Source organism: Dreissena polymorpha, chromosome 9 (assembly GCF_020536995.1).
Source record: "Dreissena polymorpha isolate Duluth1 chromosome 9, UMN_Dpol_1.0, whole genome shotgun sequence".
Classification (NCBI taxonomy): domain Eukaryota; kingdom Metazoa; phylum Mollusca; class Bivalvia; order Myida; family Dreissenidae; genus Dreissena; species Dreissena polymorpha.
Window position 1 is genome coordinate 40,006,688 of NC_068363.1, and position 72,089 is coordinate 40,078,776.

At 34.8% G+C, this 72,089-nt stretch overlaps 2 protein-coding genes and 3 long non-coding RNA genes across 15 annotated transcripts; all 5 read left to right on the top strand.

Moving 5' to 3' along the window:
- The first annotated feature begins 9,901 nt into the window (after positions 1–9,901).
- LOC127845175 (uncharacterized) lies at positions 9,902–10,505 on the top strand. The gene is made up of 2 exons (XR_008033091.1): positions 9,902–10,203; positions 10,297–10,505. It is a non-coding gene; the product is annotated as an uncharacterized LOC127845175 (long non-coding RNA).
- Positions 10,506–23,272: 12,767 nt separating this feature from the next.
- LOC127845172 (uncharacterized) lies at positions 23,273–27,973 on the top strand. 8 transcript variants are annotated; one of them, XR_008033087.1, is made up of 4 exons: positions 23,967–24,537; positions 24,832–26,120; positions 26,286–26,373; positions 26,538–27,972. It is a non-coding gene; the product is annotated as an uncharacterized LOC127845172 (long non-coding RNA). The 8 variants fall into 8 exon arrangements; XR_008033082.1 differs by adding an exon at positions 23,273–23,409 and having other exon boundaries at positions 24,465–24,537; positions 24,832–27,972; XR_008033086.1 differs by adding an exon at positions 23,273–23,409 and having other exon boundaries at positions 24,465–24,537; positions 25,206–27,972.
- Positions 27,974–29,360: 1,387 nt separating this feature from the next.
- On the top strand, positions 29,361–31,468 carry LOC127845173 (uncharacterized). The gene is made up of 4 exons (XR_008033090.1): positions 29,361–30,053; positions 30,278–30,379; positions 30,513–30,572; positions 30,737–31,468. It is a non-coding gene; the product is annotated as an uncharacterized LOC127845173 (long non-coding RNA).
- Positions 31,469–43,614: 12,146 nt separating this feature from the next.
- LOC127845147 (SCO-spondin-like) lies at positions 43,615–54,005 on the top strand. The gene is made up of 17 exons (XM_052375874.1): positions 43,615–43,681; positions 44,040–44,107; positions 44,303–44,382; positions 44,754–44,825; positions 45,298–45,391; positions 45,827–45,921; positions 46,263–46,331; positions 46,823–46,973; positions 47,222–47,383; positions 48,155–48,316; positions 49,218–49,379; positions 49,577–49,738; positions 50,001–50,162; positions 50,358–50,488; positions 50,825–50,921; positions 52,458–52,622; positions 52,826–54,005. Exons 1-17 carry the CDS (start codon positions 43,641–43,643, stop codon positions 53,071–53,073), a joined length of 2,121 nt encoding a protein of 706 aa, XP_052231834.1. The 5' UTR covers positions 43,615–43,640; the 3' UTR covers positions 53,074–54,005.
- A 5,344-nt stretch (positions 54,006–59,349) lies between these two features.
- LOC127845183 (SCO-spondin-like) lies at positions 59,350–69,275 on the top strand. 4 transcript variants are annotated; one of them, XM_052375934.1, is made up of 14 exons: positions 59,350–59,441; positions 59,615–59,679; positions 60,000–60,064; positions 60,207–60,292; positions 60,744–60,815; positions 61,110–61,203; positions 61,741–61,835; positions 64,095–64,163; positions 64,676–64,793; positions 66,148–66,309; positions 66,574–66,704; positions 67,423–67,519; positions 68,415–68,579; positions 68,743–69,275. In XM_052375934.1, the coding sequence occupies exons 3-14, from the start codon at positions 60,007–60,009 to the stop codon at positions 68,985–68,987; spliced, it is 1,392 nt and encodes a 463-aa protein (XP_052231894.1). In that variant the 5' UTR covers positions 59,350–59,441; positions 59,615–59,679; positions 60,000–60,006; the 3' UTR covers positions 68,988–69,275. The 4 variants fall into 4 exon arrangements, with proteins under 4 accessions (XP_052231894.1, XP_052231897.1, XP_052231895.1 ...); XM_052375935.1 differs by lacking the exon at positions 59,615–59,679 and having other exon boundaries at positions 59,363–59,441; XM_052375936.1 differs by lacking the exons at positions 59,350–59,441; positions 59,615–59,679 and adding an exon at positions 59,749–59,826.
- The last annotated feature ends 2,814 nt before the right edge of the window (positions 69,276–72,089 follow it).

Genomic DNA, 72,089 nt, shown 5'->3' on the forward strand with positions numbered 1-72,089 from the left:
ACAAGCCAAAACTCAACGTTAGTCTGCCAGTTAAAAACGATAACATCCTTAACCAAAAATTTCAAAATATGCAAGATGCTATCAACAAGCATAAAATGGGAATTAAGCACAACAAGCAGACCGTTGCAGAAGTATCTACGTATGGATTGCAAAATTGTTACTGCCTAACATGTAATCGTTCTACTACAATCGGCAAAGTACATAACAATCGTTGCTATTTCATCAACTTGGATTCATCATTCAAGATTTCCTCTAATACGCATTTTTCTCCGTTTCGTGAATACACACTCTTGATTATCAACGAACGTAATCATGCTTTACGTGCGATGCTAAGTCAAATAGTGAAACAAGTGAGTAACGAAGTTATTCTCGCGAAAAAGGCTTCATCATATCGACTTACTGTCTTCAGCACCAAAGATGGCACAGCTGTTGATAAGATTTGTATGTCGTTATATAGAAATACGTATCAAATTGAGAATTGTACCGAGAGCACGAATGCTGTGCTTATAGCGAGAAATGGTCATTTCATTCGCGTACCACACATACAATTGGCTAATTTCACATACTGCGATATTGGTGCTGTGAAAGCGAATGATGGCAAATGTTTTCGGATTGATGAAAATTGTTCGCACTCAAGTATTGCGAGTGTTTACGATTTGGATAATACGGTTGTTTCATATTTGGTTAGCATTACTCAGAACACGGCACACAATATGAGTGAGGCAAAGTTTCAAATAAAAAATATAGATGACACTTCTGTAACAAGCGATCACTTCATTGTGTACAACAAAAGGACGAACAGTGGACAAGAATGCACGTATGTCGATATGCGATCAAAGACCATTTCAATCGAAAAATGCAAACACAGTCCCACGATTTGCGAGGTTTTGTTGGGTAAAAGTACATTGAATGACGAACCGGGACTAAGAAAATTAACGTTTTGGGAAACTGTCGCTGTTTGTGTTGGTGGATTCATTGTGCTTGTGATAGCTGCTATTTGCTTCATAATTGTACTACACAGCATAGCTCGGCATAACGATACTGTTGTAAACAGTTAACATATATCAAAGCGTTTGTATCCGCTATTGTCATAACTCACAATGACTTTGTATGACAACATGTATACCATTGAACGCGAGAGCATTGGTAACACTCAAGAATTTTCCATCCACGTTTTTAAATGCATCAGCGTTTTGATCAATGAACAAGAACTGCTCGAAAGCATTTTTGAAACCATACTAGACGATATTGGAGACGAAAACGTGTTCATATTCGACTTGACAATCGAGTTTTGTTTCACAAAAGTTAGTAAAACTCTACATATCAGTCAGCTAAATTCGCAAAACTGTTCGTGTTTTGACATTACTTGTGCTATGCAGGAACACGGAATCAATTTCACGGTACCAGCTGATCTTCACGTCTCAGTAACAAAAAGCGTATAAACACATTTTTATTCACAATCTCGAAATATCGAAATTTGTATGGATTACAAAGTTAAACCATGTAACGGTATGCGTTGCACTTTATGTTCTCAAATAAAGAGTGGAAATAGTTTTCAGTTCAATTGTGGTTTTGTATACATTGTTGAAGATGGAGAGAACTTGACTTGTAAATCAAAAGATGTTATATATGTTCTGAAGTGCAACACTTGCGGCGGTGAGTATATTGGCGAGACCGTTAATTTGAGAAAACGCATTCACACACACAACTCTCATATTCGAACAGAACAGCACTATTGTCGAGCTACTGATCATTTGATAGAATGTGGGAAACACTTGTGCGATGTAAAAGAACGTTACACTGTATTCGTTTTGGAGACAGAGCGAGACAAGCATGTGCGTAAAGCAAAAGAGGCGTACTACATTCGTTTATTCCAACCAATGATGAACAAGTAAGGCGTGCATTATTTTTCAAGCGTATATATATAGCTGCAGTTAACAAAATAAGCACACTCGCAATCACTTTCTACGATGGCACAAGCAATGTTGACCTCGAGCTATGCTATAAAAACGAACAACCGAGAACGAATACAGCAGTTTGCGAACACTGTACTCAATCACGGCGTGAAAAGGAATTTGGTTTCTGAAGTCGAGTCAGGTGTCTTCTTGTCGCCTAACGATTATTTGAAGATAAAAGAACTTTCAGAGAAACTAAAACAGATTGATGCCAAACTAGCGCAGTACAAAAGCCTCAAAGTAAGAACGCAGAATCTGATAAAGGGCATCAAGAAAACAAAAAACCTGCAGGACGATGTTGTGAAGACTGTGAGCTCTAACGTTTTCGATCGAATTCCAATTGATGTGATTAACAAAATACTCGGTTCTGGGGAAGACGAAAACATGTTTGCGCTAATAGAGCGAATAAAATCTTCCAATGTTGAGGAAAAACGCAAATATGCCGATATCGACATCTCCGATACAGAAATCTCAGATACGCTAAACGATGATGAAAAGGAAATTATGAACGGTCTGGCTGTTAAAAGAATGCGCAAATCTGGTGAAACGAAAGCTGCAAAGAAACCGAAAAAGGAAAAGACTATACTCAGTGATCTAGAATTGAGCGATGATGACGAATGACTACGTTGTTGCAATATTGTATGATTATGTTGACTTGTGTGTGTTACATTTTTTGTATATGTTGTAAATAAATTGTATCAATGAACTGTAAACATTTGTTGCCTTATCAATGGATATTGACGAGGTTTTGATTGTTGACGAAGACGAACAGTTAGCACAAAACACCTACTTGCTTTCACCCATGTACTCTAGACATCACCACGAATGCTCGCTATGCATTTTTCAATACATAACAGAATATGAAGAACCAATACGAATATTCGAAAGCAAGCTAGTAGAAATGAACTCAAAACTCGGGTGTGGAATTCAAACGTGTGTCACAATGGTTCTCAATGAGTTCAAAGACGATGAACGCATGTCGTTGTTCAAAAAATTGACAACTAGCGAAATTACAAGCCATTTTGATTCAGTATTTGGCGATCCTATTTGTGGATACAACCGACTTAAAGCTTACAATTTTTTCTCTCTGTTTGACGAAAGTACGGTTAACAATTCCACATACATAAAGTTTATTTACGATACATACAAAACTTCGAGAAACACTTCACTCTGCCCTTATTCGCTTTTAGGAGTTTATGTTTTTCTTGTTATGATTAACACTATAGGATGTGATTCCCAGCTCAAGAAAAAACATGACTTTTTGTGGATGTTCAACTGTCTATACAATCACAAATTACGGTTTGGAAAACTGCGATAAAAATCTATTTAAGGTTAGTTTTTCTATAGAAACACTCAAACCACACACAACCATGTCAACCATGTCAACCATAAACGTTAAAGATATTAAACGGGTCACTGACACCGAAGCCACTAATCGCTTGTTCACTAAACTGAAGTACGATATTGGTATTGAAATCTCTTCAAAGCTCATTCAGTCGCTTAAACAAAGCAAAGACAGGGTTGTATTTTATGTGGGCAAAGAACAAAAATCATACCCAGCAGCAATTGTGAAAATGTTCACTAACGTTAAGACAAATCATGTCAAGATTCAGCCGAAGTACAGTGTTCAAGAATTGATGAACGTGTTTGAAATTCTCATGAACCTGTCTGAGTACCAATGTAACGGTCTCACGCTAGATTACTCGGATTGGCAGTCAATCTCTAGCCTGGTAAACATGATCGAACTCGCTGAGCACCTAGGCATGACAGAAGTGGTGATGTTTCTTAAACGCATTCCACAACTTCTTACATTTCACAACAAAACCGCGTATGATAACGAATTGCTCAGAAGAGAAAACGAGTCAAAGGAAAACCTTCAACCGAAGTCAGTCAACGAACTTAGTGAAAACGATGATAAACGTTCAAGGCCTAGGAAGAGAAGCTTTACAAAGGTGTTCAGTCGTAGTCTGAGTCGAAAGCGCAGAGAAGAAAATGTGATGACATAAGTGTTGTACATTTTTGTTGTATGTTGTTAATAAAGAACAATAACAGTAAACTTGTGTGTTTGTTTTGTTCATGCAATAAGACAACCAAAAGCGTATTTTTCTGTTTTCTACTTTTTATTCACATAAAATGCATTTCAACGGTTTATTTATCGATAATAAAAACACTCAAAGTCATAACTTCTAATCGGTCCAATAAATCGGCGTCCAACCCCACATCTCAGTTCTACACACAGCGCATTTGTTCCCGTTCATATGCATGCGCCAGCAACAGTTTACGCAAAACAAGTGCCAGCATGCAGTTACCACACAGGTTTTCTCTTCAATGCGGCAAACAATACAAGTTCGAGAGTCTTTCACAGCTTGCTCTTTCTCCAGTTGAAGTCGCGCAATTAGTTTGGTGCAGTCTTTGCGACCACAGCAACAATCTGTTCGAAAGTCCATACGAATTTGTTCCATTATCTGTATGCATTCCATTCGTATTTTTCTAACAGACAACCACCATCGCAGTTCTTGAATACAAAACGCCGCAAGAAATGTAACACAAATCATGTCTTCTTCTTGTCGTTGTCAGGTTTGGTCTGTTTGCGAGTCCAAATATCGGGGTTTCGTTCTTCGATAATGAATAGTGTTAGCAATATGCCGAGAAAGAGTGTCACAAACATCAATTAATGCAGTTTACGTTTTGCGCAGCGCTTATATATGCACATTTTGTAACGATCTGTATCGCAAACCATTTAAGTGTCTGTTGGGAAATTGTTACATTTCAAAACATGTATTTTCACCGCAGAAAATGGTCATCGTATGCTCGTCCGCAAATTTCGAAGTATGATCGCATCAAGTCACAAGCTGATGCAAAACAGTTGTGGGAAATAGTATCGAAGCATTTGAGCATCACATCAACTGAAAAGCCCAAAGTTAAGAGGTTCTATAAGTTTAAATCTGACACGTTTCAACCGGGTTGGTCAAATTCTTGTTTCGAGCCAAGACCTGAGTTCAAGTATGAAATTAAACTAACGTGCTTTGGAATCACAGTTCACCTTAGCGTGTACTTATATCTTGTTGAAGATGTTGTTGGAAACGTCGACGACGATAATTATGGCGATGTCGATCTAATAGTAAGGGATACACTAGATGAAACGAAACTGCTTTTCAGTATTGCTGATCGAGATGGCGAGACTGAAAAGAAATATGATTTACTGAAATCCAACGGCTGTGCTATGTGTAAGGAAATCATCGATATGATTGGTATCAAAGACATTTTCGATAAAAACGATTTGTTTGTAGAGTTGGAATCAAATTTATTGTTTAGTTTACAGAGCGACCGTGAATGTGATGATTGTATATATGAAATATATGAATAAAACAACCAAAAACGTATTTTTCTGTTTTCTACTTTTTATTCAACAAACATGCTTACAATAATCAACAAATGCATTCCATTTACCAGGTTGTTTTTCAACCCAGTCATTTAGTCTATACTTTCGAAAAACGTCTTGAATCTTGACCAGGTGGTAGAAGCCTTCAAGGTTGTATTTCGATCGTTCATGCACGACGGCAACAAACAAAACAAATGCAGTCACAAACACATCCCAGCTCAAACCACTGTTCAGCTTTTGTTCAAGCAATTCGGCGAAATAGTCTTTATCGACACAAGAGTTTATCAAGTCATATTTCGTAAGAACATGCATCGTTACCGTTCTATTTACAAGCAAAACCACACATTCAACAATGTCACAAAGAGTGTCATTTGAGTCCTCAAACTGCTTGCATTCCAAGTAATTTGCTACCATCGCAGCCACAAACTCACAGCTGAACATTTTTTACGTTATGACAACTACTGACTTTGCGTGAATGGTTTTATACTCGAGTTAGGCGCTTGTTATTTGAACTGTTGTAGTAGTTTGTAAACGTCTAGATTGAAATCCTTGCAACACATACGCAATAACTATAACTATAACCAAAGAAACAACCACAAATGTTAGTGCAATAAATAAGACCCAAAAGCTGTTTATTTTGGAATCATCGTCACTCGGTGAATCCAGTCCCATACCAGGAATTCTAATCTGACACAGAGTTCGTTTTGTTGTACAATCTTCATACGAAATAGATTTTTCATTCACGTCGATATACAAGCACGTATTGTTCTCATCATATGACACTCGCGAATAGACTATCGCGTAATCGTTTAATTCGAGCGTTTCGTTCAGACTGTCAATTTTGAACATCAAATTTTGAGATATTGCATTCACCTTCGGGTCGTGCGTTCTGTTAATCAGATAGTCAAAAGCGTTTTGAAACTCTTCTTCTGTTTGCAGCACTGCTGGTAAGCACTGGCCATCTTCATTCACCACGAAACAAGTTTTAGGTGATGTGATCGACGCTGCTGCGTTTTCGTCAAATGAACATGTCTTGTACGCACGCGGATTGAAAGGTGACACAGTCACAAACTCTCCTCGATCCGCTTTTAACAGCGCTACGTTAGCCGTTTCGCATGAAATGCCCAAATATTTTCGTTTGAACAAATGAACGCATTGAGCAGGCCTATCTTTGTTGTTGAACAGCGCTATCTTGATAGAACCTTGGATGTTGTTTAAAATAAATTCGTTGCTTACTTGAGTGAAAACCGTTTTTAGATGAATGTTTTTATGTCCAAAAATGACCACATCGTATGCATTATAGTCGGTGCTGTTTACAGTTTTACGTACATTGACGTTCGTTGAAAACTGGTTTCCAACTTTGAACTGTTGCTCAATACTGATAAAGTAGCAAGATCCATCATATATTTTACCAATACTTTTAGTCGGATCACACACATTGCAATAACAGTTTTGTAAACCGTAAGAAGAAACGCTTTGAACTGTTGTGTCTGCGCGGACAACAATGAAAAAACACAAAATGATAAACGCCCGCATGCTTGGCTCGGAACATCAAGAATGACAAGATCCGTTTGTTTAAGTGTGTTTTATATTTATTTTAGTTCCTGTGTTTTTTTTATAACGTTATACACAAATCCTATTAGTCCAAGAACGATTGCAAACACGGCTAGAATGCAAAACACAACTTCGATTATAACAAGGACAGATCCTGTTTCGCTATTTTCGTTTGCCTTTGTGGTTGTTGAGCCATTATTTGTGATATTACCACTCGTTATGTTATGGATTTCACTGTAGTTTTGTTGTGTGCTAGTTTCGTTTGCAACTATCGATGTGCCAAGATCGCTATTTTCTTCAACCTTTGAGGTTGTTGAACCATCGCTAAGGGCATTGACAACTGATGTGTTATGTTTTTTACTTAATGTTTTAGTGGTATTTTCGTGTGCAACTCTCGGTGATGCTTGCGTGCTTTTTTTGTTAACCTTTGTGGTTGTCGAACCATTGTTGGGGATAAAAGCAAGCGTTGAGTTTTCCATTTCGCTGTTTGTGTGTGTGTCAATTTCGTTTGAAACTGTCGATGTAACGAAATTATTATCGCTACTGCGTTTTTCGATGTCTGCAACATGATTAGATATATTGTCTGGTACCAAGAATCGCCATAGAGAATCAGTAGCTAGCATCCTACCTATATTCGGGGTCAAAATCAAAAAGAGTTTGCCTTTGATTTGGAAACAAAACCTGTCCCTGTGATTATCAATTGTCAAATAATTGTCTTTCACGCCCAAATTTTGATTTATGACTTTTCGTATGGCCTCGAGAATATCATATTGCGTTGTGTACATTCTCTCAGGAATATATACAATTTTGCGTAATTTGTCTAGCGCATCATCATAGGAAACGATCGAGAATGCACCATTGTATATACCCAGATCGCGCTCTGGCGATTTCTTGAAGCAGTTATCGTTACAGCTACATAGAGACACAAACAAGACAAATAGTATGAAGCGCAACATAGCTGGTTTTTATTTCATTCATCTAACAAAACACATGTTCTAGCTATATAACAAAAAAATTGCACACAACAGACTACAAAACAAAATCTGCAGGAATGTACAAAACGAGGCCGTTTGTCAGCAATTCCTTCGACACACAAAATGCGACAAAGTTCGGTGGGATGTGAATGTTGGGAATGCATGTTCTAACCGCTTGAGAGAGCATATCTTCGTGTTCTTCGTTTTGACACTGATTGATGAAGTAAACTTTACATGGGTCTTCTTCGGGCAACATATCGCTTACGGGCATCGGGTTTTCTTGTACCTCTTGTTCTGGGGTGAACGTTTCCACGATTTCTTCTTTCACGACTGCCAAATCGACCGGCATACTGATTATCTCGTTTTGCTCCGAACACGCCTTCTTATCAGAACAAGGCAAGTCATTTGTTTTGCAAATTTTGCAAAGCATCTTTTTGGGGAGACTGGACTGATCCTTTGAATGTTCAGCAAATTTGCGTTTACGATTAGGAATAGCATTGACTAGTCTACCTTTTCCCCCATCGATCAGCTCCGTTTCAATGTGAAGACTGTTGATGTGCTTGCGGTACAAAGGATGCATCACAAACAAAACCTCTAACGCCTGAAACAAATTTGTATTTGGATATCCATATTTTGGTTGTAGTGAGTATACGTTAGCATTCATCTCTCTCATTTCGATGCCAGTTTGCAACGCTTCGTATATTTCACCACAGCTTCTCACAATTTTCAGACCTATTGTGAGCTCTTTCTGTGTACTGACAAGCTGAAAGTTTTTACTCTGTAGCACTCCTTTTTTCACCAATATTTCCACGATATCATTTTCCGAACAATCGAGTAATGTCATGACTGCTCGAAAGTAGGTGTTCAGCTTCAATCGTATCTGTGTCCTTTCCAAAGATAGGCAAGTGGATTTCACCGAATAGACTTTGCTAAACTCCTCGATTCCGTGCAACTCCAACACTGGTATTATGCATATCGGCAGTCTGTAGTTTAACGTGGGATTCGACTGCATGTATCTACCCTTCTTTATGCGCTCGGTTAGAGTTGCGAAATGTTCTGGTACTAATGTTTTCAATATTTTGAAGTAGCACATATCAATCTTTTCATCGGCAACAGAAAACATCAAGTCAACATATCGTTCAAACGCAGCTAGTGTCGGTTCATCGAGAAACACATGGTCCAGCGTTGGCTTGTAGTTCAAGTAGTCATACGGACTGTTAGTTATCGACGTAAAACGCAGTCCCTCGACATCTGTGAAAGGACATGTAACGCTAAACATGTACTTCTTTTGGTGACCATTCGCATTGAAATTTCTTTTCTCACGAATGAATTTTTCGCACAATGTTTGGACCGACATGTTGTCGCTTCTGTTGTCAGATTGTAAATGAGACACATTCAGTTTTTGTTGCAGTATTTATACAAGTCGTCGTATTACAAATTCCATGATAAAAACCTAAATTGTTGAATTTGAATAACAGAAATGGCTCGTTGCATCGAAAGGAAAGGCGAAAGCAAATTGAATACACTCATCAAAGCAAACCAACCCGAGTTGCTAGCTACACACATTAATCAAAACTTTGGTTTCGATTCATCGTGTTACATTGTTATCAAAGAAAAACATGTTTTGCCTGTTAATTTCACACAAACAGATTTAGAACAAGTTGTCATTCATAAATCAAAATCTGAATTCATACAGTTTGTGAAGCTCAGGTTTAGTGATTCTAAAAGCAATGGGTTTGATTTTCTGCTTTGCGAACAAACCGATTACGAAGATAACTACGGCAATGAGGTTCATCAGTGTCACCTTTATTTTTCAAGAACATGTACCAAAGATATGGCAGCTACGAGCTATTACTTGACACAAGCCTTAAGTATGATTGGAGTACTAACATTTTCAAAGAATACGCATGACAAACTGGCTTCGTGTCTAATCAAACGTTATGGTCAAACACTCGTACCCAAATGCACTACTGATTTTTGGAACAAACAGCTTGACTCATTTCGCATGAGAAGCATTCTTGAGGTCTCGCAGCAAGATGACTCAGCGACACTTCGTGATGAAATTGAGCGTTTGGTGCAAACAAAGTACAACTTTGTTTCTTGTCAATACAATACTGCAAACAAAATTCTCAATATTCTGTACACGAACACAAGTGACAACAACTTTGGGTTAGTGGTTCTCAAACAGTCGCTGAATATAAAATGCGCTACATGACTATTGATTCAAATCATTTTTGATTTAAACACCAAAGCGACAACATGTCTGTACCAGCAAATAAATTTCAAGTTCCACAGACTGAGAATTGGGACTTAGAAATAAGCCAGTCCGAGATGAAAAGTAAGTTGTGTTGATAAGATATTGTGTTTTCATAGCAGTTTTTATTGTAAGCATTGTTCATTTAGTTGTTAACTTTTGCTTTTTCTGTTTCAGAAAATACCAGCATCGGGGTGGTAACTCCAAAAACGAAAACCGAAGACTGGGAAGCTGAAATTGCGGTGGCGAAACGTCCTCCATTCTTTCTCAGCGTGGGCAAAATAACACAGCGACGTATAAACCGAATGCACCGATGCTGGACCTGTCACTGCGTGCCTGTCAATTGTCGATGTGCAAAATATTGAATAAACTTGTTGAAACGTTAACATGTGTTTGTTTGTTTGGTAGAAAATGTTATATAGGTAGTAACTTGAAAATTGATTCTATACACCTAAACAATGCTAGCCGTTGAACTCAAAGATTTGGGATTTTTTCGACATATGTTGCGTTTGAATATTGAAAAGTGGAACAAAGCTGTCGAAATGTACATCATGGATCTCTATCCAGATGTGAAGTTTACATTTTCGACGCGAGATCAATGTTGGAAAGCGACAGATACGGAAATTGTGTACTATGTCGATATTGAGGTTATTCTGATCAATCCGAAATATGATTTGTGCTGGACACACCAAGATCCCACAAAACGACTTCAAACCATTAATGGGATTTTGTTGAGCTCAAAAGCCAAGAGAACAAAACTCGTAACGTTTGACCAAGAGTATTTTTGAGACAAAAAATGTATAAAGATGTTGAAATAACCAATTGCATGTGTAATATAATATCATATCATATCATGGATGATACCGACGCTTTTTGCACGAATGAAACAAGTATGTTCATGAACAACTATATCGACAGACTGAAAACGTTTGAGCATTGGTCTCCCCAAATACAACCAAACAAATACCAGCTTGCTTCTTGCGGGTTGTACTACTTGGGACAACACGACCGTTGCAAATGTTTTCGTTGTGGCATTGTGTTGTATCATTGGAAATCTACAGACGATGTTTTCTTGGAACACCATAAACATTCACCACATTGCCAGTTTTTGCGAATGGTGGGTCCAGGAACAAGACTATTGATAGACACATGAGTATGTTTTGTATGATCGTGTTGTAAATAAATATCATGAACCGTTTAATTTGTTTTGTTCTTGTTCTTGTAGTAACATATACTTATTCATGCAACTACCAAACGCAAAGTTGAAAAACAAGTACTATTGTGTGCACGAATGTTTGATTTCGCTATTGCGTTAGTTATTGATATAACCCAGTGTCGTATGTTTTCTCAAACTATATTATCCAACTCTAATCAAAGCAAATACAAACAACTATGTATATGTAGTTTCAAACGATTTTATTCTGCAACAATCAATATTTCAAACATTCAATCTTTCGCAACAACAACGTACAACAGTTTACATAGTCCACTAGATCAGCCCACATAGTCCACTCGATCAGTCCATCACAGATGCAAAAGCCTCGCTTCTCTGTTTTGGCCGTAACCCTGAATTTCGCCACACCATTCGCAGCGATCGTCGATCCGCGTACATGACACACAGCTGAGGGCCTCGCATCTACGGCAAAAGTTCACCATCGAAAAAAAGTTTTTGCACGTATGACACACAATCACTAACGTAGTGTCGTAAACAGTTGGCAGCATTTCGCCCATGCTCTTAATCCATTTGTTACAAGCTGCTTTGTTGTTTCCAGCTAACGACTCATTCTCACGATGCTTATTCTGCCTCTCTAACCATGCCTGGAAACCTCCACTTTTCTCCACACCTGACATCCATTGCTCGCAAGCTTTTCTGTCACTCATTATGCGTGTTGTTCGTTCGGTTTCAAAAATCGAAATGATTCAAACACAAGCAATTCGCCCTTTTATAGTATGCCGTTATTCAACTCAACAGCATAAAACTCGAAATGCATGTCCCTTCCCCAGAACATGAAATTTCACAAAGTCGACAAAAGCCCCAATTGTATGTAAACAAAGTGTTTTATGTTTTCATCGACGAGTATTTTTATCAACAAGCCGAATTTTGCGGAATATGCGGTGTCATTAGTTCTAGAAAAGATAGTTTTAATTCATGCTTGACAAAAAGTTTGTAGTTTACTTTGCTTTTTGGAAAAATACAACGTTCAAAGATATGAGTTTCATCCGAACCTTCCGAAAAATGGGTGTTGTTCTATGTACAGTATCGATACATGTATGTGAGGCATTTTCAGGCTTTCTTTCTTGGATTGAGAGTTCAAGAAACGATGAATTTTGTCAAAACATGGTTACGATTACAAGAAAGTACCACCAAAATATATTTTTTGTTTCATGATAGACAAAACCGTGTATTGTTGAAATGTCAACACATCTCAAATGTAAACAAAGAAAAATGAAGTACATGATAAATCATATTGTGTAGATTTTTGTACCAAAGTTAAATGCTCTTAACAAAATGTGTTCTTTTATTCAAATGATTGTGATCACTGCTGTTTTATGTAAAATAAGTCAGTTTAGAACTTGATTTGTGTTGTTTTGTTTTCTTAGCTGCATCAGACTTTTTTGACTTGAATGTTATTTGTACACATCAAAATCTGCCATACAAAGTTGATTTCTAGAATGAATGAACAATCAGTATTTATTTGTAACTGTGTGTTGTTAACACTGTGATTGAATAATGTCACATTTGTCATAAGTTGAACAATTTCTCACCAGAACTTACATTTCAATATGATACTTTATGTGAAAGTAAACATGTGCACTAATTTGTCAGAATATTTGTCATTAAACTTCAAGGGTCAGTTTTTTTCATTTTTGAATCATATCAAACATATTCAACAATTTTTGAATCTATACCGCAAGTACCATTTCTGTCAAAAACTGCAAATAGAATCTGTTAACACACAAAACTACAAATTCTGCTTCTTTTACCAACATGTGAATGTTCAAGGTCACAACAATATTTGATTCAATTTCAACAAGCAAAACCCAATGGTTGCCTGTTTGAGTTATTTTTTTTAAGAAGTTCCTATGGTATGGATTTGTAAGTATCTAGAAGCAAAAATGGCATAACATTTGTGGGTTTTGCAAGTTAAAAAAAGTTAGTAACACAAAAAATGAAAATTTTGCATGTTGGTCAGTACAGTAACTGTATTGGACACAGATATTTTATCATGTTGTATTGACTGTGTAAAACATTTGTCATATGTTGAATAATTTCTTACCAGAATTTACATTTGAGTATGACAGTTTATGTGAAGAAAACATGTGCACTGATTTGTTTTCATATTTCTATGTAGGCTCACTTTTCATATTTTATCCATAGAATGCATAATTGCCCATTTCAAAGTCTTCTTCACAAAAATATTTGATGTCTAAAACTGCAAAAAAATCTATATACACACCAAAATGCAAATTCTGCTTTTTGCCAACATGTGAATGTTTGGTCACAACAATCTTTCTTTCAAGTCAACACAAATGTGTGTATCAACAAGCAAACCCATTTGTAAGTTTGTCCCGAGTCAGTTTTTATTATCATTGCCTATAGTGTATGTATTTGCAAATTTTTCAAGCAAGCACGCATAACAATTTCAGATGAAAGTGGATGAAAAAAAAGTATATGAATGCTATTTAGAAAAATATGGTTTTTTGTCAGCACATTCATGTCTGTCCACAAAACTCATTGTGTGTGTTTGTTGTGCAGTGATTCAGTCATTCACAAAGCGCATCTAACAGTGTCTGCTTGAGCTAGCAAGCACAACCACAAGCCATGTTTTGGTTCAGATTTGTTTTATTGAGGTCCATAAGAGAATATTTGAACATTTTGATACATGGCTCTCATAACTGGTCTCATTCAAATGCTTAGAAAAAAAGTATATAAATGCTTTTTAGAAAAATATGGTTTTTTGTCAGCACATTCATGTCTGTCCACAAAACTCATTGTGTGTGTTTGTTGTGCAGTGATTCAGTCATTCACAAAGCGCATCTAACAGTGTCTGCTTGAGCTAGCAAGCACAACCACAAGCCATGTTTTGGTTCAGATTTGGTTTATTCATGCATATGGATAAGAATATGAGAATTTTTATACATGGCTCTCATAAGATTTCTGATGCAAATGCTTAGAAAAAAAGTATATAAATGCTTTTTAGAAAAATATGGTTTTTTGTCAGCACATTCATGTCTGTCCACAAAACTCATTGTGTGTGTTATGTGTGAAGTGATGTTCAGTTCATATTCTCAGAGTGGTTCAATGAAGAACGCCTTCTTTCGCAGAAGGAAATCTAGGTTCAAGTCCTAGCTCTGATATGATTTGAGAAATCACTGAATGCAATTTACAGTGTCTGCTTGAGCTAGCAAGCACAACCACAAGTCAATTTTTTGTGCAGATTTGTTTTAGTCGTCTATATGATTAAGAATACAATAATTTTGATACTCGGCTTACATAACTGGTCTCATACAAAAAGAGATTGCCATTCCGAGCGCATATTACAGTGTGTGTGTGACCTTGCAAGCACAACCACAAGTCAATTTTTTGTGCAGATTTGTTTTAGTCGTCTATATGAATAAGAAGATGAGAATTTTCATACTCGGCTTACATAACTGGTCTGGTTCAAAAAGAGATTGCCATTCCGAGAGCCTATTACTGCTAGCAAGCACAACCTTCTACTTGTCTGATTGTGTGAAATGGCAGTTTTCAGTATTTTCAGATTCTTTCACTCACAACTCTATGTATAATCATATAACACAAAAACACAAATGTAAGGTGTAACATAGATTTTATTGATACATTGCTAGCCAAAAATGACATAACCTGGTCCAAAACAACCAGTGTGACAATCATATGGTATTTTGCATTTCAAACAAACAATTTGTTCACCAGTGTTAGCACTTACAAATTCCATGTACTTTGGAAAGCAATTTAGACAACAAAACCCGTGCCCACACTTCTTGCTGAACACTCTAGGTGGATTGCTTTCAAGTTTGCATAGTCTGCAGTAGTCGATTTTGCTGCTGCTTTTTAGATGGTTTGAAATAATCAAATCAATTGCATTGGAAATGTTTGTAGCTGCAGTTGTTACGCACGATGTTAACCTCGGCTCATCAATTGGTACAGATTTAACGTACCTTAGCGCCTTATTGAGACTGTCGATTTTTATCTGAGCTTTGCCGTGCGACGATTTTAGTATCTCTTGTTTTTTTAAATACTCTTCGAAAAAGTCTTCATGCTTCTTTTCAGTTGAAATAGCGTCCTGTTTTGCGTTTCGTTTTGGTTTTTTGACAGTTTGACCGTCAGAATTAGCAATAGCTTTTCGTTTATTCGATGTCGTTGTACTAGTTGAACCTGTTGAGTCGTTGGAACATTGCTGTGATGGCTGAGCAATGAAATTAGCTGCTGCATCGTTTTCTCGCGAACGATATTCTGTTTTAATTTCTTCGTCAGTCATTGTGAGAAGTGAGTACAAAATTGGATGCTTTCGTATCATCTCACTGGGTGTTGAATGCAATGGATGAGTTTCATCATCTACACGAACACCAGCATTGGTAAGCTGTTTGGAGAGCGCCATGTCGCTTTGAAATCTCAAGGAAGAATGATTGTGTTGTGTCAAAAACTAGCTATTTATACCCGTGACCTTAATTTTCCTTTTTTAAGGCCAATATGAGCCTGAAGTCGTGTAAGCATAAAACATTCATTTCAAGCATGTAAAACAAAACACAGATTAGATGTTTAATATGATTTATTCATACTATGTATCAACCAATAATGCCATAGCGTGAGCCAACTTGATATGTGGCGTTTTCATCGTATGGATGTTTGCATTTCAAACAAATAAGTCGCCCAGAATTTTTGTTGTAGACGTATTCCAAATACTTCATTATGCAATTTATGCAGCAGAATCCGTGCCCGCACGTTTTGCTTATAATTGTTGGTGGATTGTCTTCATTTTTGCATATTCTGCAGGAGTCAACATCGCCACTGTTTTGTAGTTCACTTGAGATGCTTTCTATGGCTTGCGAAATATTTGAAGATGCCTCGGACAGAAAAGAGCAAACCGTTGGCTCATCGCTTTCTTTGGATTGCACATAGTGTAAGGATTTTTCAATGAACGCTATCCTTGTACGAGCATCAGCGTGCAACGATTTTATTTTTTGTTGTTTCTTGAGATACTGCTCTACAAAGTCAGTCTGCTTATTTTCACTTGAGATTGCATTTTGTTTTGCATTTCGCGAGCCCTTAGGTTTTTTGACAGTGTGTCCCTCGGAATCACCAATAGCTTTGCGTTTGTTCGAATTCTTAGTACTACTCGAACCTGATGAGTCGTTGGAATTTTGCTGTACAAGCTGAGCAATAAAATCGGCAGCTTCTTTTTCTTCATTTTTTTGCAAATGATACTGTTTATCAGCTTTCTCGTCTCTCATTTTTAGAAGGGAGTGCACGTTTTGACAAGTTTGGTTGAGCTCACTTGGGGTGAGATATAACGGATGACTTTCATCATCTAAACATAAACCAACACCAGCAAGTTGTTTTGACACCATTTCGCTTCGTTACTCAAATGAGAATGATTGCGTTTGTCAAAAGACTGGATTTATATAGTACAAGTTTGTGTTATAATATTTTTTTGATTTCGCTGCACATTTCGAAACATGTTGATACTACTAGATGTTATATTACACAATGACTCATATTAAGCATTCGATCCATTGCAATTCAATACGACATTGTTCGTAAGCTCAACGTTATTTTACTCTACAATCAAACTATATCTAACCTGCTCAATTAACGACCAACACATGATATGCATTTCAACATTTTATTTCACAACAAACAAACAAGCATATAAATAAATCCAAAACATCTAATCAGTCAAAAGCATTCGCACCCAGCCAGTAACGTCAGCTCGACACATAGCGCAGTCTCCATCAAACATCATCAGGCAGCAGTTTTCACAAAAAGTGTGCCCACACCTTGTCAAGGTACTGTTTTTTTCCTCATCGTAGCATATGGTACACGTTTTCAATGCTCGAATAGCCTCTTCTTTTTCTTCTTGAAGTTTTGTTCTAAGCGAATCCAAAGCCTGCTCTTTTTCAAATAGGAGCTGCGATATTATCCTATCGGTTTCGAGTTCATGCTGCTCTTTTAGCGCGCGTTCGCGTTTAGACCACTCATCCTCGAAGAAACGTTCTTGATCATTAATCAAATGTTCGCTCGCTTCTCGCTGATAAGATGAAGCCTTCTGAATACACGATACCATTTTTTTGCAGACATCGCGACCTTCCTTTGACATAGCGTAGTCGCTGCTGTTCACAAACGCTGTAACCTGACTTCCAAGTCTGTTCAGTTGATAGCCGAACGACTTTAGATCAATTGACGCCGATTGTTCTGGTCGAGTGTATGGCTTTGTAGCATGTCGCTTGCCCTTGCCAGTCGTTTCGCTACTACCACTAGCAGCGTCTGTGTCCTCGAACTTTGGCAGTCGGTTTGCGTATTTCGGCATGATTTCGAGTCAATGTTCTCTCTTGGAGTCTCAAATCAAGAATGATGACAATAGCTGTCCGTGTCGCTTTATATACCCAACGGGCTGGTGCGTTTTCAGTATATAGACAAAGCATAGCGCTTACATACCAAAGTCCTTGATAAAGATGAATAGCAAATTTCTAACGCGTGGCAGATGTAGACACTCGTACTTAAGAAAAACGCTGAACAAAGTTGCATGTCTGAGGGATTTTGATAAAACGTACGTTAGCGAGTTGGGTCAGTACCTCAGAAAGACATTTCCCACATTACGCGACGACTGTAAATTGTACATTAAGCACGAAGTAACTATTCAAAATAGACGACCCGATTTCGTTATTCATGTACCAAATGTTGCGCTCATACTGTTAGAATACAAAACGTCGAATGTTACAACAAAAGTACGCAGAGAATATCTAACTCAAGTACTCGATACGTATCACAAGTTTCGACAAAGCTTATGCGTTAGTGAAAATTCCAGCCATATACGTTTACTTAGCATTTTGCTCATTCGCAATTCTTCATCTCGACAAAATAAAATTGTGTGTGTGAAAAATGAGTTAATACCTAACAGCTGTTATTTGATATGAACTTGTATGAATATTTTTGCGAAATGTACTATGATCAATTTTTAAACGCAACAGTGCAGTGGAGTATTTTTCAAATCACAATATCTCGCTAGTACAACTTTTTTTCCAATCCAATACTTCATCAAATATCTACCAGCATCGCACGAGAAATTACACCCAGTACAGCGAGGTCATAAAGTGCAGATAATATCGAACGTCATTTCAAATTAAAGTACACGGATAGATGAGTATTTGCGAGAAAGTTTAACTGTACATTTCTCAACAACCTATGCAGATATTGGGATCAAATTTTGACTATGATATTCAACTAAGAAAGCTCCACAATGATTGTTCCATACGTTGTATTCTTTTGTTAATGCTTCTTGGACAAAAGTGCAAGTTTATGGTCGAAAATACCGTTTGTATGAAGAAAACTTTTTTGCCTTTTCGTTTTGCTAAACGAAATATGTACAGTTGAATAAGGAATTGTTTTCTGAAGAATTTGGTGTATACCACTTTGCATGTATGTGAATCATTTCGATTAAATACGTAGGAAGTTAAACGCAACATTGATATTTTTCTTGACATCGGCATCGAGTCAAAATTCATGACGTGCAGTAGATCTACGTAATTTCGCTTCATGTAAACAACCTTGGTGCAATATCGTACAACGAGGTTTAAGTGCATTTTCTTTGAAACCACTCAAAATATCAATATGAAATTTTCAGTACAGTACACAGATGGCTATATGCTACAATTACGTACTGATTAGTTTGCCCTGAAATATATGCTTCTATGTAAAATATCTGTCCGAAATCTTTTGTATGAAGAAAACTTTTTTGCTTTTTCGTTTTGCTTAACGAAATATGTACAGTTAAATTGGGAATTGTTTTCTGAAGAATTTGGTGTATAACACTTTGTATGTATGTGAAACATTTCGATTGAACACGTAGAAAGTTAAACGCAACATTGATCGTTTTGTTTAAATCGGCATCGCGCAAAAATTCATTACATGTAGTACGTCATTTCGCTTCATGTAAACAACCTTGAGTAAAATATCGTACACCGAGGTTTAAGTCAAATTTCTCCGGAACTGTTCAAGTCATCACTATCAAATTTAAAGTACAATGCCCAGCTTATTGATAGCTACAACTTTTCTATTGATATTTTTGTTCCAACATACATGCTTATGTGATAAAAATCACTTTGAAAACGTTCGCAACAAGAAAACTTTTTCATTGCGGTGATTTGTGAAACACAACTTATATCATTTTATAGAAAATTTCATTCCGAATATTTTGATATGACATGCGTGTATGTTTATTGTATCGCTTGATCAAGACTAGCCGAAAACCATTTTGCCTGTAATCATGAATTGACTTTTTAAGCACACATGTACTGTAGCTCGAACGTCATTTCTACTGAGTATGCATGTAAACAACCTTGGGTACAATATCTTACAATGCGGTTTAAGTCACTTTTCTTTGAAACCACTAATAATATCCTGATGAAATTTTCACCATAATATGTAATCCTATGATAGCTACAATTTTTGTCTCGCCTATATTGTTCTCACACGACTCATTGCATAAGATATTCAACATTAAAAAATTCGCTAACAAGAAAACTTTTTCGTGTTAAAAGCATTTATCTTCATTTTGGTATTAGCTTGTAGGACATTCGATTCCACGCATTTTGATGTATTCCACTTAATCGTATGTCTAAACACAACAATAAAACAGTCCGATAACGATTTTGTCATAAACGCATTTCTGTCTTTAACTTTAGATTTTTACAACGTCGTCTTTTATCCATGTAAACAAACGAAACAAGATGTTAAGTTACATCGGTTTAACTCAATTCTTTCGAGAACGCCTCATGATATTCAGATGAAATTTTCACCATAATATGTAATCCTATGATAGCTACATTTTTTGTTTCGCCTATATTGTTCTCACACGACTCATTGTGTCAGATATTCAATTTTGCAAAATTCACTAACAAGAAAACTTTTTTGCGTTAAGAGCATTCATCTTTTGTTTGGTATGATTCTGTTGGAAATTCAATTCCACGCATTTTTATATATTACACTTTACCGTATGTTTAGACACAACAAAAATACAGTTCGATAACGATTTCGTACTAAACGCATTTCTGTCTTTAACTTTAGATTTTTTTTCAACGTCATTGCATTTCTATGCATGTAAACAAGCGGGGAAAGAGTTTAAGTTGCATCGGTTTAACTCATTTTGCTCGATAGCGTCTCTTGATATTTAGATGATTTTTTCACCACAGTATTGCATCATATGATAGCTACAATTTTTGTTTCGCCTATATTGTTCTCACACGACTCATTGCATAAGATATTCAACATTAAAAAATTCGCTAACAAGAAAACTTTTTCGTGTTAAAAGCATTTATCTTCATTTTGGTATTAGCTTGTAGGACATTCGATTCCACGCATTTTGATGTATTCCACTTAATCGTATGTCTAAACACAACAATAAAACAGTCCGATAACGATTTTGTCATAAACGCATTTCTGTCTTTAACTTTAGATTTTTACAACGTCGTCTTTTATCCATGTAAACAAACGAAACAAGATGTTAAGTTACATCGGTTTAACTCAATTCTTTCGAGAACGCCTCATGATATTCAGATGAAAGTTTCACCATAATATGTAATCCTATGATAGCTACAATTTTTGTCTCGCCTATATTGTTCTCACACGACTCATTGCATAAGATATTCAACATTAAAAAATTCGCTAACAAGAAAACTTTTTCGTGTTAAGAGCATTTATCTTCATTTTGGTATTAGCTTGTAGGACATTCGATTCCACGCATTTTGATGTATTCCACTTAATCGTATGTCTAAACAAACAAAAAATACAGCGATATAACGATTTTGTACTAAACGCATTTCTGTCTTTAACTTTAGATTTTTTACAACGTCATTCATATGCATGTAAACAAGCGAGGGAAAGGAGTTTAAAATGCATCGGTTTAACTCAATTCTTTCGAGAACGCCTCATGATATTCAGATGAAATTTTCACCACAATATTTAACCGCATGATAGCTACAATTTTTGTTTCACCTATATTGTTCTCACACGACTTATTGTATCAGATATTCAACTTTGCAAAATTCGCTAACAAGAAAACTTTTTTGTGTAATGAGCATTTATCGTTATTTTGGTACTAGCTTGTAGGAAATTCGATTCCACGCATTTTTATATATTACACTTTACCGTATGTTTAGACACAACAAAAATACAGTGCGATAACGATTTCGTACTAAACGCATTTCTGTCTTTAACTTTAGATTTTTTACAACGTCATTCATATGCATGTAAACAAGCGAGGGAAAGGAGTTTAAAATGCATCGGTTTAACTCAATTCTTTCGAGAACGCCTCATGATATTCAGATGAAATTTTCACCACAATATTTAATCGCATGATAGCTACAATTTTTGTTTCGCCTATATTGTTCTAACACGACTTATTGTATCAGATATTCAACTTTGCAAAATTCGCTAACAAGAAAACTTTTGTGTGTAAAGAGCATTTATCGTTATTTTGGTACTAGCTTGTAGGAAATTCGATTCCACGCAGTTTTATATATTACACTTTACCGTATGTTTAGACACAACAAAAATACAGTTCGATAACGATTTCGTACTAAACGCATTTCTGTCTTTAACTTTACATTTTGACTCAACGTCGAAAACTCTCTGCGAATAGAACAGTGATTTCGTACAAAGTTTAACTTCGCGTTTCTTCCCAACCATTTGACCGATCAACATAACATTTTCGCATTAATATGAAACACGATAATAGCAACAAGTTTTGTGGGGATCATTTTTTGCTAACATATTCGCATTTGGTAGAAATTCTTAGTTTTTCGCATGAAAATCACTTCGCTGACAAGAAAAAAAATTCCCATTTAAGACAAGTATAAAACAATTGATACCATTCGATAAGGAATTCTGTTCTGCACATTTTGATGTATGATACTCCACAATAGGTCTAATTACAAGAATACTGCTGAGAGAAAACGCATTCGTGCTTATAGAAATTTTGAACTTTAAAGTATCGAGTTAAACCGAACGTCGTTAGATAGCGAATAGTTGATAAAACTGTGTTTGTATCGAAGCGGTTTATGTTAACTGTCACATTAACGCGTGAACGCATTTCGATGAAATTTTCACAATCATAACCAGCAAATAAACAGGAACAATAAGAGTTTAAATATTTTGCAAGTAGATAAGTGGATATATGTCAAAATTTCTGTTTATTGGTAAAACTTGGGTTGATATGAAGAAAAGATTTTCATTTCGCAATATGATACAGTAATATTTGCATCATGCGATGGGGAATTTATTTCTGTGCATTTTGGTGTAACATACTTGATGTTTTTGTAAAACGCTGCAGTTATACGGGCAGAAAACCATATCACAACAAACACACATTTCATGAATCGTAATTTTGTCCCTTCGTTGTCAGTGCAAATCGACGACGTCATTTCAATAAAACTCATCTTTCAACTTAAAGGGGTGTTTACATATCGACGATAGAAAATTGTGTTTCTTTGACAGTGGTTTAAGTGCAATATCTATAGAACCAGTTGTCCAAATTCCATAAAATTTTCACCAGATGAACCGAAATTTCGATGCGCTCATACTGGTACTATTTGTGTATACAAAATCGAACGCGCGAGTTATGAAATTTTGATTTTAACGCAAATTTTCTCGATATTTCAAATTTTCAAGAACAATTGTACACATAACCATACTATTTGTATATCATTGTGTAGGCGCCAGTGTGCTGAACATTTTGATATATGTGGTTTGATATTTATTTTCTATATCTTCGTTGTACTAGTACAAATCACAAAACACAGTTGAAAAAATCACAGCGCGATAGTTGCTCTTTAATAAAGTTAGTGCGAAATCATATCGAGCTGCTTTCGTCAGTCGAACGTCATGAAAACATTTGAGTTCTCGGAATTGAAAATAAATATTGAATTGTTCAGGCTATGTAGAAAACTAAATGGGTATACGGGAATATTTTGTGCTGATGTTAAATGTTCAGTAATAAATATTTTGATGGATTACTCACATATTTGATATGATCTAGGATTATTTCAGAATGATAGGTTAGTAAATCTATGTTTGACTAGATTTTTTTATATACTCGCCTTTTGTCGTTTTAATATTGACTATAAAAATCTGCGTTGAGTACGCCTCATAACAAAATTTGAGACCTAAAGACCATGGATTTGCTTTAACTCGAAGGAAATACTGGATGGATTGTACGGACTCGTGCTTATCAATTTTTATGCCCATTTAAGCTGTGAGTGTGAATATTTCGGCTTGTATGGTCATGAAAAAATATCATCACAAAGTCAATATTTGTAGGATTTTTGCATGGTAAGTATGATTTTTAGATTTGTCATCAAATACACATTCGATCGTAACTCAAATCATGAAGAATAAACATTTTCCATGTGCTTTTCTGTCATTTTTCGTTTGGTCGTTGAAGGGTTCGGACGTGTTTTTCGAAGCTCTCGACGTCGTGACCTAATTATAATTTGAACTGCGCGGGTAAAAAACGCTCAGTTGCGGCTTGGACATTGACCAATACGGACGTGTTTTTAAAGCGCTCTGAAAAAAGTTTTGACTTTTTATTTTTTTTTACTATGACAGAATCTTAGTTGACTGATGGTCTTTGACAAAGACAGACTTGTTTTTGTGAGCTCTGAAAAAAATTTGACTTTGAAATATTTTTACGATTAAAAAGTTTCAGTTGACTTTTGAACGTTAACGAAGACGGACGTACTTTCGTGAGCTCTGACTATTGATGAAAAGTTTTGAGTTTTACTGACTTGTACTTTGAGAGTAAAATTGACTTCGCGTTATAGAATAGCGACTTGGTACTCAGGTTGTTGAATGACTGGATGACTGTAGTGTTAGGTTATTGTTATGAGATAACAACTTGACTTTGACTTGAGTTGTGAAATAAAATCATACTCTTGAACGTTTAGTATGGACTGACAACGAACTTTTGTGAGCGTTATATATGAAATGTTTGACTTACATTAATTTTTTTGAACGACTTGACTTCAATTTAAGTTTTGACATCGGACTGATCGGACGTGTTTTTTTAAGCCCTGACTGTTGTGAATAATTAAATTTATGTTGTGGTGTCAAGCGATTGACTGTCAGTTGAGGTTCAGATGTCGAGCTGTGCGGACGTGTTCATCGAGCTGCTGTCTACAAAAAACGTGAGTACAATTTTTTTTCGTTTTACTGTTTACAAGTTGCGTGATGATGTATGATGGTTGTAATGTGTTGGGTAGAAATTACTCAGTGCTGATACAGTGTCGATATGTTGTGATGAGCGATAATAGTGGATGATGGTGGAACAGAATATTCATTGAGCTATTTTGAGGAAGCGAACATATGATGGAAAAATGTTGCAAAAATATTAAATGACAATGTATTGAATCGCTTTTGTTGATATGTATGATATTGATTAAATTGTATTTGCACGCTGTAACATTTCTATTTCATTTCAGGGGGCTGTGGTGAGTATTGTAGAATAAATTTATTGTATTATGGAATAAATTAACGATGCTAAATGAAAACTGTTATTGTACACTTTGTATGGATAAACGTGTATGACCACTCTGTCGGTTGGTTTTCATGAAAGCATAAATTATGTGAATGATGATATGAAGGGTAGAATTCATCAGTGCTTGTGTCTAGAAATGCTGAATGTTTATTGAAAAGGCTAAATGCTAGCCAGTACTAAGAGTTGAGCTACCGTGGGAATGTGAAACGAACTGATGGTGTAATATGATGGTGTATTGACATACTTTTCTTATATGTACTAAATATGATATTGCTTTACTTGTATTTGCATGCTGTTAACATTTCTATTTTGTTCCAGTGTGCTGTGGTGAGTACTGTAGATATTACTTGATTTTTAGTGTCTATGAATGCTGATGTATGATAGCTATAGCATGAGCTCAATGCTAACCAGTATTATGAGTTGATGTATTGTGGTGATGCTAATCGAACTGATGATGTAACATGATGGTGAACACTTACTGAATGCATAAAATTTATTGAATTGCGTTTGTTGATATGCACTATAATATGATAAATGTATTGCTTAACATGTATATTTCATGATGTTTAATTTCAGTGGGCTGTGGTGAGTACTGTAGATTGTATTGCCTATGTATAGAATTCAATAAAAGATTATGACTGAAAACTGCTTTTGATTCTTTTTGAACAGTTTTAGGGACTATAAGTCTATAACAAAAATATGTCGGTTGGCGTTCATACAGCAATGTTTTGAGTAGTACAGAAATGTTTCTACGTTTGTGGTCGCCAGTTGTCTGTGATGTGTAAAGTGAAAAATACACGGAGCTTTGAATACAACAAACATTTACTGTTTTAACACAGATTGTGTGCTATGCATTTTTCGATGTAGATCTTTTTCAGATTTGACATGAAATGTAGACCTGACATTTGAACAGAGCTGGGAAACGAAAAGGTAAGTTTGTTAAATTTCACAATGAACACTTGTGTTTTGACAAAAGAAGAGATAAAGTGAGTTTTGTCATCATCATGGTTTCTTTCAGAGTATAACTCGTGAACAGATGAAAACCTATTTTTTGCTAGATTTTCATGTACTCTTTTTTTGGATGATAAGTATGTCAGTAACTCAAAATCATACGGCTAGTACAGTATGGAACATGAATGCTTTGTTCAGATTTTCAGATGTGTGCTGGCAGTTTAAGTCTGGCAGCTGAAGTGAACAGTCGTGTTTTCTGGAGCTCCAACAATATGCTAGAAGGTAAGTAACTATGTTTGTTTTGCATTGCATGTTTTCATATGTTTCAGACTTTCAAGCAGAGATGTCATGCTGACTGGAGTTGAGCACAGGGCAGTGACAAAGTGAAAGGTAAGTACTTTTGACTGAATGTTTGTTCTATGCATGTTTTGTTTCAATACATTTCAGGAGTGCTTATCCAGTGATGATATGACAGTTGGAGTGAACAGTGGAGCCAAGCAGTCTTGTTTTTGGAGCTACTCAACAAGCCTTGAAGGTAAGTTTAGAATTTCTCAATGTTAGTGAATTGAAGTACTGTCACTTGCTTTTGGACAGTCGAACAGAACAGACGTGGTTGCGAGAGCTCTCATATCTGTTGTGTTAAACTGTTTTTATGATATGTTATGTTTGTTTGTTTGTTTGTGATGTACTATTTTTCAGATGCTGATGGCAGTGATGGGTTTTCAAGCTGACCTGAACAGAAAAGCACTCATATGGTAAGTACAAAATAGTTGTTATATGGGATGTTGTGCATGCTTTTATGTTTCAGGTGTACTTGCAGTTAGAGACGAAGACGATTCAAGAAGAGGACCATAGGTCAGAAAGTGGATGGAACATACAAAGGGTAAGTTGAACCTGTGTTTTTGTTTGATTTTTACCATGCATACTTTGCTTTGCTCTGTTTCAGATTTCACATGCAGAAATTAAACAGGATTTCAACTGCTGAGACACAATTCATCAAAAGTAAGGTAAGTTTTAATTCATTGATTTGAGTTGTACAATGTGTTCTTTACTTTATTTCAGATTCGAGTCACTGGTTTACACATGGAAGAAGATTTCCACGTCTGTTACTCAACTCTACAGAAGCAAGGTAAGTCGATCAAATTTTTGTTTTCATTGACTGCTGTAATGTGATGTTATGCTATTTTTCATGTGTGCTATGCAGAGATGGAGAATTCAATTTTAAGAAAGATTAACTGCTGCAGCTTAGCTCTGCTCTGTGTTGATTTTTGTTCAAAAACGTTTAAAATGTATGTGTGTTTTCAGATGTTTTGTTTCAGTTGATGTCCAGATGGCAAGCAGTACAGACGTGTTTCTTGGAGCTGCCAAACAGTGAGTACAAACGTTTTATATTTTTCAGTTGTTTACTCATAGAAGTCTGTGAAAGATGATAACAAGGGTTGAATCTATCAGCACTTGTGTCTAAAAATGCTGATGTGTGACGGTTTACTGAAAAGGGTAAATGCTAGCCAGTACTTACACTTGAGCAACCGTGGGATGTCGAACTAACTGATGATGTACTATGATGGTGAACACTTACTATGTGTATCAAAATGCTTTTGTTGATATTTACTATAGATGATTTGATATTGGTTAACATTTGTTTGCATGCTGTTAACATTTCTATTTCATTTCAGGGAGCTGTGGTAAGTATTGTAGTATTAATTTGTCTCAATAAACGATGATGAATGAAAACTGATGTCGATTCTTTTTGTACAGTTTTAGGTATTAGCACTCTATACAAAACTCTGTCGGTCGGTGTTTGTGAATGTGAGCTTAATGTTTGAGTAGAACAAAAATGTCTTTACTTTTGTGATCGCCAGTTGTCTGTGATGTAAAGTGGAAAAAACACAGCTATGAAGCATACAATTGTTTCAATATTTTATCAATGATAGTGTGCTATGCATGTTTTGATTTAGTTCGTTTCAGATACGACATGACATGAAGAGTTGACAGTCGAACAGAGCTGAGCAAAGCAGAAAGGTAAGTGTGTTTCATTTTAGTATGAACACTTGTATTTTGTTTTTATATGGTATGTTTTGTGCATGCTATGTTTCAGGTGTACTTGTAGTCAGCGACGAAGTCGATTCAAGAAGAGGAACATTGCTGAGAAAGTGAATGGGACTTGCAAACAGGGTAAGTGTTACAATTGTTTGTTTGATTTTTACCATGCATACTTTGCTTTGCTCTGTTTCAGATTTCACATGCAAAAATGGTCTCATAGCAGTGCCAACAGTGAATAAGGATTTCATCTGCTGTGAAACAACTCAACAGAAAGTAGGTAAGCATTGAATGAATGCACTTGAGTTGTACAATTTGATGTGATGCTTTTTTCTGTTTCAGATTCAAGTTTCTGGTGTAGACAGAAAAATGTGTTTGAAGAAGGAATTCTACTACTGTGATTCAACTCTACAGAAGCAAGGTAAGTAGAAACAAAATTTTGGTTTAATTTAACTCATGTGTTTTGCACTGCATGCTTTTTTTCAGGTCTCTCATGCAGTGAGGGAAAAGAAGAAGATTTCAAGAAAAAATCACTGCTGCAACTCAGGCCTATAACAAGGTAAGCGTTTACTATATTGTATACAAAATGTTTCTCTGTTTTACTCTGTTTCAGGTTTCAATTGCAGAGATGTTGCAGAGATGTTTTGACAGCTTGTGACAGAAAAGGAATTCACCAGCTGTGTCTCGACTCTAGCCACGAGGTAAGTCGAAACAAATATACTGGTTTGTATGTTATGTTGTTATGCCCTTCTATGTTTCAGACTTACATTGCTGTGACTGTTCGACAGTGCGTCAAAAAAGAGACGAATACAGGTTTCAAGAAGAAAATTGGCTGTTAAAACTCTGCACAAAATATGATGTAAGTTAACTACTCTTTTGGTTTGTTTTGTGCTTTGTTATGCTTAACTATTTTTCAGATTGAAATGGTGGGTCGTTACAGAGCAGACTTTTGGACAACTAAGAAGTTGAGAAACAGAGAATGATTCAAGATCAGCTAGGTAAGTCTTGATTATTATGCATTGCTAAATGTTTTTTTTTATTCCAGTATGGCTGTGGTAAGTACACAAACTTTCTATAATTTAATATTGAACTGTTTTTATGACCTGTATTTTGCATTGTAAAATGTCTGTTTTTCATTTCAGTATCCTGTGGTAAGTACACTAACTTTCTTTAATTTTCATATTGAACTGTTTTGATGACTTGTATACTACTATGCAATGCCTAATGTTTTTTTCATTTCAGTAGCCTGTTGGTAAGTACACTAACTTTCTATAATTTCATAGTGAATTGTTTTGATGACCTGTATTCTGCATTGTAAAATGTGTTTCTTTTTCATTTCAGTATGGCTGTGGTAAGTACAATTGCCTTTCATATTGAACTGTTTTGATGACCTGTATTTTGCATTGCTAAATGTTTTTTTCATTTCAGTATAGCTGTGGTAAGTACACTAACTTTCTTTAATTTTCATATTGAACTGTTTTGATGACTTGTATTCTACTATGCAATGCTTAATGTATTTTTTTCAGTAGCCTGTTGGTAAGTACAATTGCCTTCTTTAATTTTCATATTGAACTGTTTTGATGATGTGTATACTGCTATGCAATGCTTAATGTTTTTTTCATTTCAGTATGGCTGTGGTAAGTACACAAACTTTCTTTAATTTTCATATTGAACTGTTTTGATGACCTGTATTTTGCATTGTAAAATGTGTTTCTTTTTCATTTCAGTATGGCTGTGGTAAGTACACTAACTTTCTTTAATTTTCATATTGAACTGTTTTGATGACTTGTATTCTGCTAAACAAAATGTGCTTTTTTCAATTTCAGGTCAGCAATGGTAAGTAGATTGTGTTTCTTTATGTATAATTGTGTATACAAAGTTTTTTTTTCATCATAGCATGTCTTTTATATTTATGCTTCGTGTAAGTAAAATGTTCATAAATCATTCTTATCTTCAAACTAAAAATGTATTGTGCTATGCAAAATATCTGTATGTTTTCAGTTGCCAGAGGTGAGTACCATTACAGTTGAAAAGTTAGTTTTGTTTAGTTAAAGTTTTGGTTCACAGTTCTGTTTGTTATTTGGCAAAATTTACATGTATGCATTGAGTCTTGATTTCAGCTCGATTGTGGACTGAAGAAGATTGCCAGCAGAGGGATTGGATACAAAATACAAAGTAAGTACTGAGTTTCTTACTAAAAGTTTTGAGTTGTATTCATTGTGTGTTAATATGCTATGATTGCTATGAACATGACTTTTGTATTTCAGCGAAGACAACATAGGTAAGTAAAATTGTTATCTGTTTCATGTTTACTGTTACAGTTCAATATTGTGTTTATAAATTGTAAGTTGTACAAACACATTCAAAAGTTTCTGATCATGCTTTCAATTTCATTTCAGCCCTACTACAAGACGAGTGTTTTCTACTACTAGACGTGTCAGGTTTACTTCCAGGCGAGCAGTGACAACAAGGCGCCTTTGTGGAAACAGCAAAACAAACAAGTGAGTATTAGTTGAACAATTGTTTGAGATTGTTTTAATGTTATGTTATACTTAAATGCAAAATTGTGCACATAAATTGTAAGTTGTACAAACACAGTGAAAGTTTCTGATCATGCTTTTCATTTCATTTCAGCTCTACTGCAAGACGAGCAGTAACAGCAAGGCGCCTGAACATGCAACACAATACAAAAAAGTAAGTATCAGTCAAACAGTTGGTAGAGTTGTGTGTTTTTCTTTAGCAGTTTGTGTTTACTATTTTATTTGATCCATGGTATATTACACATGCATGTTTTTATCATTTCAGGCTGTTTACTTTCATCGTTTACTGTTTAACACAATTTGCTTTTCTATTTTCAGTGCCAATTTGCAAACCTTGATGTGGACACCGAGTAGTCAATACATACGTGTGGCGTATAGCTGCGACAAAACCGTGGGTCCATCGCACCGATAACTTGAACATTGGCCCGTGTATGGACATCAGTGCAACTTTGTGAATCCATGTATCTTTGTGAATCCATGTAACATTGCGAATGTGTGTCGATCGAAAAATGTGTACATTCTGAACTGAACAGAACTCGGTGTTGCAAGTGGCAAGTGTTGACAGTGTGTATGTTTATGTTTATGTTTTTACATGAAAACTAAAGGAGATTGTTCTCCTACCTTTTTTTTCCTTGTTTTATTGCGCTGGCCAGCAATATTGATGTATTGATGTATGTGTTTGTGTTTAAACTATGCAATACCAAAATCAAACAAAAAATAAACATTAACAGTCATTAACTGTGTTTGGGCGGCCGAGGGGTTTAAGACTCCACAAGTGTGAAGCGCACTGATAGCACTTGGGGGTGAACACCTCGGTATTTCGGTGCTAAAATGTTTTCACGGTGCTTATCTTGACGCACTGTTAAGACTACCAACCAGTTAATGATTGCTTCATCTTTAAACAAAAAGTAAGTCTCTACTTTGGCACAAGAGACTCCAAGTACCAAATACCAACAATTAAAAAGCAGACGTTTTTCAAAACTATGATCGCTGAGATTGATAGTCAGATGGAGTCCTGCCCATTTAGCTGTGTAGCGGTCTAGGGCGGGGTTGCAAGTCAATACGAAATGAGGCGCTATAAAGCAACTCGTCCCCGTTATGACCGTCAATACTTTCGACACTATCTGGGAATCCTTTCAACACCACATTGTTGCGCTGTTGGAAGGGTGGTAGGCACGCATGGTGACATGCCTGTGCTTTGCTATGCGACACCATGGTATTTTCGTACGGTGACACGAAATATCTTAATCTGGCTCTCTCAGAAACGCAGGCACGCGTTGACCGAACCTGACCGATGACCGAGCAATAACATTTCTATTAAGTGCTTCAATGCACAAAGTCTGCTAGGGCTGGGGTGGGAAGGCGACTTCTCTTGTACTCAGACAAGAGGAACGGTCACAAGTCCGTGAAAACGCCGAGTGACACCACTAGCTTGCAAACGTACAAAGCAAAAAACTTTCAAACTTGAATTTGAGGTAAAATGATAAAAAAAACTATATGAATGACTAACCGATATAAGATATTTTCCATATGGCAACAAACTATGCTACTCAATGTTGCGTTGAACATTAATTGCGCCTTACGAACTACTCGTGTTGAGACTTACATTGAGTGACTCGTAAACGTAAAGCAGTTACTCGCTTTTGACTGCATACACATTTTGTACAACGGTTCGTTATTGGTATAACTTGTCTTTCAGTGAGGCACATTAACATAAACGTTCAACAGTATTTAGGCTTTATATTGCGCTTGTAGAATATACGAACAAAACACACTACATAAATGACGTTTAGGGATTATTTTCACTTTCCATTTGAGATGATATGATGAAAAAGTATATACATCAGTTTAAGCGACTTTCATGACATTCACCACATGGCCATAAACTTGCGTTATTCAATGAAATGTTAAAATTTCGCTAGCAAAATAAATAAAAACTATATACGCAGTTTCATAACTTTCGATGTATGATCATGAAGTTTGAAATTGTGCAAAGCAATTTTGCGTTAAAAGTTGCATGTAGTTTTATCCCGATCTGAAACGTTTCGCTACAATACAGCCGTATTCGAAACTCAACAACTCAAATGTTTGTACAGAACAATACGAATGTTCCCATTTTGAAACGACAGTAAGTTAAACAAACATTTAGTGGTAAAGCGACATTTCTTGTACTCAAATAGGAGAAACGGTCACGAGTCAGTACACAAATCATAGCAAAACTACACTCTGCAGCTTGTATGAAACGTGTTTACAAAACCAAAGTAGTTCAAAGCAGAACGCTTTTCCTTCTTCGAGGGAGAAGAAATCTGGGTGCAAGTCCCGGCTTTGGTTATAACACGAATACTACTCGCTGCTCAATAGCAATATTCATCATCCTATCCTTATTTAAGGAATACAATCGATTTTTGCCATACGGCCACAAACTATGCTACTAAGTGTTGCGTTGAACATTAATTGCACGAAATAAACTACTTGCGTTGCAACTAGCAAGCAGTGACTCGTAAACTCAAAGCAGTTACTCGCTTTTGACCGCATACACATTTTGTACAACGGCTCGTTATTGGTATTACTTGTCTTTCAGTGAGACACATTAACACAAACGTTCAACAGTATTTAGCCTTTATATTGCGCTTGTAGAATATACGAACAAAACACACTATATAATCTACAATCGATCGCATAGTTAGCTACTTGAGTTGATATTGACAAGCGCTGGTCAATCATCTCGTTTGTAAGCTTTCGAGTGTACACAGTAGTTTGCAGTTTTGTTTCACACATAATACAAAATATGGATGAAAAAAATCTATATACATAACAGTTTGCGATATTAACTACTTTTGCCTCTTGGCCAAATCTACACTCGATCGCATAGTTTGCTACCTAGGTTGATATTAACAAGCGCTGTTTGAAAAGCAGTATTACTTCAATGCTATGGTTTGGTTGTAAGATAAAATACTAGTATATGATGCATTGATGTAACAGATATGTAGGCACATTCGTATAGTAGAAGAAAATTCTCAGCAGCAGCTGGTCTGCAAACACTACAATGCGATTTTGCAGTTTGATACGAACGTGTTTTGTTCACGTGAAGTTGAAATGAAAATCTGTCGTGTCTGATCAATGAAATATATTTGATAAAATAACACAGTTGAAAGGCAGTAACATATCTAAGGTTGTGCTATGTTACAGCTCCACAAATAGTTATTCGTCTTGCAAGATACTGGAACAGATGTCCACATGTTATTGTATATTATCTGATTTAGGATATTTTGAGAAATTATGCAACAGAACATTTCTGCAAGATGTGAAAAAAATATCTATTTAAATGGGATTTCTGAGGTTTAGCCATCGCCGAAAGGCCAATGTTTCTTCGTTAATGCATGGCAAAAGTAAAGGCTATATTGTTTGCTAGTATGCTAGTCCGTATTGCATATCGCAAGGTGGTAAAGCGGCTCTTTTCATTTTGCTGTGAAAAGAACGGTCACAAGCCCGTACAAACGCTGAGTGACACCTCTTGATCATGTAGCTTGTATGAAACGTGTTTATACAACCACAGTAGTTCAAAGCAGAACGCTTTTCCTTCTTCGAGGGAGAAGAAATCTGGGTGCAAGTCCCGGCTTTGGTTATAACACGAATACTACTCGCTGCTCAATAGCAATATTCATCATCCTATCCTTAACCATAATACCACTAGGCTCTATTAAGAGTAGCTTTGGAAAGGGAGTTAATAGCAGCTGCATGAGTGCTTTCATAAAATGTAAACGGTCGACCTTTACGGTTGCAAAATTGAAATACGATTTCAATGTTTTGAAGCATAATGTCTACATCGGGACCAAATGCCCATAGGTTCGATTTCGACTTGCTACACTCACGATTGAAATGAACCGTTTGAACATTCGCTGATAATAGGCATGCAATAACAATCCAACGCTGAAATGACTCACACTCCTACGCAATTAATTTTATCGCGGGACCAAATACCCATAGGCTCGATTTCGAGTTGCTGAAAGCGAGACCTCCGGGTTGATAGTTAGACCAATTACGGGACGGGAAATATTTAGTTACGGGATTATATTACATTGAAATCACATGTAGGTTATAATTTCTAAATTATAAGTTTACATACTATGTTAACAATATCTCGCAGTATATGTCATTACGATTTGGGGCTGACATAGCGTTTTTCATGTTAATGGAAGTGGAACTATACTATATATGGAATATTAAACTTTTAGAACAGTTAAGATGTTGATGAATTTGACGTGGTCACTAAAATACTGAACATTCGAGATGTGTATAATTGATCAAATACCGATAGTAATAGGTTTATTTGTAAAGACCAACTATTAATTGATATAATGACACCAGCTTCATTGTAACGCAAGAAGCTGGCAGGTTTATATCCGCATTATACTGACAGTTGTCGTGATTTAAAGCATTCTGATAAAAAACCCATCTAATACCGGTTTGAAAGGACCATGAAGAGGGCATCTTGATTGTCATTAAAAAAGATATGGGCCGTACTCTGTGAAAAAGGGTTTAATGCATGTGCGCAGAGTGTCACACTTTCCGCTTTTATGATATTTATCGTTTAAAGAAAGTCTCGTCTTAGCAAAATTCAAGTTAAGGCGGAAAGTGTCGTCCCTGATTAGCCCGTGCGGACTGCACAGGCTTATCTGGGACGACACTTGACGCACATGCATTGAGATCCCTTTTCACAGAGCGAGGCTCATATTAATTTGTTTGGTTTCCAATCTGTATGAATAACCGACATGGAGATTAGACCAACATGTATGCATATGGTTAATCGTTTTGTGTGTCTTATTTGAACAGAAAAGTGTAGCTATCACAAATCGGTAGGATTTGGTTTAAAAGGACTAAGTCAGTGATTGGGATTTAAAAAAATGTGCCAGTAAATACCTTTAATTGCTATATTAAAATCACGGACCTTTTAAACTCAAGCGTCATGTTAAGAACACGCATTTAAAACGGAAAGGTTCCCCAGATAGCTTGAACAAAGAGAAAATGTTTTTGTTCGGGAGAAGATTCTACGACAATGTAATTTATAGAGGATATTGGTTCATGTCAGTGTTAGATCGGTTGTTATTTCACGAGTGAGCATGTACAAATAATATTTTCACTCGTGGCGCAACAATTTTCTGTTTCCTAAATGTCCCTTTTTGAAGAAAATAATTAACAGCTGTTTCCCTTTCGCTGAAAAGTTACGCTTTCTCCCGTGGCGTGCCTAAATACATTTCAATACACAAAATGACGTTATTATAACAGCGAAATTCTCCGGTTAAACTCTTTTCCAATGTAAATTAACGGTGAAAAGCATACAATACAAAGAAAATGTGTTGGATTCGATGGAATATTGTTTTTAATTCACTCGTGATCATAAAAATATATATAAATCTTGAAGTAAATCTTGATATGATAATCTGAAAAATAGAAAAAGTAGTTCCGAAAATTTGTTATTTTCACCGGTGAATAACAATTTGTTTATTTTCACTGCTGTTATTTCACTGCAGAAATGTCATATTTTATCATTAGGTATAAAAGAGAGTAAAATATTCTGGCCAGCTTAATACATACAAATTTATCTCTTTTATCAGCCTCATGCTTCCCAGGTATTTGATAATAATTAAACACTATGTCATTATGTAGGTTGAGCAATGTATAACAAAAGACAAATCAAATTTAAACTTTAAATGAAATAAATCCTTTGTATTTCCTTGCAACGCAAACACATCCAAAATGCATATATATCTTTCAATATGTTTCGCGTTATAGTGAAGCCATCGCTTATAAAAAACATGAAAAATACTTGGTCAGTAAAATCAGCAGATGTGCAAATTACGAATTAAACAGTGCACAAATCTGTATTAGATATTTCCAAAATACTACATATTTACCGTATGAAGCAACTTTGAAAATAAGGTAAATGGTACACAATTTGTTGTTTTAACCAGGCTTTTTTGCGCGGCGACTCTCCTCGAATGGTTGAATTATGGGACTTTTCTACGAGTGCTAACTCCGTTGCGATCACTTACTACTAACCTAACTCAAATGTAGTCGGGCATAAAGTTTTTTCAGGATGCAGAATCAACGGGATTTCCATGGGTTTACACACACGAGCTGGAAAGAATGTAAACACACCGTTAAGAGCTTCATGTTTTGCAAATACCTCAAATTATTGTAAAAATCATTTGCGAAAATCTTTAGTGTATAAAATACAGTTTTTTCTTGCAGTTTGTTCCAATATCTTAATGTATAACAATAAATCCGTGAAATGGTCTGAAATTGGTGACATCATTTCATGTTGCGTGAAGCTTAACCGTATAAATGAATGCAGTACACATATCATTTTTGACCAAGAACACATGCTTATTAAATAAAGTAATTCGGATGTATTTCCCATTGCCATAAGCAGCACAAAAATCAGTCATTTGTGCACAAGTTGAAATTCTTCAGAAAAATTGTTTTAAAAAGTTATTCGAAAACAAGCACCACTTACCGGTTTCCACAAATTTACATGATCCTGCACCCTGATTACGTTGCCATGCAGTGTTTGCATACGTAATTATTACATACGATGGCGCACAAGTGAGAAAAGAAATTACAATTCTTGGCGAAAATGTCAAATAAAAATCAATATAATAAAAGGACATCGTATAATAAGTAAGGTTGTATTATTTATAATTAATTTATTTATTAGTTCGATTGCCCTTATTAAATTGCTGCATCACATCAATTTAACGGAATGGTTTCGTTCTCCGTACTGATTAAATACATAAATAAATAAATGAAGATTGTTCTGGACAACAATAAATATCACGCTGAAATTCACTTAAATGCACTTGTAAGTATTAACACGTAGCAAGTATGTTAGTGTAACAAGAAAAGACGTGTATACGTGGATTGGACTGGGTTCTTTTAACTGTGGTAGGAAAAATACAACTATAGAGACAAAATTGTGAATAGCTATGCCCGAGTTTTGTATTAAACTGATCGGATTTACTTTAGTGTTTCATGTTGATTTCTTGCATTTCCGACGGCGAAAGAAGCTCTCGAGAATCAACAGTCGTCGTTTTCTCGCCGGCGAAGATGATGACGCAAACTGCCACTTCAGTGAATCGTCAACAAAGATAAATAACACACCAAAGCAAGGAAAGATCGCATTTGCGGTTTCCGTTTGGAAAATGGTACGCATTTTATTACACATGCCATGTTTCTGAACGGTCATGGTTTTGACGGTGACATTGCGACAAAGACACCGGAGCAGCCTGATTCAACCGAGCATACACTGAAATACACCGAAGAGTATATTGGTTATGATGAATCGAGAATGCAAACCGTTTAAGTCAGATCTAATTACGCAGTTTTTTATGTTCATTATAGTTTCATTCCGGAAAATAAAGACGGTGATCAAAAGAGGCAGTTGGAAAACCAAAGAAAGAGCGTACCATTGCCCCCAATCCAGCCCAGGCGGTTCTCGCTTACTCCAGACGACGATCCATGGTCAGTTACAAAGCCGGTATCGACAACGACAACTAGCCGAAATAGCCCAGTTCAAAGCTCAACAGTTTTGATAGGCAGCGGGTTAAGATTGGTTTTATCGGTACGTTACAAAATGCGCGAACAACATGTATTAACACTGGTCGAGAATTGAGCATATAGAAGCTCTGGTTGGCAAATGCCATGTATATGGTATAACGAAGTAAAGACATGGTGAAACAAAATTTATTGGTGTTGTTTAAGTCCTTAAAATTATTATAGGTTTGATATTAATATCGAATGCACGAATTTACTTTAATGTACTATTATGTTTGTTCAGTCAATGGAAGCCATTTATGATAGTATTTTGTTCACACACGAAACTGAAGAAAACAATTTTGATTCTGTATACAACCATCTGTTTAAAATACTTGTAATGCCGATGAAAAAAAAAGTGTAAACCCCATTTATTTATTGCATCGAAAGCTTAAGGCTTATCGAAACGCTCTCGGTTCCGTTACGTGGATAGAAGCAGTTCTTTGTATCTTAAGGGTGGATCTCAAGAAAGCGAGACCTCCGGGTTGATAGTTGGACCAATTACGGGACGGAAAATATTAAGTTACGGGATTATATTACATTGAAATCATATGTAGGTTATAATTTCTATATGACAAGTTTCCATACTATGTTACTTAATAGCTCGCAGTATATGCCATTATGATTTGGGACTAACATAGCGTTTTTCATTTTAATGAAAGTAGAACTATACTATATATGAAATATTAAACTTTTAGAATAGTTAAGATGTTGATGAATTTTACGTTGTCACTAAAATACTGACCATTCGAGATGTGTATAGCTGATCAAATACCGATAATGATAGATTTATTTGTCAAGACCAAATCTTAATTGATATACTGACACCAGCTTCATTGCAAAGCAAGAAGCTGGCAGATTTATATCCGCATTATACTGACAGTTGTCTTGACTTAAAGCATTCTGGTTAAAAACCCATTTTATACCGGTTTGAAAGGACCATGAAGAGGGCATCTTGATTGTCATTAAAAAAGATACGGGCCGTACAATGTGAACAAGGGGTTTAATGCATGTGCGCAAAGTGTCACACTTACCGCTTTTATGATAGTTATCGTTTAAAGAAAGTCTCGTCTTAGCAAAAATCAAGTTAAGGCGGAAAGTGTCGTCCCTGATTAGCCCGTGCGGACTGCACATGCTTCTCTGGGACGACACTTGACGCACATGCATTGAGATCCCTGTTCACAGAGCGCGGCTCATATTAATTTGTTGCATACATAAACAGTTCAAATATGGTATGATTTAAGAGCTCACGTGCATGAACCCAGTAGCTCCCATACTAAATTAACTTGTCAACTCTCAAACGAACAGTATACACACGGAATGCTTAATGAATTACAACTATGAAACACATAAAAATAAATAAACCCTACTCGATCGTGTAAAAAACCCTCATATTCCATGTAAATTAACGGCTACATAATAAAAATGAAAGGTCGCTACAAATTTAGTATTTAAGGGTTGTAATTTAGTAAATATAAAGCTTGTTACTTGAAGTACAACGATAATTTACAAGGATGTTACTCAATATTGTGTCACATACTTTAAGGTTTTTGCGTCGAAATTCAAATATGGCTACTCGTACCTAAATTATATACATTATTATTTACATTATGTTTTTCATGCATTTATCACATTAACAGCACATACATATGGGGTAAGCAATTCTGTATTATACCTCAAACTTGTATGTTACCATGTGGATTCACCCATATCAAATCACGTGGTTTTAGTGATAAGATTTTCATACCACGTGATTGAGTAAACATTATCGATACCCGTCAATCATGTTTTGCTTTAGGTATGTATTTATCGGGTTGCGCTATGCGACATTAAACAGCCGATATTCATAATGTATTCATGATCATAAGAGTGTTCATAACAACTATTAGCTGTTCTCATTATAGAATAGAATAAAGTCATGTTTATGGGTAAGAAAAGCAACAACAAAAACAACAATACACCTTAAATTAGACAATGTTTGTAGAAACAAAATGTTTCCTTATAGCTATTTTAAGATTATCGTAATAAAATTAGTTTTTTGCACGAAAGGTATTTGTCTATTTTTTTTTTAATTATATACGCTTTCTACTCGAAGCCTACAGCCGTGTATGTTGTTTAATGACAATTATTGCGTGTAAGAGTAAAGTAGTTTTTTTACATGTATTGTTGATACGAGGAGTCAAGTCTAAATACCACGTACTACGTTCACGTACTTAGCTATATTTTAAGAAAGCTATAAGGCTTATACCTTGAAAAACATTTGAATCAAAATTATGTCACAGGTTCAACGATTAACATTGCCCGATTGACATTTATTTAAGTTATTTAAATCAAGAACTGAGGTTAAGATTGATTTATATCGACCCCGTTGATCTGTTTACCGTTTGTGAGCAATATCTGGTGAAGCTGATTTCAGGTAAAGTTATACAATTATTTCAGTTGCTCACATTTCTTTAATATTTTGCTGATATAAAGTCCGATTAGATAAGTGTCACAATTCGAACGTGACGTTTGCTATTAAACTTTAAATAAGTGATATTGATTGCTTTGTTTACTTTTACTGTAGGAAAACGCTTAAACGAGTGTCTGCATTGTATTAAAGTTACCGTTTTGTTTTAAATTTCACATACAACTCTCTTTTTCAGGTACAGAAATACCTGGTGAACAAGACAATTGGGATTCCGCTGTGGAACAGAACCGGGCTTCTATGTCATTCGGCGGGATGCGAAGACACTATTAGGATGATTGCCATGAACAGATTCCCCTTTATAGTAATCAATAATAGCGTTTACTGTGTTTTGACAACTTTCTTTGTTTGTGAATTGTGATACTGATTGTTTCAATAAATGTTTAGACTAAACTACGTACACAATATTATCATAAATCGCTAAAAAGCACAATTGTTGGCACACATTCATAACTCATGAATTAAGCGAAAACATACCGGCTGGAAATCTTATAACAACATTCGTGTGCTATTCCGTTTATAATAAGTAGTTCTAATATTAACAGCTAAACGTAATGACCCAATATTATATATATATATTATTTCAGTCTAGTGTTTTTCTGGTTTGTGACTCTTACAAACTTAATAATTCAAGTACTTGATTGCTTACTTAATTGTACTTCAAAGCTGAAACGGCTATTTTTTAAACAATTATATGAGTTGAACTGCGGTATAATTTTGATTTTAAACGGTTAATTCTATTAATAAATATAATCATTTCACACATTCCAATGATATTAGCAAGCACATTTAATGTTGTTTCGGGATTGTTTGTGTAGTAATACAGCATGAGATATTTCCTTACACAGTGCAATATAATATATCGCTTTAGTAGGTAATAAAGACATTGAATTAGATAAAATTTAAGAACGTGTCATCTTATAGTACTTGATAATATTTTAAAATAAATATTTCCGTTCCAGGAATATGGGCATTGCGATATTCTTGATCCTTTAGCATGGGAAGGTAAGATGTAATATTTAAATAAGTAAATAAGTTCATGTAAGTTTAATTCTCTAATTCGAATAATGGAATGAAATGCCATACTTCACATGAATATAACTCTTATTTTGTTTAATTCCTGACATATTATGTCTAAAGAAAAACATATCATATTGAATTAAAGGACTATTGGAAACCATAGTACTTATAATTGTTAATTTAATTCACTTTTAGCGATTATGGAATTATATCATTATAAATTGAAATATGCGTGAGAAAATATAAATAAACAGCCATGTTTATCCACCACAAATACTTCAGTTGTCATTGAATTTCGTATCACAAAGTCGTTAAATACAACTTGTTTGTTCGTAATACAATCGTTTAAAATGTATACAACTATCATTAACTTATCATTACAGCGTGTCACCTTGGAAGGATATGCAAGACCACAAACGGACCCATACTAGACGGATATCATCAACTGGTGCAGGGTATCGCTACTAGACGGATATCATCAACTGGTGCAGGGTATCGCTACTAGACGGATATCATCAACTGGTGCAGGGTATCATCAACTGGTGCAGGGTATCGCGGCTAGTGTTTTCATCACGACTATACAGAGTCGACCGGACGCAATCCGCTACATACAGGACGTGAACATGATTCCGGCACAGATTTCGGATCATCGGGTGGACTGGGAATGTTAAAAGGATGCTCCTTTATGTCTTTTTTCTTGATCTGCGAATAAACTGTATTGGTGTTTGATTAATTAAATGTGTCACAATTGCCGACAAAGTTTTTTCCTGTGTTTTTCTTTCTGTAAGATTATAAGTGTTTTACTGGAATTAGGTGGTACTAATAGAGTATCTTAATTCATTTTCAGTTGATCAAATAAATTATGTAACGACCGTCGTGTGCTTATGTGGAACCGATCAGGTATTTTAATTCATTTGTAGGTACTTAAGTTAAATATTTTGGAACTGTTTTGTTCTTATGTCGTACGTATAAAGAATTTTAATGCATTTGCAGTTACTTAAGCTAGTTACTTGGTAAATGCTTTGTGGATATGTAGTACTTGAAATAATTTAATTCATTTGTTATTCATTATATGGTAACTGTCTGCCAACATAAGGCACGAATCAATGGTGATAATTCGGTTTGACTCTGTTGAGTGGTAACACTATTTAAAAGGACTTTGGCTGGAACATAGACAAAAATCTGTAATAACAACATTATTTGGTTTTAAACATATAAATAATTTAAAGATAATTGGATCGTTATGAAAATTATATTTAAACAAACCTTAATGGTTTGTTTAGCTATGTCTATTTTCTATTTAAGCAATCGGATATTTTCAAATAAATTTCGACATTGATAAGATTTCTGATTTCCTACAACTTACTTTCAAACCATTTCAAATACACTATTAAGCTTAGTTGTCATGGCCAATTTTGAATTGCATTCATATCGATGTAAATTGATTTGTTCGTTATAAAATAAATTGGAATTGTGCATCCACTGTCCTACAAAGCTGAAAATAGTTGTTGCTATATATCACTACACAATGCAGATTATTTTCGGACACATAATTGATTGTTACGATGAAAATGGTACAATAGTTGCACGCGTCATGTACGATTTGGCGTTGTTATCGTACCTTAAAGGCTCTGTTAAGACTTTGTACATGCCTTAATTTTTATTGAGCATTAATATTACAAGACGGACTTCCTTTTGTTCAGACATTTAATTTAATAAGTAATACTTAAATTTGCGTCAATAAGCATATACTTTAAAAAAGGAACGTGCAGTTCGATTCAAAAGTGCTTTTTACCAATATTTACGGATGCTTTATAACCTATGCGAAAAAATGTGCATGTTTGGTGATTTATTGTTGGCAGATAGTGAGATTGTCTGGAAAAAAAGAAATTTAAACCACTAACGTGTTTTCGTGACCTCTCAAAAGCGGTAACCCTAGTTTTAAATCGTTAAAGAGATTTTGTTACGTGTGACTATATTGTACTCATTAGCTGATGGTAACAATAATTTATATTTAAGGAGTCTAATTTTAACCGCATTTAACAATATAGATGTGCCGTACGAAGGGACCAGTCCGGTTCGTGTCGAGCAATTTTAATTGTGTTATCAGCTTATCAATTCTTATTAGCTCAGAGGTTTTCAATGATAGATAGAGTGCAGTCAATTTACCGCCGTTACATAAGGTAGGTGTGTTTTGTTGATCAAAATAGAATTTCCAACAATGAATAATAAACAGAAGGTATTATGGTTTAAATTTTCAGATAGAAACGCCTTATACATAACGTACATGCGTTTGTGGGTTTGTGTTCGCACCCGCTTTTCGGGAATACATGAATTATATTTCTAAAATGTATAGGATCCCATAACACAGTGTCTCAATAAGCATGAGGTTTTTAATAGAAACGGAGCCAAAAATGTTTACCGATAATAAAGGAAAATCATTATATGCAAAAACTGCTTGCACGCATGCCTCCAATATGGCAATTCATCGACGAATATTTTTTTAAATATTAACATACACTTTGTATTGTATGAATTCAGATGGAAAATGAAGCCACGTCTTCTACTGACGATAATTCTACTTTGTCAAACACTGCGAACTTATCATGGTAATGGCAGGTTTATCTTTTATCTTAAACTATCCATTTGGTTAGCATCACACACTGTGACGTTGTTTTTGTTTCATTAAAATTAGCAATTGATTGTGGATACAATTCTTATACATATCGAACACATGTCAACTTTAAAAAAGGTAGTTATGCCTTTATATCATATTAAATTAAACAAATCGATTACGTTTGCAGCATTGACATGTTTGAGATGCACCACTGTTGTACAGCCACGAAATTGTGAAACAGTCATGACTTGCCCTCAAAGTGACGATGTGAGTAGAATATTTGACAGACATTTTGAATTGTTTAATCATATTGCTTAGATACGATTGAATTGGGTCACCATATTGTGTCACTTTTGCTTGGCGTAGCATTAATGATTTTTAATGTCGTGGTTTATGACCTAACGATGCATTGTATATATCTTAATTTAAATTAAGATAATAAAATAACAATCCTACCATCGTTATCGTCTTAAAATTATCAAAATAAAGTTTGCGGTTTCAAAACTTATTTCGTGTAAATGTTTTTTTTACCTAATTTGTTGAGACGGAAACTGAACAAATGTTAATTGCACATCAGTTTAAAATATTATTGCCATGAATGCTTTGCTGTATTTATTTCATCAAAACAACATTGTTAGGTTTGCTTTGTCGAACGGAGGACAGATGACTTTGGAGAAGAGGGATACGCCCTAGGATGCATCTCTCAACGTGTATGTACGAGTGATATTCCAAATAATAGGTGGTATATTTATTGTTATGGTAACATGTTTAAAAATATCTCTAGACGTTAGCTCTATGAGCAAGCAAAAATTGTACACCAGCGTCAACTAAACTTGCATTTACATTTACTGAAATGTATTAAACATATAGTCATGTCTGATATGATTTATATTATATCAGATGATAAATTGGTTTATTTATCGTCTCCTCAAAACAGGCATTTTACGCATCTCAACATATTTAAACGCAATGCTGAAAAGTTGAAGATACGTTGCATCACACTCGATCATCTTTCAGAAAGATCGACTATTATCATTTGATGTTTATGGTGATTAACTCATTAAAATGACAAAATACTTCGTAGTGCCACCCAGTGTTTCATAGCTTTTTTATACATTGTATTAAGCCAGGCGTCTTTAAAATTGTATTCAATGTGTACATACAATTAACGCTGTAATGCAGTCGTGCCACAACACCACGTCCTACTCGTCTACAGGCCCTTGCTCGCACTGCTGTGACAACGATCTGTGCAACCAGGAGGGGTGTGGGGAAATAGGTCAGTTGATGAAAATTATCATCTTATCAAATATACGTATAATTACATATGGAACTAAAATAACGTAAACATTTGGAGTATACATAGTTAACAAATTTCAACTAGTAACACAATCGTTTTTATTGCTTTAGCCAAGTAACTTACTGACAGCAAGATTAACATACTACATTTTGGCGTTTAATTGCCAGACATTGAAGAATAAATAAATAAATAAATCGATGAATAAAAATAAATAAATAAATATATATTTATATACCGTTGACCATTTATCACATTGTATGGTGTTAATAAAACGCCGTGTAACGTTTGAAAATCGTATAAAACGGACGATGTTGCTATTATTATGAATACATGTCAAACCTATTGAATACGTGTGCATTATTATTTTCCAGCAACAATTGATCTCTTATTACACTAGCCTCATGGACATTACAGGTTTTCCTTCAAACCGCGGACCTATCTGCTACAATTGCCATTCGCCATTACCGGACGGTCGTTGTCATAATGTGGATATATGTCGTACCGGAGAGGTATGCCTTCTATGCTGTTATTATTATGTAACAGTATATCAATGTCACTACCATCAACAATACACTAACAGAAAAAACACATTTTAACCGCTAAAATATGGCTTTGTTTACAGTTGCACATGCAATCAGCATTCATTTCACATTAATATGTTTATAAATTATTTCTCAAATTTGAAACAATTGTATTCATTAAAAGAAAATACCTAGATATTTGGACGGCACTTTAGTAGAAAAAAATAACCACGCCTCAATAATGATGCTTTAATTGTATTGTTTTATTTTACTGTGGATCGCAAATATAATTAATTGTGTACGTTTATAAGAATAATAACATATTTAAGGTATGCAGCGTGACTGGAAAAGAAAAGTTCGGAACACAAGTCTTTACATCGCAATGCGTTCCCAACGATGTGTGTAACTTGGCATAAGTATTTTTCGATTTAAATATCTCACAATCTCCAAATGGTTTTTATAGACAAAGTTTATTCAAGAGAGAAAGGATTATTTCAATAATTCCCATTGACAAATAATAATAACAATGACACAAATAATCATTCTGTATTAAAGGTTCTTTGTACCATCAGTATAATATGGTAAAATATGTTAATGTATCACCTGAAATTCATTCCCTCCTGAACTAAATCGTCTTTGAAACATTTAATGGCGATACGAGTTTAAAGACATCGTTTATTTTCGGATTCTTGTAAATTTATTTGTTAATTTTAAACACTCCGAATCAAGCTGACATATTTAAAATTCTTTCGATATCTCATACCACATTACCCATAAACTGCATTTGGGCCATAAAATAAGTCGGTTTTGTGTGTACATAAGGATTAAATACTTTTCCAAAGATCCGAAGATCCGAATAACAATCATTGAATGTATTACCATTGTAAAGGACTGCGGGCCACATAATGTTGGACTCTTCATCGGTAAACGTAGCAGTGTGACTGAGCAGGTCGTCCGGACATATGACCCTTATGGCTGCTTTCAATGTTGCAGCAGTGACCTTTGCAACCGCAAATGCAAGACACAAGAAGCCCACCTATGTCAGTGTCTTTTGATGTAACATTGTTTATTTTCGTTATGTATTTATTCTTTTCTGTCAATGCATTACTGTACTGCGTATTATTGACAATATACTGACCATTATATTGTCTATTTCACTAAAAACGAGCGCATGTTTGTTATTGCAAAAAGCGTGTTTTGTCGAAATTAAAAGTATGATTGCCTTTCAAAGTATTTTGTTAAATTTGATAGATAAGTCATTTAAAGTCATTTTTGTTCTGTCAAACAGTGGACGCACAATGGGGTTTATGGGCGACATGGTCGTTGTGTACTTCTAACTGTAACCAGACACGGACACGAGCGTGCGACAACCCCGCACCGCAAGCAGACGGTAGAGATTGTCTTGGTTATGCGATACAAACACAAAGCTGTTACATGGACCAATGCCGAGGTATTATTATTGACATTTCACGTTCTATTCAATCCATCACTACTCACGAGTTATATATTAATTTCGAATTTTGTGAACTTTTTAAAGGTATGCACAGTATGATAGAAAAAATCTCATCATGTAAAGAACATCTTGAGAAAACAACAATGCGCTTATATTTACATACATAATTTGAAAAAATGTCAAACGATTAAACTCTGCGCTTAATGTGTATTCTCTTTTCTGAAAATGACCTTGCAGATATCACTAAAGCATACATATTATTAATGCATATACCTGCCTTAAGAATACGGACAGTGGGGTTTACCGACTAAATAGTCATTGTGTACTTCCCAATGCAACCATGCACGTGCTCGAGGTGCGACAATACAGTACCGCTATCAGGCGGGAGAGATTGTCTTTTGACATGACATAAACACAAAGCTGTTATATTGACCAATTTTCATCTAATGTTCCAAATGAGGTGTTTTAAATCTGTGCAAGTAACAAATAAGGAAGTACATAATTAAACTTATATACAATTAAATACACTATAGAAAATAAAGAGAAAGTAGGAAATCGCTGATGGGTATTGGGACTGTGTCAACTATTTGACTGCATGAACATAAATATCAATTAATTTCGGTAAATGTTTGGAATTACGCAATTTGTTCTAGACTGACTTTACTATTATTTACTTTTCTCTTCTCATAATTCGTCGTTATGTACAGTTTTTAAGCTTCCAAACACCAAATAAGCAGCTCATTTGTTAACATAACATATGTGTTTAAGTTGACGGACAATGGGGCTCATGGACTGCATGGTCCTCGTGTTCCTCTCAGTGTAATCAGACACGGTCTCGAGCATGCGACACACCAGCACCGATTAATGGCGGGATTGATTGTCCTGGTACTACGCTGCAAACAAAAAGCTGTTACACAGACCAATGTCCAGGTAAGGACTTAAACACATTGTGTTGGTTGAATTGCAGCTTGACTTAATGTAAAATAAAGTGAAGAAGCACCCGTAGAATAGAACTCTAATCATAACATTCTGTAATTCATTGCTGACAACGGTTAAGTTGCTTAAAATATGATACAACATAAATTAAAAAGACTATAACATAACACACACATTCACATGAATGAAACTGCGGTTGCCGCCTTTGAACGGTCAATACAAATCACGTGGATTAACCGTCATTTAAGAGCTCCAACTCCGACACTGTACGCATTGTCATTCAAACGGCATTTTAATATAGACATTAAAAAACATCATAGCATTAAAGTAGAAATTAGCGGTATAATCCAATACACATCAATTTAAATACTTCAAATTCTCAAAGTAGAGATGCAAACAAGAGCAACACAATTGTATATTTTTGACGCAAGGTGAAATGAACTAAAAATGATCTCGGTTTTTAGTAAAAACCGTATAAGGCGTAGCATCATATAGTTAAATATTCAGATCATCGTCATGCATATTCAGTAATAAGCCCAGTTATGTTTGTAAAGGGCCAAACTGCATGTTATACACATATAAAGCTTATCAAAAAAATGTTGATTCCCGTAAATTTGGTGAACAATATGGGATTCGATAATTATCTTAACGTGTCTGAAATTTGTCTACGTGTAATTGTACCTATTGAGGGAATCGCTTAAATCTAATATTAATTAGTCAAAAATTTGTCAAGATAAACTTTCTTATCAGGTCGTGAGGTTAACATGTTCTGGAATCTGACTTTAATTAAAACACTTTTGCGCGTAGGTTGTTATACTTAACGGTTTGAAAGTAAAGCCAGTCAGCTTAAACATAAACACAATTATATTTGGCTAACACAAGCTACTATTTCAAGTTGATGGCCATTGGGGTTCATGGACTGCATGGTCTGTGTGTTCCACGTACTGTAAACAGACACGAAATCGATCATGCGACAATCCAGCACCGCTACCAGGCGGAAGAGACTGTCCTGGTAATATGACGCAAACTCGAAGCTGTTACACAGAACAATGTATAGGTAGTAGATTTGTTAACATATTGTGTTGGTTTGAAATGCACATTCAATATTATGTGTACACATGATTGTGTTTATGTATTATTTTAATAAAAAGGTCGGTGAATGGCATTTATCACAGCTTGATAGTGAAAAAATGGGTGGGTAATTATTTTATTTTGATGACCCTTTTTATTGTCCTTATTTATTCACGTGTTTAGTGGACGGACAATGGGGTTCATGGACTGCATGGTCCTTGTGTACATCTTATTGTAATCAGACAAGGTCTCGAGCATGCGACAATCCAGCACCGTTTCATGGCGGGAAAGATTGCGATGGTAATTTAACGCAAGCACAAAGCTGTTACACAGACAAATGCCCAGGTAAAATCGTCTTTAACATATTTTGGTTCTGCAGTATGCACATTTACACATATCAAATTTGTGATTTAGTATCCTTCATTATTACCTCTTACTATTATTGTTTGAGCCTTCGTTGTATGCCATTCAAAAGCTTATCTGTGAACTAGCGTGCGGTTTATGGGGTGCATAAACATGAGGTTTGGATAACATATCAACCCTACCCGACAAGGAAGAACCCTATGAAATGGAATGAGAAGTTGTATAATTGTGGTTATCTTTTAAGTGGACGGGCAATGGGGTTCGTGGATAGCATGGCCGCTATGTGATGCATTTTGTAGCCAGACAAGGACACGCCTGTGCGACAGCCCGGCACCTCTACCAGGCGGGAGAGACTGTCCTGGTCATTCAGGGCAAACACAGGACTGTGAAACTGCTAAGTGTTCAAGTAACGTTTGCTTTATATATTTAGTTGACATAACTTGTAATGGATAACATGTCACATTGATTATAAAACATAATTTCAGTGTTTAACGTGTAAGACTTAGTTTATTTTGAAATAGCAAACGAGCTTTAGATATTTATTTTTATTGCATAGCTCAAAATGAAATAATTTGATAGTGTACGTAACGTGTTGTTTTAGACAAAGATTGCTCTGAATTACTTAAACATGATGATTCCCGGCAAAGTGGTGTTTACACCATCACCACCCCAATAACTCACACCAAGATTCAGGTGTTCTGCGACATGGAGACGGATGGAGGGGGATGGACGGTATTCTTAAAATAATAAAATACCTTTATTTAATCCTAAATTACTGACTCAACTTGGGCAAAAGTTATCGTCACTCACATAGGAATGGTATTTGTGTTAGCATTTGTAGACCAACTGACCTACTAACATTGTGAGTCAGTTCACTAACGCCCTAAAATGACTGGACTGGGACACTCGTGAAATCAGCAAAACATCAAAATAAACATACAATGATCTATATGCACGTTTTCTTATGATGTTCAACTATACACCGTTCTCTCAAATACCGTGTTCATTGTAGTTATATTTCTCTTGCTAACCGTTGCATTGTTGCGATACGGATTAATTTTTCTCCAGGTTTTCCAAAAGCGATTCAACGGAAGTGAGAACTTTTATCGGAACTTAAGCGACTATAAACACGGATTTGGGCGGGTTTACGGAGAACACTGGCTTGGTAAGCATGTTCTTAAATAATAATTGACATTTGCGGTGCTTTAACATGATTCATTACATAATGTAGATTTATATTAATATGTTCTGAGCATAAGGTTATTACTCCGTTGACTCGCAAGTTTTCATTGTAGTGTTTTGAAAAAGGCTTTTGTATCGTCCGCTTTTTTTATTCAAATACAATCTCGAATTAAAGCGATAAGCAGATGCTCACAATTCTTCACTTTAATGATGACGTGGGCATGTCCTCAAATATATTATAGTCAAAGTTGCATGCTTGGATTTTTCTCTGAAACCGCACTGCTAACAGCTCGCACATTTGATATATGTGGTTCTTTAAAGTACTAATATGTTCACATATTTCCTGTGGTAAACCTGGCAATACATGGGGGTCATTTAAGTTACATTCAATGTATCTAATTTAAATATATAAATATGAAAGTAAAATATTACATATACAGCCACAAGACCGAAGGTTTCCCTTTTATCACATGTCATACCCTGTTTCCCATGTAATATAACAATAACATATTTTTTATATTACACATGCGTAATTCAACATTTTTAAGCGTTTTCGTTGGCTTAGATATCTTTTATTGACCAATCGCATTTTGTTATTTTGCTGAAATGACGTTACAACGTCAAATGACGTCACAAAATGTAAACATCATTCGGGATTTTTCATTATGTTTGCGTAAATATTTATTAAATTTGCTCATTTAAAAGCATGTGATAAAAAATATCTGACGCTCGTTGTCATATCATACCATATTTTATTTATCTCGTCCAGGAAATTCTTTAGTAAGCTCGCCAAAGGCCCGCTAACTAACAAAATTCCTGAACTCGTTTAATAAAATATGGTATGATATGACAACTCGTGCCAGATCCTATATTTATTATATGTTATATTGTATAGAGATGAATTTCAAATATTGCTTGAATTAACATTAAAATATTATCTGAAAGGTGCCTTTATAAATGGTTTACATTGTAAATGTAGACTTACACATCGCATAAAATGAAAAATACAGTAAACAGTGATGCTGATTTTATATGAATATAAGAAAGTTTTACAAAATCACGCTATGATGACGATACACTCTATCTAATTTCATATGCGGTGAATGTCTCTTAAAACATCCTTGAAGAGTAAAAATATAAATGCATTTAAATGTGATTTTTCACCTGCGTTACTCATTTAAGATGTTCAAACGGTTAGCACGTTGTTACATGTTTTTCAGTTTGTTGGTGTTGAGTTATACTAGCGTACACTTGTGTTTAAATAATTTAATACAGTTTATTTTTAGAAAATATAAAGACAGTTTTTATAAAATATACGATTACAAATGTGACTCTTGATTTTAATTTACATTAAGGGAATTCTACCGAATTATTTTAACTATGCGATTGTTCTCGATCAATTGTTTGTGCTTGCATGTAACATTGTCTTTAGTTCATTCGTATGATAAAATATACAAAGAATTAGTTTGATTGTGGAATCAAGATATCTTACACTAAATGTTTCCGTTTCTTATTCCAGGCCTTACTTACATGTACGAGATAGTTTCTCAAGGTGGCCATCAACTGCGTTTGGATTTTATACGTTCTAACGGAAGCAAGGGATATGATGTGTACGGAAATTTCAGCCTACAGCCCGGAACTAATTATACATTATACATCGGGTCCCGTTTACGTTTCAGTGGATGTAAGCAATGTTATTGTAATAATAATCGATCTTCATCTATCAATCAATTCATGGTATATTTTGCTACTGAATTTCTAGCCAATAGTGTTTCGTTTACATGTGCACATGAATATTTTAAAATATTTAAAGAAATATATGCATTTATTTGGTGATAAAAAGGTTTTATATTCTAATTGAATCATTTATATTTTTCGTATATCTAGGCGTGTCACTGATTGCAGACCCGAATGGTACACCAAACGACAATGCCTTTAGTACCTATGACCATGACGTCGACAGACATAACAGTGGCGACTGCGCAAACTACGGTCACGGAGGCTGGTGGTATAACAAGTGTTGTCAACTCAACGCGAATGGATTGTATCAGCCAGGGCAAAAAGAAGCCAGTGCTATGGCGTATAGTGGGGAAGAAGGTCTAGAAGCAATTACTATGATGTTTAAACCAATTTAATTAATGGCTCAGAATTATGTGTATAACGTGTTAACAGAGGATCTGGCGTCCTTGAAAATAACAGAAATTTAAAGTATTAATGACTATGAAATTAGTTGTACTTTAATTGATCATTTTAACAATTTAAATCATCATCCTCCTTTATGATCAAGTACTTGTTTTGAAGGACCTGCAACAAGGATTAACTAAAAACTTTCCCTATTTTGTAAATTATAATGAGGGTTGTATGGTTTTATTTTTTTGATATTTTTGAATTATTCGATGGTAGATTTTCGTTCATTTTAAAAATTAAATAATTGCATTTACTGACACAACAATAGAATTATTTTTTTCAATTAATAATTATAAACAAATGCAGTTAAACACGTTTTTTCTTAATTGTCATTTCAAGCGTTATGCACGCTTTTTGTTTTTTCCCTATTATTATTGATGAATATCCAAAATGTTTTTTCCTCTACTGAATGCATATATTATTTTTCGCTTTTGTGACCTTTTTTGAAAATTGAAATCACTTGTATCACTTTTACTTTGTTTAACACAATTCATGAATACAAGTTTAATTATGATATTTAAATAAAATTCTTGCAGATACAAACAGTTTCGTGTTGATAACGGTGAATATACTGTATATTCCACAGGTGGTTCGCGTGTGGCTATAATATTAATTAGTAAAAATATCATTTGGATGATCCGGTCCGTGAATTTTGTTGGAAAAATGCCGTTTACTTCGTGAAGATTTCAGTCTTTGATCGGGTCAGATGGTCGACGAGTAGGTCACGCGAGTTGTGTATCGTGTTAATTTTTAAAATTTGATCCAGCAATTTTAACTATTTCGGGCCAGACTGCCTTCGTTTACACACGTAGTACATCATAGTATTGCAATAGCAAACATTTGAACGCAAAATGGGGGATGGTAATAAAGATTTAACGAGATACAAAATTCTTGTTTTTATTTTGTGTGTGACAATATATCCCATGTGAATTTCCCGCCACGATATCCGAACATATACGAGAGAATGCGCAAGTGCGCTAGAAATGAAAGATAAAGATACATAAACACAGTTGTGTATTACCCTGCATACACTTTCATTTGTGCACACTCTCTTTTCCTTTTTCTTGCTTAATCGCAAAAAGCAGAACGTCCTCAATTGATATCCGCTAATTAATAACATAATGATAATTCATGGGAACTACGTCATGCTACCGACGCTGCCCGAAGCTCATCAGGCGTTCGTTTCTTAATGTTGGGAAAGATGCACAAAAAATAATCAAAGCGCTGAAGGTGCTGAAGTTGTTCGCCATGGAATAATTTAAGACGCAACTTATTTTTCAAAATAAATCGCAAGTTTGAAATGAGCACACGCCATTAAAATCTATAAATAGTGTGTTATAACGCACGGGTCGAGATTTGTGTGCACTTTTTAGCATCCTATTTATTTCATAGAGATAACTTAGAAAAAATAACAACAACATGGCCCTTTTTGGACGATCTGACAGCATAGAAAGTATGATGAAAATTGTAATGATAACTGAATACAAAATAGTAATGAGAACTGAATATAAAGACAATTTGCAATCACCATCATATTAAATGAATATCTCACTAAGAATATAATTTCGTGATGACAATTTCCTGTACACAACTTTTAAGTTTTGACACCATATACAAATTCAAAATATACAATAAGATAATTGATGAAAATAAATAAAAAGGAAATCTGCTAGTTATACTTTTTACTCGCGAATTAGGTAGTCAAAAAGACAGCCCTGTTGACCCGTACTTTGTTGTTTATGCATTACTTGTTACCCTAGCAGTTCATTCGGTGTCAACAACTCTAACCTAAACATAGGTATAGAGTGCCTTTTCGGCATAGCTTTTCACCTTCAATTACTTACATAACGCCAGCAGACACGCATAAATATTTTCGAATATTTTATAGGCTGAATCGAGATAAAACCTCTGAACTTTGCCCACATCATTGTGTCTGTGCTCAGCGCAAAGGATGTAGCACTGTTCAGTGTAAGGAATTCCGGACTACTCTCTGTATGTTTAAACGACACAAATTGTGGCCCAGTTACAATTACGCGTTAAAATCCATCTCGCAGAATTTCAGGGTCAGTACTCATTCATTAAATCGACCGGGGAATATAATTGACTATCGATAAACATAGTTTTGCTTTCAAGATGAGAAAACAGACACGATAAGAGAAAAATCGTTTAATTATCCACCCACAATGTTTGCCGTACCCGGTCAGCACGTCTGGAAATCGTTTCTGAACGCCTGGATAGGCTGCACTTATTTACAAGTTTGCTATTTTGAATTCAATTTTTTATAGAAAAGCATTTTGCTAATATGTGCTATTTACAATTCGCAATGAGGTTTTTGATGACCGTCGTCATGCGAAAATGGGTCTTATTCCATATGCGCCCATCATATATATAGCATACTCAGCCTGCGCATCTCTCATTCTGGTCAGGAGATACATAATGAGACCATAACACATTGAGTGATTTTAAAGCGAACAGCATCGCCTCTGACCAGACTGTGTAAATGCACATGTTGGGTTCAAGATACGCTGGCCGAAACGTATAAGACCCATTTTCACATGACGCAGCTATGAAAGTGTGATTTAAATGTGTCGAAAGAAAACTGCGTATAAATCAAATATTAACATACGATATAGTTCGATAGTGAAGAAATATACTCATAATAAGGCATGTGAGGACACATATGATGTGCACTCCCGTAGTATATGTTTTATCTACTTACACTTATGTGTGGTTTGACAATGAAAACACACATTTCTTGCGGTTCATATGCGACTTAAAAGTAACAAGAAATATCTTTAAAAAAAGATATACGGCGTAAATAGTTTAATGAATGAGATCAAGGATAGCGAATGTCTTTTTCTGTGCAGTTCTTAGCTGCATCACACGCAGTACGGGATGTTACGGGGAGTTTTCGCGGCTTATTTTACATTATAACATATTGCTGGTCATAAACCTATAGATACAAAACAGAAAACCAAAAGAAGAATGGAAGTGAAATTTAAACATATGAGTCAACCGGCCACACGAGAACAAACCTGTTTTAGTGGTCTGTCGGGCATTGCTATTTGATTCGATTATTAACAGTATCGAGAATCATCGTGCTCATGCTTAAAGTGATATTATGGGCATTTTGCACTGTTGAATTGAGCTGAAAAGAATTAACAGGTCAAAATAGTTAGTTAAAATGTGGTTACTGATCAATTATCTGCAACTCACCTTGCTACCAGTTGTTTATAAAAATATATTTTATATTCGATATTCTTACGTGACCCACCCAGTCCTGTAAGCCGAAATGATCCGTAAAACAATATTTTGTCTTTGTGTCGTATGAACAAATCTGCACTAAAACTAAATTTAGGTTCAACTCGTAAACGCATGATCAGTTGTCAAACGAAAGTACGGTTAATATTCAAATGCATTATTTTTCTCTTTCTGGTATATTGTTTTAGTATGTTGATGCTGCATTAATTACTTTAAGTGTATATGAAGTAGAAACATCAAAAATAATCAACGGTTGCGATAGACACCTATAAACTGTTACATGCTCATAATATCACTTTAGTACATTAGGCAATATGGTGGAATAATTATTGTTAAATTTATTAAAAATAATATTTATCATTGTATTGTTGAAAACACATTAAGAATCTATTATTGACATACCATAATTATATTGCTGAATATCTTCTTTTAACATATTTCTGGTCTAAAGAAAATTCCAGGTAACCTAGTTCACGGATAGCGTCTTTATTATATAACGATTATTTTACTGACCGCGAACTCCGGTGATGACCTGTATATAAACTCTGAATGTCCGCGACTTGACCCGAAACCTCGCGGGTTGAAATGCAATTCTTTAAAGTGAGGCCTCGCTTCCATTGCTCTTTATACTTTTACATGTTAACATGTTGACAGGAATATGGAAGTTAGTACTAAATATGAGAACATAGCCTTTTAAGTATAAACGCTTTTGCGCTGGTAATACTCTGAAAATAAAAGGTGTACGCACAAACTGTATTGATGTCGAGAATTGAGTGTTAAACTGTTCTATCTATTAAGCCTTTTCATTAGAGATAAAATTGTTTCATACAGTAAAACAGTGGTACAAAGACGCGGATATGTTTCCAATGTTCTGGTGGTATACTCAAATCAGCCAATGGAATAAATGAAGTGTATTCATTCGTACCTAGCCGCGGGAAATTTTATTTGAATTTTATTGGACACTTACAAAGGTCAAGTCAGGGTGAAAAGCTGGCTTATGCAGCTTACGCCGAAAAAAATCAACACAATAGTTAAACTTTCGTTTAAAATTATTTATTTAGAAACGTAAATTGCAAACTTTATTTCAAAGTCAGCCAAGTGGGAGGAAATTGTGCAGCCTTGCTATGGAAGGAGTTAACAGCCCTGTCACGATGCAGTTACCGAAAACCAACACCAGAGTCGTAAAAATGTCAAACGGTTTAAAACCTGTAAAACAGAAAATACTTTTTGCTGACAAGAAGCTGTTTATATACAAAACTACAAATTCTCACGTTAACTTGAAGTGGACAAAGATGCTACATTTAAGCTTATTTTGTAATCGTGAACATGATAAAAATGAAAAATATTAATTTGAATTCCGTAAACATTCACAATTACTAATTTGAAACAACTTTGATGACTGAAATTCCAAGTTCAAAATTGCTTGATCAGTCAGTTCACGCATTCTTCAACATAGAAAACATCTCAAGACGCGTTTCAGCTGTTCATAACTCTTTGGTTGGTTAAAAGAAAACAAGTAAGGTCGAAACTAAGCAAACAATTTTATACTTATGGAGTCTCTTGTTTAAAAATAAAACTGCAAGTTGAGAAGCGAATTATATTAAGAATGTATTTTTCATTGCGATAAGTATGTTAACTCTACACTCGGAACAGCCACGTTCATTTCCTAATAATGTTCAATGGTATGAACATATTTTCCAAAATATAATCTTGACGACTCAAATTTGGATACACGAGCAAACTTAATTATTACCCAATAATGAAGCCCAAAAAAGCTGGGTCTATACTCATTAAAGTTTTTTTTCCAAAAATGTGTTGATAAATATTTTTTGTATTACAGTAAAACTGCGATAACTCGAGGAAGCATGGGACTGACCTCGATGCTCGAGTAATCGCAGGTTTCGAGTAATCCATGGTATTATTTGTTTTCACTGTCTCGGTTGATGATGCTCAATTTCTAACCGCAAACGCTTTATTTACATGTAAGACGGTGCTAGAGAGAAAAAGGCTTTGTAAAAATCGCTTAAGGTTACAGTATAATAAACAAAACAATAAGGATGATCGTAAATTCGTTTAATTAATTCAACATACACACAAAACACATATATGATAACAAATATTACATCAATATTCAATGTACATGTAGCATATTAAACAAGCACACAAGGTACGTACATGCGCATGAAAAAAAAATTGCAATTTGAGAAGCGAATCATATTAAGAATGTGTTTTTCGTAGTGATAAGTATGTCAACTCTACACTCGGAACAGCCAGGTTCATTACCTAATAATGTTCAATGGTATGAACATATTTTCCTAAATATAATCTTGACGACTTATATTTTGATACACGAGCAAACTTAATTATTTCCCAATAATGAAGCCAAAAAAAGCTGGGTTTATACTCTTAAGTTTTTTTCCAAAAATGTGTTGATAAATATTTTTTGCATTACATGTATTAATATACTATAAGATCGCCTTAGTGTAGTGGATATGGTGTCCGCCTAGCGATCGGGAGGTCACGGGTTCGATCCCCACTGTGGGAGCTTTCTTTAGATCTTCCCCCACAGACACCAAGGAAATGGACTCGAGGCCGTTTAATATAAGCTTATGATTGTTATGCAATCGAGCTTAAATAAATAGGTTTAAACAAAAATATATACTACTGATTGTGAAATAACTGCATTTGATAGGCATCGTTTTTAATAAAATTGCAGACAAGTTGCTTGACCTGATTAACATTCATCCAACTATACATCGCATTGCAACCCATTCATCGTCGCGATTTTAGTTTCTTCTATGAAGAAAATTCGATTGCTGATTACGAGTATCATTTATGGAGACTATACAATGCGAAATAGGAGTTGGTGTATATGGACGTTTTGCGACAGCCTTATCGTGAGGAAATGTTGCTCTCTGCTTCGTCTTGCAATCATAAATGGGATATTCGTGACACGAAATGACGATTGAAGCCTTTGTCTTATCAAACTTGTGAAATTATTTATGAGGAATTCATTCGTTACACCGCTGGCCATGATATGGCAATGATTTTTCAAGTAAGCTAATATATTGCATTTATTTTGGACATTAACAGAAATATAAATTCCAAATTTCGTAAATTTAACATACTTATATTTTAATTTTATATATTGTAAATAAAACAAAATTAAATGCGGTGTTGAATGTTTGGTTTATTGAATATTTAACAATTAAGGTTTTGTGAATTCAGATCAAACATGGGGTTGTTTCTCATCCTACTGTCGACGTTTATTAGCCAACTTGCAATACATTCAGGTGAATGCTTTTTTGTTTTTATAATTGAGTTTAAGATTTGAAGACACGAAATGACGATTGAAGCCTTTGTCTTATCAAACTTGTGAAATTATTTATGAGGAATTCATTCGTTACACCGCTGGCCATGATATGGCAATGATTTTTCAAGTAAGCTAATATATTGCATTTATTTTGGACATTAACAGAAATATAAATTCCAAATTTCGTAAATTTAACATACTTATATTTTAATTTTATATATTGTAAATAAAACAAAATTAAATGCGGTGTTGAATGTTTGGTTTATTGAATATTTAACAATTAAGGTTTTGTGAATTCAGATCAAACATGGGGTTGTTTCTCATCCTACTGTCGACGTTTATTAGCCAACCTGCAATACATTCAGGTGAATGCTTTTTTGTTTTTATAATTGAGTTTAAGATTTGAAGACAATGTTTGTGTTTGAAACTATAACATAGTATTCGTTTTTTCTTCATGATAATCTAAAACTGTTTATTTTTTATTTGTATAGTGTGTTCTTTTCACAGTGGATGCCCTGGCATGTTTGGCATGCAGCTTCGTAACGCAGCCTCGACATTGTGACACGGCCATGACATGCCCGCAGCTTAATGACGTAACGTTTCTAATGGAAAATCTTGATAAAATATACATAATAGGAACGATTCCTTATTTTGAAATTTGTTGTGGCAGAAAATAATATTTTGTCAAAATAAAGCACCAGACTGTATACAAATATATTATGTGTTCTAAAACCATGTTTGTATTAAGTTGGACGCGAACACACACAAACAAATATTGCAATACATAACCCATCATTGTAGTGCTCTAATGAATATATAGTTTGTTTGATATTCTGTTCTATTGAATGTGTTATACAAATGACACCTATGTCAATTTCAGGTTAGAAGTAACATGTAAAAATATCATTTTAATGGTAAATAAATATGCGAGTGTTTGAATACGTATTTATCTATGTAAGCTTATAAAACACGACCACGAGCTATTTGTTAATGTTGTTTGCTTTAGTAACATAGTAAATACAATTTCTGTTTGGTTCTTTACAGGTTTGCTATCTTGAAAGGAGAACTAATTCATTTGGGGAAGAGGGCTATGCGCTTGGATGCATATTGAACCATGTAATATTTTACTATTCATCGTATAATGTTAGTTCTCATTTGAATTTGTATGGGCAGTCTCCATCAGGCTTTTTTTTGCATGTTTTTAACCCTGACTATATCTTTCTAAAAATATTTAGGCAGCATCTACTTTAAGTCAAGGTTGTTAAGGGCATCCTTTAACAAACAATTAGGTATATGATACTGTGTACAAATACAAGTATAATGGAATTTCAATGCAATTGCTTGTGTTGCTTAGAACATCATTCACGTTCATAAATTAAGTTTTTTGGTGTGTGAACTTATTTGATGCAGTCATGCAAGAACGTATCATCAGTGAATCATACGAGCGACTGTGCACAATGTTACGACAAAGACCTTTGCAATAGTGGCGGATGCGGTGAACCAGGTTAATATTCAAGTTTACGTTGAAAATGTTACTGCCCCATTCATCTGAACAAATGTTTATGTGGGGCTACTGTATGTTTTGGTCAATCTGTCCAATATAAACCAACGTAAGGGTCGCGTATTTATAAATTAAAAAAATATCTTGTGAAATAACGCTTAACTACGTATTTATGTCATGATTCTGATCGACAGCAAATTGTTTGGTAAAATACCCCTGCATTTGACCGCAACGTACTTGTAACGCTTTTATGTTCCTGGTTCTTTAAGATTTTTATAAACTAAATAAATCTGTTATTGTAGAAAATGTGTAACAGTTAATACAGGTTTTACGTCAGTCACCACGGCTTACAGTGCTATTTATGTTTGAAACCTGTTGGTTAGTTTGCCATGATATTGAAAGCCCCTCCCGTGAACTTGTTATAAAAACGATAATGCTAAATAGCGGAAAACACATATTGCGGTCTGTTAATGAACCTCTTTGCGGATTTAAGCAAACCTTAAAGTGCATGCGCATAAATGTACTCGTTTAAATATATAGGATTTCCAGAAGACCGTGGACATGTTGGCTTCGACTGTCCCTTTCTTTTACCTGAAGGAAGGTGCCATAATATAGATATTTGTCGAGAAGGAGAGGTAAATGTATACGATGAATGCTTTTGTTATTTATTTCTTAATTTAAGTTGTGTTTAAGATAAACTAAGCATGTCTATGCCAATATATAATGACATGAGTATAAAGTAGTAGAAACAAGAAATGTCTTTAAAAGGCATTTGGCGTTGACATTTAAACTGATGTCATCTTCGTCCTACATGTATGTATACACAAATTGTTTCCAAACATTAAACAAGTTGAATACTATCAATCATTTTTTATTTGCCTTTAACATATTTATTATTAAAATCTTTACCATGAACAAAGCGACCGTATAACAACATTTATATTTTCATGAATTGTGCGGTGACGTTAACAAATAAAAATTCTTTGAAAAAATGTTATGAACATATATGAAAAACAACAACATTTAATGTCAGACAATTGCATGAAGACCTGTATTTACTAATATACTTATCGGATCAATCGTTTAAAAATATTATGTTTATGCTAGGTGAATTATTAAAAAAAATTGCAGTTTTTTTGTAAATACTTGTAACTTGAGGAAATGGATTTATTATTACATATTCAATAACCTCTCCTTATTAAGTCGTAAAACACGATCACAATTGAACTATAAATAGTCGCGCGCTATGTTTAAGACACTCTCGCGTCAGATGTGTTTTACTGCCAGCTTAAATAATGCACGGATTTGAACTTACATACAACTTGAGCTGCACAAGATGTATTATTGCCGTAGGCAGACTGGACGATCATATACTAACGCTATGCAGTAGGCTAAATAAAAAATATTTATGTGTGTGTTCGAATTAAGATTTCAAATCACAATGTACAAGAAATGTACTTGCTTATAAATATGTCGTTAATTTTTTAAAGTTTATTTTAATTGTTATTTAACATCTACGTTAATTTCAATTTTAATCTCCAACGGTTATAGTCATACATTAAACCGTTGTTCCAAGTTTGCATTGTCTTTAAAGTTAAAGTAAATCCTGTAAATAATCAACATAATCGAAATAATTGTTGATATGTTCACATGTTTATGTTCCAAAATTAATTATTGGGAAGGACACACATTATATGTAGGGGCATATACATGTACATTTGTCCGTCCGCCTAACCTTCCATACAAACGAACAGATTGTCTATTAAACGAAAATAAGTATGCATTTGTTTGACTAAATAGTGGTTTAGACAATCTCTAAGGGGTTATATGATATACGTGTTAAGAATGATTAAGTCACGTAAGTCTTAATTTATTTGAAAGTCGGTCCGTCTCGTCTTCCCCTTTGTCCTTCAATGGCGAAACTTTGCACACTATTGATAATCCTGCACACTTTTGCAACTGAATGTTTTGTTAAGTATATTTTCAACATAATCGGACTTATCTTCTTTAAATGCTAACCAGATATGTTTTTAATTTTATGTCGCGCGTAATTCAAACAAGTAAACCTGTCCAAATCCATGATTTTAATTTACTGGATATAATCAAAATTTTGATTAAGTTGTTATAAAACATACATTTCAGTGTTTTGCGCGTGGCTGCAAACGGGATACAACTTTAGATTCAAATTTCACTAACATTCTTAGCAACCGAAGGATTCTCTTTTGTCATAAGTTCAAATGTAAACCAATTAGAATTCCAAAATTTGAGTCCGAAAGGCAAAAATCTAGGCTTTTAAGGCGATTTGTTTTCTTATTTTAAGCGATATTTCAATAAATATTATTTTGATAAATGAATGTATTACCATATCCTACTTGCATACAGTTGTTTTGCACAATAAGCTATGATAAAGCGATGACCGATAACTTTGATATTGGGTAAGGAACACCATGGATATAGGTGAACTAGTTGTAATGAAAAAGTTTATATTTGTCCTCTAATAAATTTTAAATACGCTCTATTTAAGAAAAATGTTTCACGCCAGAGGTGCTTTGTTTCATATCGTATATTTACATATATGCTTTGAAAATCTTTTCCAAATGCAAATGGCCCGTTGCTGCGATATTTAGTATGTGACTAGGCTCTATGACGACCCAGTTTATTTAGGCTACGCTTAGGCAAAATAAAAGCTTTCAATAAATATGTTCAAATACTATGTACAGAGGTGAAATATTTGTAATATCATTTGATAAATTGATATTTTACAATTGCTAATCAAATCAAGCCTCTTAGGTAAAAAATGAAGTGCTTTATCGTCACATTGATTAAAAAGATCTGACACAAATTAAACAGAAGAACGATATTGACTCATTCTTACTCTCGTAATTATATTTCAGGTTTGCAGTGTTACAGGCAAAGACAATTTCGGTACAACCGTTTTCAAATCTAGATGTACCCCAAAGGATGTAAGTTACTATAACGTTACTACATATAATATAAACCAACTGGTATTGAAATTCGTTTTTACAGTAACAATTAAATAAGAATGTTCTAGATACATTAAGGTTAATTCACAGTATGAGCGCGGTATATTTAGTTTTTACTTAAACATTGTTTTGGTTACATGTATGGGCATATGTTTATTACTGAATACATCAAGTATCATTCGCGCGCAAGTCTCATTGCTGAATTTATCACCATATATTAATTGTGTCCATTTGCAACAGTTTTGTTTCTTTTAGAAACCAGGTTTAGTCTAACTCATTTGAATACATATGTTTTTTTTCTGTGTCCAAACTAGAGGTGTTTGGTTTACAAACATCAACGGCCGTATTCTCAATCATATGTTTAATACTGACTTGATATAACATTGTTAACACAGTATAGTTGACCGTTGTATATAACGCAGAACTAGTAACGGTATTGTTTCCTTTTATTTATAAAAATGTTTATGTTATTACTTTAACAATTGTTTAAGGAGTGCGGTGTTCACCAAGTAGGAGTGTTAATTGGTAAAAAGCGATACACGTCTGATCACCATGACTGCTTTCAATGCTGTGAAACGGACATCTGTAACAATAAGTGTAAAATGCAAGGTAAATAATTGCAAACGTATCTTTACGCGACACCAACGTTTAATTGTGAACTTTTCGTTATCAAATAAAATAAAGATTGTGTGGTTTGCTGATTATGACTTGAAGAGTGTTATTTATCTGGTTCTTGAAAGTTGCATTGGACATTTGAAGAGCTCATTTACATAATAAAACGAATTGAAACAACGATTTGCATTGTCTGATTACCGGTACCTGTAAATATAAACATAAAAATAACGGATGTATATATATTAATTGTCCAAGACATTCATCTAATAACGTTAACGTTTTGAATCTGGTTTATTGACCAATATCAAAAACCAATTAACAAAAATGCATTTTATATACGTTTGATGATTAACACTATTTGTTCAATTTAAATCGATATCGGCTCTGTTCTGATATAATCCACATGTTAAGAAGCATATGGGTCATGCACAATAGTTTTATAGCTTTTTTATTACGGTATTGTTGGTGTAAATCTTGTATAACCAAATTATTATTCAACCAAATAACAATTTAACATACTGTCTTATAATTCCTCCATATTGATAATAAAACGATAAAACGTCGCTGACCAAAAGTTTAAATAACTAGATGGTTTGCATAAAAGTCTACCTGATGTCTCTTGAGCTCATTTTTGTTTATATGTTTTTATTTCAAAGTCCCCGTTCATAGCTACATATATGGGCAAAATGGTTAGAACACGTGTTTTATTGAGGATCACTGAAAACCCGGTTGAAATCGGTTGAAAACAAACAATATAGCGATTTTTATTTTAGGGTCGAGTACGGTACAGTACAAAAACAACCTAATTAATATTCATGATTCGACACTGGACTTCAAACCTTAACAAACAAAATGTCGGATACGGGCGAATAAAGCGGATTTGATAGCGGAGAGAAGCTAAGAACAAATGCAAATACATCTTTTACAGACGGAAACTGTGTTCAAACGCTACGTGTTTGCTTAATCTATGTATTTATCTTCCATATGCTATTAATGCTAAAAATAGCATTATAATTTGCATAACTCGCGATGCTGCAATGATTTCCGCCTATTGTATGTATTTATGACCATTTATATATTATTTTATCGATTCAAAACCGATTTTAACCATGGTTTTTTTCTGTGATAACCTCGATAAAAATATATTTCAATGAAATAAGGTAAAGTTTATTTCTCGCGATACGATTTATATGCAAAACAACGATGAACAGGGACTTTAAATTATACGCACGCTCTTTATTTGCCCATGACGTACCATAATGTACCATAATGCACCATAATATGCAGTGTACAGTGTTCAGCTAAATAGTTTTCACACAAACTCCAAATAATTCGTTGCTGTTTTAAGCGGATAGACAATGGGGTTCATGGACTGCATGGTCCTTGTGTTTTTCTCACTGTAATCAGACACGGTCCCGATCATGCGATAACCCTTCATCGCTACAAGGCGGACAAGATTGCTTCGGTCTAGCTATGCAAACACAAGGCTGTTACACAGACCAATGCCAAAGTAACATTAAATGCTACTATATACATAGTCTTAATAAAATTGTAATAACTAGTAAGTTTATGACAATGTAGACATCCATTATTAAATTAATTGCTATGTTAACCATTATGCCCAATGATATAATGAAAAGTAAATATCTTTATATATTGATATAACAATTGAACAATTTAATCAGATCAATTACTTGTTAGTTAGCTAATAGTTTACCCGATGTTTCTCGAGCTCATATTTGTTTATATGTTTGTATTTTAAACAACATTTCAGTTGCTGACTGTTCTGATCTGCTACGCCTGAATGCTACTCTTCCAAGTGGGGTGTACCGCATCACAACCCCCCTCACTCACTCCAAGTCACAGGTGTACTGTGACATGGAGACGGACGGAGGAGGATTGACGGTACAATCAGTTTAATTATCAATACAATATCACAAGTTCAATGACTCATACCAAAACACGGGTGAACTTCGACATTGCGATGGAGATGATGGAAGGTTGCATCGATTGAACTATAAATTCAATATCACATCTCCGCTGACTCACACCAAGACGAATGTGCATTGAAACATAGAGACGGACGGTGAAGATATGCGGTAGTGTAGGTTTATTAAAAAATAATCTATTTACTTATGTACACCAATAAAAACGTGTACTGTGAAATACTGACGGACGGAGTAGAACGGATGGTAGTATTAATTCCATTTTAAATACAGCATCACCATTCTTCACAACAACCTTCATAAGTAATTTTACATGGAGACGAATTTGTTTGGTTGGACGATAGTATTAATTGAATTGTATATAACAGTTCAACAAATTCTAGCGAAAACAGGTGTATTGTGATATTGAGACGGATATGGCATGTTTGTATCAGTTTAATTATACAGTTTAAATATAATTATTCTGTGACAATCATGACGGCAGAATGGGACAATGAACTGTAGCATCGGTTTAATGTCAAAGTTTATGTGTACATATACTATTACTTTGTAAATAAATTAGCCATATATACTTATAAAATAACAATTTATGATAAAGTGTGATTAATGTACTTAGTACTTGTTTTTCTAGTAGTGTTGATGTTATTGTTGTAATACAATACAAGACTGTTCTTTAGGTTTTTCAAAAACGTTTCAACGGCAGTGTGGATTTTTATCGGAACTTCAGTGAATATGAAAACGGATTCGGATTTGTTGACGGTGAACACTGGCTAGGTTAATATGCTACAAATGTTATTGCAAAAGCGTTTTTTTTTAAACACGACGTTTTTAATTCAATGTGTAACATGTATTGATCGAATCAGAAGTTGTATTTGCTCACAGAAAACCAGTTTGGGTTAACTTTTGTGTTCGCATTTTACTTCCCACAATGTCTGTATCTAAACTGATGAGCCTCTCTTTACTGAATTGATTATAGGTGCCAACTATATGGTATATGTTTGGTCAGCTTCTTATTTAAGTCAACCGTTCAGCATCTGAATACCGAGCGGTGGAAAGTCCGCTCATTTGATACATATCATTCATTTCAAAAATGTTTTCAAGACATGCCTCGCCTGCGGGGCACATCGATTATATATATAAAGTCTCAAGTAATTATTTGTCGCGAAATTTAAACAAAAATTGTCCGTTTAAATGCAAACTTAATAACAATATTAAAGCGCAAGATAGTCTCATGGAAAATGCGTTTCAAATAAGGTTGTACTGATTAGCTAATCATGGCGCGTAAACATGTGTGTTGAATGAAAAGTTCGTGGTATTGTGAGATTTAAAAAAAAAGAGTCGTGTCGGCTTTTAAACAAATGGTTATGATTCGAATACCGAAAAATAATGCAATCTTTATATTAAACAATTTAATTCATTTCATGATCTTATTTATCTGTATGCACGCAAGTGTTGGTAACTAATTACAAGCTCGTAATAATGAGAACTGTTTATCATCTGAAAGTAACCATTGGTGTGAATGACGTTGTATAGCTTTAGTATATATATATTCAGCATAAATAATCATGTAATATGTTATCTTACGTGTTTTCTGTTCGCGGTATTTAATTCAGGTGTGCTTATGGTGCAAACATGCATAAAGAGCGTCGAAATTATATTTTAATTATAGGACTAAAGTACCTCCACGAGATGGCTTCTCTGGGTAGTTATCAATTCCGTCTGTATATCGTACGGTATAACGGGAGCAAGGGGTTTGATGTGTATGACAATTTCAGCCTGGGACCTGGAACTAATTATTCATTCCACATCGGATCACGGTTACGTTTTAGCGGATGTAAGTAATTTAATTGAAACAAACTTGCCTTTCGTTATTGTGAATGCATGTCTTTAATGCTATCATTTGTAAATTGGTATATTTAGACATGTTTAATAGTGAACATATATTACCTGAAACCAAGGTGTTATGTTTTATTATTCATATGTTTTATTTACTCAAGGTGAATCACTCATTAACTACGAATCACCAGACGGCAAATCATTTACTACATATGACCATGACCGTGACAACGACATCTCGAATGTAAATTGCGCAGAGCGATTCCACGGCGCCTGGTGGTATAACTCGTGTTTTCGTTTCAACGCGAATGGATTGTATGCTCCTGGAAAAACTAACATCACCAACATGGCATATACCGATTATGTTGGCCTAAATGCTACGACTTTAATGTTCAAGCGAATTTGATTTTTATTTCAATATCTGTACTTTTAAACAGATGATCCTGATTCTATCAGCAAATGTAGAATAACACTGCACGACCAAAAACAACATTCTTATTGCCAATATGGTTATAAAACTAACTTCAATAATAATGTATTCAAGATTTTAAATTGTAAAACATTATCTTTTCGTATCGCTTAAATGGTTTCAAGATGTTATAAATGATATATTATAATATGTACTTGTGTATGCATGCAAACGAGTCTTCACTAATACAATAAAATCGGACGAACAGTTTGGACAAACAAATAATCCGTTAGTTGTCTTTTTTTTTAAACTTTTTTTTCATTACTTTACAATGTGGTATACATCGATAATAACAAGAAAACGGAATACATAAGACAGTGCTTTAAAAAATGTACCTTTTTGTATTTAAACATGTCAAATATTTAGCGTATGCCCGAATACATTTTAGTTGTCTTAAATTAATAGATTGGACCTTGTCTTTTTAATTAATTGATTGGACCTTCTTTGCGAGAAACTTTGAACAGTTGACTCTTTTACTTGAGTTATGTCCGTTGTCTTTTTGCAAAAGGGATACATAAATTGCATTAGGCATATTGTGGACATTAATGAGAGTGTATTGAGGCAAATATTTGATATAACAATGGCAGCACGGTTTGTGTAGTTTCGAATAAATAAGAGAACAAAATGAGCCACTAGTGATTCATTAACAACGTTCAAACTGAGTATGTACACATACTTGTTACAGTATTGTTTGTTGGTAAATTTCACTCTTGAAATATTTCAAAGGTAATGCTAGTTATATTTCAGTTAACGTGTTTGTGTTTCATTGAAATATTTGGCATATTTTTAAATAAAAATACACGCGGTATCAAGAATGTTTCCAGAAAGGCGTTTTTACAAAGTAAAGTATTCGCCACAAATTAAACAGAAACATGAAAAGGCTCGTTAAGAAAGCAAAAAACGTGTAATAATGCTCAACGAAATGAGCAAAAAGTAGGATTTAAACAAACAAAATTTATGCTTTCAAGTCAAGATTTGACTGGACAAAATTATTGAATATTGTTAATTTATAACGTTCATTAGTCAAAGGTGGCGCCGTTAAAGGCCCTTAAACACTCAAAATGAACGAATATTTATCGAATACACAATCAATATTTCTTATAGCAATAGCCACAATTTCAACTCTAGATGTGGTCTGGTAACAAAGATACAAAACGCTCTTATTTGTTTATGTGTGGGATAATATATTCAACATATGTTAATGTACCATGTTAGTGTTCGTGTGTCGTATTAATACATATCGTTGCGGGACATTAAAATGGAATATATATTACACAAAAAATTTAACAAGAAACCGTGGGAGACGAGTGATGCTCCCCAAAGTTTTTTTTGTCACAATATTGCACTATATATTCAGATAAAAGGAAACGTCTTGAGGGGCATAACTTTCGGAAAAATAATACGATGGATGGTTTAGCAACTTAAAAAGTTCAAAGGGCCATAACTCTCTAAATCAATCATCTAACCAGAACCCACAAATAACATGCGCATCTCCTCAAGGTAGTTAAGCTTCCCATAAAGCTTCATTGAATTCCAGCCAGTAGTTGGGGGGACAAGAATTGCTCTATATCTACGGTTAATAGATAATTTTAAAGGGCCATAACTCTGTGAAAAATCATCCGACCAGAACCGGTTGCTAATATGCACATCTCCTCTTGGTAGTGAAGCTTCCCATAAAGTTTTGAATTCCGGTCATTAATTGCTGAGAAATATCCCGGACAAAAATTGTGCACGGACGGACGGACGGACACACGGACAGACGAAGCGGCGACTATATGCTCCCCCCAAAAAAATTTGGGGAGCATAAAAACGAGCAATTTGTATCTCGTTAAATCTATGTTACCATACCACATCTAGCGATGAAATTTTAACTATTGCAATAAGCAAAGGGGGTAATCACGTGATAGTCAAGATGGCGACGTTCATGCCGAAGCCGGTATTTTTCGCCGTTTTATACCCTTTATTACTTGTATTTATTGTTTAAATGCCGCTCTTTTTCCAGCCATATCATCAAGAAAGTTACTAGCGTTTATTTCTTGTTGTAATCGCTCTTTATCTCGAATTTACTCGTTGCGAAATTTCTTAGCCGGGTTATCTAATTAAAATTTGCGGGCAGTAAAGTCGAGATATAAAGCGAAGTTTAATACGAAATAAAAGCAAAATACATGCTGACTGATAATGCTGGAAAGTGAGCGTCATTAAAAGATTTAACAAAATTGATAAAGGGTATAAAACGGCGAAAAATAACTGTCTCGGCATGAACGTCGCCACCTTTACTTTCACATAATTAGATGGGTAATAACCAACGGTTTCCGATTCGATACATGTTAAAGAACAACTCGGGCAATCGCCTGAAACTGTAACCATTAATAACTATAAGATTTTTCTCCGTTCTGTCATTTAGCGAATGGCCGAACACAACATGGATGAGTTTTAGTAGTTTTGTTTTTGCTTCAACCAGCTAACGTTAAATTTGTGAACATAGATTTACTCTAAATTGATTGAAACATCTTCTGCTAAATTAATTTAACAATCATTTTTAAATCATTTAGTCAGCAAATACACAATGACATGTAATAACATATATTCTTAAACATTAAAATTTAAGTGTTGAGTACCAAGGCACAAGTTTGCAATAGTATAAATTCAAAGCATCCATCTGTTCTACTCGTTCGTCGTCCCTTTTTTCTCCAAACTCCCCATTTTATATTATTCCAATAAGCAATTGTGCTAATTTTTGATAATATGATTTAGTATGCACATTTCCGGTAATTTGCAGAAGTTAACATGTATGAGACATAACGCATGGGAGAGTACTTCTGGAAATGTCATGACGTCTTCTTTCCTTATGGACATAATTCAGTGCTACGCCTTGACGAACGACAGTAAAGAGGAAGAGAAGGACAGCTTTTACAACAGACCAAAGAGAAAACTACTCTTTCTAATGGGAGACTTCAAAGCCAAGATTGGCAGTGCCAACCGAGGATAAACCGTCCATCGAAGGAAGTGTTTTTCATCACAGAATGATGCACAACGTTA

Bases quoted from the DNA above. Each gene is read 5' to 3' on its own strand.
- LOC127845147 (XM_052375874.1), top strand. From the start codon at position 43,641: ATGATAGATAGAGTGCAGTCAATTTACCGCCGTTACATAAG. The intron at 49,739-50,000 runs GTAAAATCGTCT...TTATCTTTTAAG, and splicing joins TTACACAGACAAATGCCCAG to TGGACGGGCAATGGGGTTCG. The intron at 50,489-50,824 runs GTATTCTTAAAA...ATTTTTCTCCAG, and splicing joins CGGATGGAGGGGGATGGACG to GTTTTCCAAAAGCGATTCAA.
- LOC127845183 (XM_052375934.1), top strand. From the start codon at position 60,007: ATGGGGTTGTTTCTCATCCTACTGTCGACGTTTATTAGCCAACCTGCA. The intron at 64,794-66,147 runs GTAAATAATTGC...TGCTGTTTTAAG, and splicing joins CAATAAGTGTAAAATGCAAG to CGGATAGACAATGGGGTTCA. The intron at 68,580-68,742 runs GTAAGTAATTTA...TATTTACTCAAG, and splicing joins ACGGTTACGTTTTAGCGGAT to GTGAATCACTCATTAACTAC.